The sequence below is a fragment of the Rosa chinensis genome, chromosome 1, assembly GCF_002994745.2.
Source record: "Rosa chinensis cultivar Old Blush chromosome 1, RchiOBHm-V2, whole genome shotgun sequence".
NCBI classification, from domain to species: Eukaryota; Viridiplantae; Streptophyta; class Magnoliopsida; order Rosales; family Rosaceae; genus Rosa; species Rosa chinensis.
Window position 1 is genome coordinate 52,683,759 of NC_037088.1, and position 71,597 is coordinate 52,755,355.

At 38.3% G+C, this 71,597-nt stretch overlaps 6 protein-coding genes and 1 long non-coding RNA gene across 11 annotated transcripts in view; 4 read left to right on the plus strand and 3 right to left on the minus strand.

Annotated features, from left to right (window-relative positions):
- Positions 1-13,708: 13,708 nt before the first annotated feature.
- On the plus strand, positions 13,709-15,628 carry LOC112182139 (transcription factor MYC3). Its single transcript, XM_024320582.2, has one exon. The coding sequence runs from the start codon at positions 13,908-13,910 to the stop codon at positions 15,369-15,371; it is 1,464 nt and encodes a 487-aa protein (XP_024176350.1). The 5' UTR covers positions 13,709-13,907; the 3' UTR covers positions 15,372-15,628.
- Positions 15,629-26,960: 11,332 nt separating this feature from the next.
- LOC112182426 lies at positions 26,961-28,180 on the minus strand. The gene is given in 2 exon segments (XM_024320923.2): positions 26,961-27,549; positions 27,552-28,180. Coding segments are annotated over 2 exon segments (906 nt in total). The 5' UTR covers positions 28,117-28,180; the 3' UTR covers positions 26,961-27,208.
- A 3,704-nt stretch (positions 28,181-31,884) lies between these two features.
- On the minus strand, positions 31,885-35,765 carry LOC112182118 (GRF1-interacting factor 3). 2 transcript variants are annotated; one of them, XM_024320560.2, is made up of 5 exons: positions 35,633-35,765; positions 35,368-35,495; positions 33,277-33,353; positions 32,788-32,878; positions 31,885-32,701 (listed from the first exon to the last, which is right to left on the minus strand). In XM_024320560.2, the coding sequence occupies exons 2-5, from the start codon at positions 35,452-35,454 to the stop codon at positions 32,363-32,365; spliced, it is 594 nt and encodes a 197-aa protein (XP_024176328.1). In that variant the 5' UTR covers positions 35,455-35,495; positions 35,633-35,765; the 3' UTR covers positions 31,885-32,362. The 2 variants fall into 2 exon arrangements, with proteins under 2 accessions (XP_024176328.1, XP_024176327.1); XM_024320559.2 differs by having other exon boundaries at positions 31,885-32,704.
- A 3,526-nt stretch (positions 35,766-39,291) lies between these two features.
- Positions 39,292-43,501, plus strand: LOC112182117 (probable protein S-acyltransferase 12). Of its 3 annotated transcripts, none has more exons than XM_040517640.1 (8): positions 39,292-39,697; positions 40,211-40,460; positions 41,052-41,143; positions 41,383-41,509; positions 41,604-41,689; positions 42,043-42,108; positions 42,261-42,383; positions 43,331-43,501. In XM_040517640.1, the coding sequence occupies exons 1-7, from the start codon at positions 39,509-39,511 to the stop codon at positions 42,375-42,377; spliced, it is 927 nt and encodes a 308-aa protein (XP_040373574.1). In that variant the 5' UTR covers positions 39,292-39,508; the 3' UTR covers positions 42,378-42,383; positions 43,331-43,501. The 3 variants fall into 3 exon arrangements, with proteins under 3 accessions (XP_040373574.1, XP_024176326.1, XP_024176324.1); XM_024320558.2 differs by lacking the exon at positions 43,331-43,501 and adding an exon at positions 42,478-42,758; XM_024320556.2 differs by lacking the exon at positions 43,331-43,501 and having other exon boundaries at positions 42,261-42,758.
- A 595-nt stretch (positions 43,502-44,096) lies between these two features.
- On the minus strand, positions 44,097-44,972 carry LOC112180198. The gene is made up of 2 exons (XR_002928142.2): positions 44,692-44,972; positions 44,097-44,595 (listed from the first exon to the last, which is right to left on the minus strand). It is a non-coding gene; the product is annotated as an uncharacterized LOC112180198 (long non-coding RNA).
- Positions 44,973-63,658: 18,686 nt separating this feature from the next.
- Positions 63,659-67,851, plus strand: LOC112182121 (CBL-interacting serine/threonine-protein kinase 9). 2 transcript variants are annotated; one of them, XM_024320562.2, is made up of 15 exons: positions 63,659-64,239; positions 64,609-64,671; positions 64,762-64,833; positions 64,959-65,066; positions 65,182-65,262; positions 65,514-65,567; positions 65,653-65,778; positions 65,864-65,953; positions 66,158-66,280; positions 66,420-66,527; positions 66,622-66,738; positions 66,831-66,887; positions 67,041-67,115; positions 67,327-67,400; positions 67,484-67,851. In XM_024320562.2, exons 1-15 carry the CDS (start codon positions 64,060-64,062, stop codon positions 67,488-67,490), a joined length of 1,335 nt encoding a protein of 444 aa, XP_024176330.1. In that variant the 5' UTR covers positions 63,659-64,059; the 3' UTR covers positions 67,491-67,851. The 2 variants fall into 2 exon arrangements, with proteins under 2 accessions (XP_024176330.1, XP_024176331.1); XM_024320563.2 differs by having other exon boundaries at positions 64,100-64,239; positions 64,762-64,813.
- A 2,250-nt stretch (positions 67,852-70,101) lies between these two features.
- LOC112182122 (3-ketoacyl-CoA synthase 1) overlaps positions 70,102-71,597 on the plus strand; it is a 2,445-nt gene continuing 949 nt past the window's right edge. Inside the window, exon 1 of the mRNA XM_024320564.2 lies at positions 70,102-71,597. This exon is cut by the window's right edge and continues 949 nt beyond it. Within this exon, the coding sequence (XP_024176332.1) occupies positions 70,650-71,597 (948 nt within the window). The 5' untranslated portion in view covers positions 70,102-70,649.

Sequence of the window (71,597 nt, forward strand, 5' to 3'; positions counted from 1 at the left end):
ACTTATGAAAATAGTAAGTTTCTCCTTCGGGAAACTTCTATTTATACCAAAATGGAAATTCCTTCTAATGGCCATAACTTTCTCATACGAACTCCGATTCTCGCATTCCACATGTCCACGAACTCGTATCGACGCACTCTACAACTTTTGTGAAGGAAGTTTTCGGATAATCCCAACGAATAAAAAGTCAACCTTTGGCAACCCCCCTAAAGCCATATTCTTCAATTAATTATTCGCCCGAAACACTTCTGCTCCATCTACGAGCCACTAAACCGTCCAATAGTTATAAAATTAATTCCGGAAAATCCTCGGAAAATAAATACGAATTTCTGGGGCATCACAACCCCACCCTTCCCCTTCCATAATGTCAGTGAGGTTTGAAACTGTGACATAACTGATATCAGTTATCTTAAATAATCAATAGGTCACAGCTCACTAACCAAAAAAAAAAACAAAAAAAATCTCTTATTACCTTTACAAACAGTATGTTTTGATGAGGCAATTCACAAAATTCTTAGTTGTGCATTGCCTATTATATTGCTATTTGTGCTTTTTTTCCAACTTGAAGCAATTAGTAAATATGTGTCTCTCTCCAAGCTAAGGACCATTATGTTGGACCGGCTTTGGAACACCATGACCACTTTCGGTACAGGCATCTGTACGTAAATCATAATTAAGTGATGAAAACTTTGTATCTAAAAACTCAGTTTAATCATTAACGGACTAAATACTTGTTACTCCCTGTACTTTGCTGTCGAAAACAGTTCAGCCCCTCACCTTTTAAATTAAACAAGTTAGTCTTTATTCTCTATAATTCTCAAACAACAGGTCCACAACACGTCTAAAATGACTATTATACCCTTATTTCCTTTCTAAAATTATTTTTCTTTCTTTTTTCTATCTCTCTCCTCTTTTTTTCCCTCTCTCTCTCTCTCTCTCTCTCTCTCTCTCTCTTTCTCTCACAATCGAACAGAACCTCAAAGCCATTTACACTCTCCTCTCAAAAATTCTAAACTTCAAAAATTGAATTTCCGTTACAAAATGAAATTTTGATCGATCCGAACGATGCAAAGCCTCAAAACAGTGTTGCCTCGCCCGAAGACGAAGAAGCTCATGTCGAAGCTACCTCACCGGAGGCAAACTAGATCTCTCCAATTCTCTACTCGTCTCAGAAACCTAGCGTGCAATTGTGCTCGAAAGCGATAGTATCGAAGTAAGACGGTGAAAGATGCCGGTAATAGAGCACCGGAATTTGAATTCCACGGAGCGTCTAGTAACTACTTCGGTAATAGAGCACCGGAATTTGGACTCAGATTAGTATACTGATAATGTCCTCGAGCTTTTCTGGGCTCCGAAGCCGACGTAGTTTCCCAAGTCTTAGCGTTTTGGGTGGTGGTGCCGTCGGGATGGTGAATATATTTTGTGAGTCATTTGGGGCGTTAGAAGCGGATCCAGTTTGGGGGTTGGGGTTTCTGGTTAGGATTAGGTGAAGCAAAAGAGGCAGAGGAGGGTGAAAGATTGGGGTTTGAGCGGTGGGTTGGAAGGGGAGCTCGGTGGAGGCAGGCTGGTTGGAAATGGGATCGAGAAGTTGGAATTGGGGTCGGGGAACTGGAGTGGATCCGGTTTGGGGGTTGGGGTTTTTGGTTAGGATTCGGTGAAGCAAAAGAGGCAGATGAGGGTGAGAGATTGGGGGTTTGAGTGGTGGTTTGGAAGTGGAGCTTGATGGAGGCGGGCTGGTTAGAAATGGGATCGGAGCTGGAATTGGGGTAGGGGAACTGGAGCTGGGAGTTGCACAGTCACTGGAGAAGACCCACAAATGGTCGTGAAAGCCATGGCGGAAAATCCCCAATCCCAATCCCAATCCCGAGAGAGAGAGAGAGAGAGAGAGAGAGAGAGAGAGAGAGAGAGAGAGAGAGAGAGAGAGAGAGAGAGAGAGAGAGAGAGAGAGAGAGAGAGAGAGAGAGAGAGAGAGAGAAGCAGAAAAAAAAAATAGAGAAAAATTAAAACACTAAAAAAGAGAAAATAAAAATAAGGAAGTGAGGGGTATAATGGTCATTTTGGACATGTTATGTGAGAATTAGAGAGAATAAGGACTAACTTGTTTAATTTAAAATGTGAGGGACTGAACTGTTTTCAGCCGCAAAGTACAGGGAGTAACAAGTATTTAGTCCATTAAAAATTTTGAGAATTGGGAGTAATATCTAAACATCTTAGGTAGCAGTATACCAATATGCTTCTATATTCAATTGATTTAATGAAAAATATTGTATTGACTACCAACTGGAGATTTCTTTATTTTTTTTTGTGTGTGTAGCTTAATTGTATGAAGGGTAAGATAGGATTGTGAAATCTTCAAAAATTGAATGAGGTTAAACTACTGATTTTGGAGGTATGAATAGAATATAAAAAAAAGAAGTTTTTATTGATTTTATTGGACAATGGGCGTTGTGGGAAAATTAGGGAGGTCTAGATAGCAAATTGGTTATCTATAAAAGTAAGTTGGAGGCCTATTAAATTGGGAGGTCCAAATACCAACTTTGGAGGTATGAATAAAAACTCCCTTAAAAAAATTTAATGGGGTAAGTGGAAAAAAAATCCTATAATTATGGTAAATGGAGAAAAACCCAAATATAATTGTACGTAGGATATATGTTCCTAATTGGTTATGCCTTTAGCTTTGTAGGTTGAAGGCCTGAAGCATATATAAGGGCTTGAATATGAGGTCATTGTGTCAGCATTAATCCAGCTATATATTCAGCCGGAGGAGACTCGCAGCTTCTGATCATTCATGCCTTCAAGGCCAATATTGAGTTCCGTGGATAGCGTCAACTATTGTACAAGATATTATCTTTCCAGAGTCCAAGATTCAACAAGTTTAATACAAGACATATTTACTGGGAAGCTAGTTAACATGTCAACCTACACAAACTTGCTTAGAGCATTTTTAGCAATACTAACCATTTTTGAGTCAAATTTTAGTTAAAGTAGCTAAAATGTCATTTTGGCTAGCCACTTTATAATTACGTCTGCATCAAGCCATCAATGCTCTCTATTGTACCTAGTTTTGAATTTATATTATTTTTTTAAATGAATATTAAATAGTTTAAATGTATTTATAAATTACATAAAATAACTTAAAAGGAATGTTTTAAATTATAGAGAGCCTCATCCATCTCTCTATATTTAGGAGCGAAATAGCTAAAAGTTATAATAGAGAGCCACTTAGGAGTCTGGTGTAACTGCTAAAATAGATAAAAAGCTAAACATGCTCTCCAAAATAGCTAAGGAATCACAATAAAGAGTATGCTAAAGCTGCTCTTATTTGATCAAATATTGAGTGATATATATATATATATATATATATATATATATGGGGAGAGGATTAGAAGCAGACGTCTGCAACTGATGCAAAAGTGAGGACGCCGCTTACAGAGGCTCGAGGCGGCGCGGATGGCGGCTCTGGTTCTGTCCTCGAAGACTAGGGACACCTCGGACGGCGTCACAATCAAGTTGAGGGCCAACGTGATCGAAGTCGGAGGTAAGCGCCGGAAGTTCTACAGAAACTCCGAGCTAACCAATTTCGACTTCAAACTCGTCATTGAAGAGTCCACCGGTAAGAAAAATATCAAAATGGAGGTCTGGTTCGGCACTGGCAAGATCAGGGCCACCACTAGCGCTGCCCCGAACCGTTATGAGTGACGTTTGCACTATTGCATGTTTGCGGACGTCCGCCTCTGATCCGTCCGATACACAGACACACACACACACACACACAGAGCACAGATCAAGAGAGGACGTCTTTAAACTCTTAAAGTGAGGATGTTTTTATTTTTAGGATGTATTTTAATAATCACAATCACTCATTCTTTAGTTACCTATACATATATGAATCCTACAAAAACTTAGCCAAATTGGAAAACGTTTAACCATTTGATTAGCACAATGTTCATTTTAATTTTATCTAACATATTACATTTTTTTACACAATTTTGAATGACCAAATGACTATGGATTTGGTTGATTTTTTGTAGATATCATTCTTGCATAGGAATGTCAAGGCTCAATGGTTGAGATCATTGAATTAGATCACATACTTGTGTAAAATAACAACAATTCTGAAAATTTTAAAGTAAGGAAGTCCTCTCTAGAACAGGCCTATATATATATAAATATATATATATATATATATATAAATATATATATATATATATATATAAAACTTTACTCAGGTGCGGATATCCGCACCTAAGAAAAAAGGTATGAATTTCCAATTTTGACTCACTTTTCGATCATATTTTCACATCTTAACCGTTCAGTTTTTAGGTCCTAATGTATAGATCACCTCTGCAAAATTTCAGCCAAATTGGTGATCATTAAGACATCAAAAACTGCAATTTACACGAACGAACCGAATTTGCCGAACCAGAACTGTTCGTGTACATTGTTGTAAATTGCAGTTTTGGATGCCTTAACGATCACCAATTTGGCTGAAATTTTGCAGAAGTGATCTATACATTAGGACCTAAAAACTGAACGGTTAAGATGTGAAAATATTATCGAAAAGTGGGTCAAAACCTAAAATCTGTACCTAAGAAAAACTGCAGACATCCGCAGTGCAGAAGAGCTATATATATATATATATATATATATATATATATATATATATATCCTATCCAGAGTGAGGTCTCACTGTGAAATTAATGTGTGAGGTTGGAGCTTAGGGTCACTTTTCGGTCTCATATCCACATCTCGACGGTTTAGTTTTTAGGTATTAATGTATAGATCATCTTTGCAAAATTTCGGCCAAATTGATGATCTTTAAGGTATCTAACTCACTTAAACCAATGGACGAACTGAATCTGTTCACCCTGAACCGTACTAGCTTTAAGGCAGTTATCAATGCCTTAACGGCCATCAATTTGGCTGAAATTTTTCAGAGATGATATATACATTAGTACCTAAAAACTGAACGGTCGAGATGTGGATATGAGCCCAAAAAGTGACTCTAAACTCCAACCTCACACGATAGGATCTATATATATATATATATATATATATATATATATATATATATATATATATATATAGGCCGGTTCTGAAGAGGATGTCCGCACTTGACTAAAGTGCGGACGACGACGCAGCAGCTGCGTTCCAGGCGGCGACGGCTGTTCGGGGCTTGGCGGACGGAGGCCGAAGGCATCCCAAACGATTCTGGGCAGCCATCGAGGTTGGGGAAGGTCGAGGTTGCAGATTCTGGGCAGCGACTTGACCTGCAACTGCAACTTTCTGGGCAGAGCTGTAACCTCATCGCCGGCGACTCCACCAGACTCCAGACTGGTCCGTCTTACACCTGGCCTCCATCCGGCAAGCGACGCCGTGCCGTCGAAGCTTGATAGCTACTATTGTATAGATCATCTCTGCAAAATTTCAACCAAATTGATGGTTGTTAAGGCATTGATAACTGCCTTAAAGCTAGTACGGTTTAGGTTGGACAGATTCAGTTCGTCTACTGGTTTAAGTGAGTTAGATACCTCAAAAATCATTAATTTAGCCGAAATTTTGCATAGATGATCTATACATTAGTACCTAAAAACTGAACGGTCGAAATGTGGATATGAGACCAAAAAGTGACGCTAAACCCTAACCTTGCTCTGGATAAAATCTCTGTGTGTGTGTGTGTGTGTGTATATATAATATAAGGTTCTTCTAGTGAGGGATTTTTTTTTGTCTTTTCTAGGGATAGGACATTAAACCAATTTTTCGATCACATTTCGGCATCTTAACCATTTAGTTTTTAGATCTTAATGTGTAGATCATTTCTGCAAATTTTCAGCGAAATTGATTATTGTTAAGGCATTCAAAACGACGACTTCAGATTATATGTATGAATGGTTCAAGTTTGATAGATTTGGTTCGTTCATTGATTTAATCTAGTTTGATATATTAACGATCACCGATTTGGCTGAAAATTTGCAAAAATGATCTACACATTATGACCTAAAAACTGAACAGTTAAAATGTTGAAATGTGATCGAAAAGTTGATGTAATGCCCTATCCCTAAAAAATACCAAAAAAAACGAAATCCCTCATTAGAATGGCCGTACATACATACATACAAGATTTTGAAAAGTTAGATCTTCGTTGTAATTACTCAATTAGGTGCTTAAGACAAAGCAATCCTGCGTAATATATATATATATATATATATATATATATATATATATTAGGTTTATTAGGTTTTAACCTCTTATTTGTACTCTAGTCGAAAAAACCTCTTATTTGTACTACAGTTTACATGTGTTTCCTGTTCTAGACAGGCGTAGAAAGTTACATACTCGACTCCATCTTTGTTCTCTTTCTTGTCGTTTCTATTTGCCAGTAGATATTAAAACGAAATCGACAAAATGAAGTCCTACTATGTTCCCTGCCTCCTCCATGGTTAGGTAGCTATGTCACACTGCATGTAGTTAGTACTAGTAATTATTGTTTTCATGATCGACAGGAAATGATGAAAGCTGCATCCATCTGAAAGGTACCTGTAGTTTTCCCTCCTTTAAAAACGAGAAAAGATAAATTGGCCAATAATCATTATCCAGGATCATCGACCCTTCATCAATTCATCATAAATAATCAATGCTAATGTCGTGCTCCAATTTGATTTAGACATGACAAACAACACATATCGCTAGTTTCGCTCTACGCGTTCTACTCCAAAACCCCTACATCTATATAAAACTGAATTGATGATTATAATAACAAAATGATTAAATAATTCTCTATTTTAATATAAAAAAATTTGTTAAAATGATCTTTAAAATAACTAAAAAAATAAATGATTATGAATATCAACTTACAAGACGATATGAGAGCGCGTAGAATAAAATGTCATTTTTAGATAATTAATTATAAATATTAAGAATTTAGATAATCTTATAAGTATTGAGTCATTTGCACTGTTGGTGCATAGAATAACTTTCAAGTATATATATATATATATATATATATATATATAATTCCATAATGTAAAATAATTAATTATGTTATCTTGAATCATTACAATAATTAACCATGCATGAATTAAACATGCAGATTAATTCAGACCAATCGATTGATGATCAGTTAATTCTAGGCTGTAGGCACTATCGAAATTTCTATATCGATCCTTATTACTGAAATTAATGACATTTAATTAGTTTAGTATTCTCCTGGATTAAACTCTTCCCGAACATTTATGTTGATAGCTAGCTATTAATGCATGCAAAACTTTAGCATGCATGTGAGAGTTTGCAAATAATGATAACGAAATGAAAAGAACAATACTGCAGCTCCATCCAGGCCAGCAAGTTGCAAGTTGCAACGAGTATAAAAAAACATGTAATAATGGAGCCTTATAACGCTGCAGGACAGCAAGGACTTAAAGTACGTACTCCTTCAGAGGATGAGGAAGATAGAACACGAGAGAAGTTGCAGACGCACAACTGCTACATTAATACTGCACTAATTGACCTCTTTATTGGGTTCACTCAATGTCTCAATGTAGGAATATTAATTTCATGATATAAACCGTTTATTTCTTCAATTTTACTGTAAGAATTATTTACGTAAACAGCTTGTTGAAGTGAAAATTGACTAACAATATATTAGAATTATGACCACTTTGATCAATGGTTAATTTTGTTATGATGTCCTGCTTGACAAATTCTTTAACTGATTGGTCTTTGAATAATAAAGTTAGGTATAAAGCAAGTAAATGTAGACATGAAATCACAATATGAAGCCAGGGAAGAAAATTATTGATCTCGATCATAAAGCTAAATAAAAGGCTACATAGAAAGGCGTGTCTAAAACTTTCTCTATGTTTGATAAAGCAAAATATAATAATGAGCTCTATTCATCTTTTATATATCTGTCCGGTTTGAACTGTGAATTAGAGTTACACAACTTGAACTAACACAACCATCTCTAGTTTATGTAGCTAGATTTTAATTTTGTTTTTTTTTTTTGTTGAGAGACCACGGTCACCTTTTATTTCGATACCATGTAATTTGATGATTATGACCGTTTAATTCTAAACAGGGTTTCTCTGAGAGTTAAGGAACCAAATTCAAAACTATTCATCGGGTATGATTACCGTTAATATCATTCCCATTTCATTCTTGCAAGTTATGTTTTATTTACCCACTTAATAATAACGTTTACCCATGCAGGTGTTTTCGATCGATGCCCATGGTGTTTAAGCATAGTAACCAAATTTGTCAATATGCCAATCTAATCTCTACTAGAGAATTGGAAAAATTGAATCTTAAATAAAACAAAGTTTTTGTCCTTACGTCTATTGTTTGTCACCAACACTCGTTTTATTTTCACAGCCACATAAAAAAAATAATAAAAAAACTTTCTTTTGAAAAGAAAAATAAAATTAAATAGAAATACCTCTGAAGCAACTAGAGTTTAGATGGCCACATAGTTTTGTCCAACAGTTTACTCTTAAATTGGTTACGAAGCACAGTCTTGATTTGATCATGAATGCTACCACAATAACGATTATATTAGTGATAAAATTCCAAAACCAGAAACAAAGTTTTGGGTCACTCTTTTAACGTGCTGTAAAAACTTAAATATTAGTTAATTGATCCACCTACATTTAGAAAAAGTCAACATAGAAGGATCTCATACGGAACCCTAATAATAAACTGTAGTTATGTCACTCCGAATTTAAAACTAAAATGGAGTACTAGATGTAGATGTATAGTATCATCACGTTATAATTGCATATGTCCAAATTAATATTTTTATTCATACAATATTTAACCCAAAAAGATCGACCTATTAGCATAAACTTGGATTGTTGCCATGAGACACATGACAAGGATGTGATGACAGTCATTGACGCTTAATTGTTAACTTCTGCATAATATAATTTCATTATGTTGCTGGTCTAGCTAGCTTCATGTATTAGGAAACATTTCGGTACGTAATAGAGTAATGTTCTTCTAGTTAATAAATGATCAAGGGGAAAAACTTTACTCGTTAGTTATTATTTCATTTAGATCCAACGAAGAAATGGAACGAAATATTCTTACATAAATAATTTGTTTTCTTTATCAATGAATTTTAGGAGTACCTTAGTTGGCCAGTTTGAGTTGCTTTTTTTCTCTTTTGCAATTGTCCGTAATGCCGCTCTGGTTACTTTCTCAATTTAAGATTGCCATTTCCTAATTTATTAATGATGAAATTGGGTTCCAATACAGTATTAATTCCCAATGGGACATAGTACGTACTCGAAAGATCCAAGTGCAGAATGAACAGGACATTCAATTATGATGATTGATCTTCTTGTTCTTGATGCATACAATGACAAGCATGTGAGAGATGCCACAACAAGAATTGACATTTTCTATATTCTCAAGATCATTTCCACGAATTCATTTCTCTGGCAATATCAGGCTTTAATTTCTGTGTGTATAGGTATATAGCTAGCTATCTAGCTCATATATGCAGGGTAGTTGAGATGGCAAGATCAAAGAGTTGTGTCTGATCGCTAAAGAAATGTCCACACATGTTTATTTGAAATTGCCAATTATATGGGTGTCATAATCTAAGCTATATGTGGGACAAATTGTCCGATTAAGTCGGCCCTTGCCAAGATCGATCATCGAAACACTGCTGGTGCAGTGTCTGCCATAGAATTTCTAACTTTCAAGTTCAAGTTAGGTTGAGAAGCTTTTGAATACTGAGTCTGCAACTCTGTATAATAAACTCAGAAAGCTATAACATATTCATGTACCTCTATTAATTAGTATGATTAACTTAGTATAGCTATATATAAGATCCACGGGACGAGATTTACAGAGTTGCTGCTGATGATGAATCAGTTATATATGCAGGTTTGCTGATATCTTAGCTGACCATGTTTCTTTAAGAAGACTTGGCGAAATCGAGCCAAATCCGATTGAGTTGAGCTGAATCTAAGATCCAGCAGAAGATCGATCGAGTTGCTCTACAAACTCAAAATGGTGGTCTTTTCTTTTTTTTTTTGGGTAATTACTTGAATGTATTAACCAAATTAAAGAGGGGAAACCCTAGCTAATTTAGTACAAAAAGTACGCACAAGCTCAGGCTAAGAGATCAAACCTAGAACAAGAAGGGACAACGGTAGTTACAGACCTAAACGTACAATGCAGTAAGCCAAAAACAGATTTTAACGAAGAGACCCTTCAAACTCTATCAGTCAATTGGAAAACTCCATTCTGCAGAAACAAAAGAAGTTGCGGACGAAGGCTTGAACCCCAATGAGGAAGACTCGATGCAATTAACGCTCGTCATGCTCCATGTATTATTGAGTTAATTGGCCATTTCCTTCTCCTCCATGTGGTTAATTACACCAAAAATATATATTCATACTGATGCTGCTTGGAAGAACGTTTCCAACCTAGCAGACTATGGTGGCTTCTATAGAAATTATAGATCGGTGCTTTCTGTTCAAAGCTCGATTTCCCATATATGTTCTGTGGCTGTGCAGGTTATGGCAGTCAGTAGAGCTATTGATTAATCTGGCGTAGATAAAAAAATAGAAGCTTGTTTTGTTGGAGGTGGATTCAGTTCATGTTCTTTATTTTCTCCGTTTCTTCTCATTTGGTACCTCGGTAACAAAAGGGAAGGGTGTTGATTATGGCGCCGGCTTATCTTCCCTTAATTTCATTTGGTGGGACTTGGCTCCACTTGGTTTCTACCTTCTTTTTTTCTTTCATTTTGTAACAAGGATATCTTAGATCTTATAATTATTTTTTGTTACATGCAAAGTATATCGAACTCTTTTAGTTTAATCTTAACTCAATTTCTCATATTCTCTCACCACTTGAGTTAACTCTTTAGTCTTTAGGTCTCTCTAGTTTTTTATTTCATTAATTTCACTTTTGTTATGATCTTAATGTGTTGTAATTATATTTTTTCAGTAACATAATTTTGAATATAACTAACTCTTTTTTAAATAATAATTTTCTCGATTTCACCTGAAAAATTGACAAAGTAACTTTATTTGTGAACACAAAATGTACATCGCTATTTTTTACACACACACATTATATAAATATATATATATATATATATATATATATATATATATATCCTTTGGTACATATTACGTACCGTGGTTATGATCTAACAAGTTGTTCCTTTTATGAAAGATCTATATGTAACATCTGCATGCCGTCCCAACTTTAAGTAGAGTTAGACATATATAGTTATGGACCAGTAATGAATGGATGAGATAGGTTTAGAGCGATGGATTCAAAATGTGTCCTTCACTAATATTTTGGTTTTTCTAGTTTTTTTTTTTTTTTTTTTAAATGAAGGAGGATAGCCATTTTATTCAATAAGAAAAAGAAATATTACATAGTTACCCACTCCTATAGAGCCTTCAAAAAGAGAAACCTCTAAACGCAATATCACTCCATTTATTGACTGAAGCACATAGGTGAATAAACTAATAAGAGATTGACAATAAATTTTTTTTGCTGAATCCATCAGTAGACTCGTTGACAACCTCACCGATAATCCTTGTAGTTCCTCACGAGTATTGATTCCAATAAGAATAAAAGATTAGGTACCAAAATTAATAGCGTCCTAGATCCCAAATTTTTATAGAAATTTCACTTGCAACCTAAATCCGAAACCAAGAGTTGGCGAGCAAAATTACCATACTCTAACCCACCCAAAAAGGCTCAAGCTCAAATCTGATAAATAAATCAGAGCCCAAGCCCAAAGGGAAGTTGCCCTAGTATCCCTTCAACATCTCTTCTTACTTTATCACCACTAGCGCACCAAAGCACCATCGTGCCGCCAACCTGCTGATGGCGAGGAACCGAAAGTCTCAATGAAGAAACCCTAAAGACCACAACACCAGTCGATCTAGCCAGACCAATGTCATCTCCTTGGAAAGTGGGCCAACAAGCCGAAAACTTAGCAACTACCCTAATGTATCTCACCGCCGCCAATTGGCTTTGCCACCAGACCATCAATTAATGTCGATTAGCCATAAAATAATCACGCCGAGAGAGCTGACATCGGTGGAGAGAAACCTCGAAAAGAATCTGACCCAACCCGCGCCTCTATGGAGAGTACTGCCAACCAGACAACCAGAAAAACTCCAAGCGCAACCCCCATGATCTAATTAGATCTACCAGCATCTCCGATAACCCACCACTATCTTTGAGCGGCGCTCACCTTAGCCGGGACAAACCATCACAAAACAAGACCCCCAAAGGGGCTGCACAAGCCTGCACATCAATAGTCAAATGATTCGACATAGCCCAAGTCCCTACACCTACCAACCACGATGGCGCAGAAGAAATTTGCGACATAGAAGACACAACGACAGCTGGACTTGGTCTGTGGGACCCCAAAAAAAACGTCTTAGTTGTGCTCCATTCGGCGTGGAAAAAAGTATAGAAAGGCCAAGCCTGAGAGCGGGGCTCTCCCAACCCTAGTAGAGCTTTTAGGTTTAATACCAATGTTGTGTACCATGTATTCATGGCGGGGCAGAAAAACAGTGATGAATAATACCACGGGGACCCTCTCGAAATGAAATGAGAGGTATTGAGGTGTGTAGAGGCCACAAAATTTCTGATATAACATTGAGAGACATCATCGTGCAATTTGATGACTAGTGAGTGATGATTAATATTGTCTCACTTGGCTACTACTGTGCATTCCAAGACATAAAAATGTACTTGCAAAATCATAAAAAATAGATGAGAAAACCCTAAAAATGTTACCACCTACAGCAAAATTTTGTTGAGGACCGTTAGTTGCATTATTCTTTCATTTTGTATCTTATATTTAATTGAGTTTTTTATTTATTTTTTATTTTTTATTTTTATTTTTTAAATTGGTTGAAGTCCTGTTGAGTTGAGAGGACTACGGTTTCTTACTTGCGTCGACAGTTGTTTTGAGTGGGCTTGTAGTTTGCTAGAGTCTATAATCGTTTCAGGCTTTGAGTACAGAGATGGTAATGTTTCAGCAGTGTAGTTGACGATGTTTCTACTTTCTATGACAATCTAGCGTGTGACAATGTAGCGTGTATGATGTTGGATTCATCAATAATTCGATATTCTCTTTTTGTGGCTTTTGATTTCTACGGGTCCTCTCGACTGCCCTAATATGCTCTGCTTCCTCCTCCTAGTTTCAAAGCACGATCATATACGGGTGATATACGGTAATGATGGGAATTGCCCACGGTATAGTTTTAACCCAGATGTTGGCCGATCCTAATCTCATTGAGAGCCCCCCATGGAGACCCTCTGAAGCAAGGACAAGTAGTCCAAGAATGTCAAGAAAAATGAAAGCGTCGCAATAAAATGGACCACATAAAATTTCAGAGTTTTTTCTTTTAGTAAAACGTCAACAGTTAGATCCGGACCGTGAGTTTTGTTCTTTGAATTTTTCCCTATGATCCTGTATCTTATATTAAATGAATCATAACTTACATGAAATGTGAAATAACTTAGGTTTGCCACTCCTTTTGTTTTTTTTGCGTATTAGTGGTATTTAGATGTTACCCCACATAGGGGATGTGCTGTATATATGGGCCTACAGCCACTGAGCCCATCGCTTTCCTTTCACGTGCTAGTGGTGCCCAATAGTGACTCCGCCTATTAGCCTACTAATAACCCCTCATTTTCTTTCTTTCTACCCTAAATCCCATTCAATTTCACCACCAAACTTTAACCCCACAAATCCAAACCTCCCATGCATAATCCTCCTTTCTTTAGCAAAAATCCAACTCCCCCACACCTTCTGTTCCAGAATCCCGAGTATATATATTCAGTGGTTTTTGTCCATAAATCATATACTCTCGCTCGCTCACTCTCTCTCTCTCTCTCACTTCTGAATCAAACTTTATTCCATGGATGATCTAATCATCTCCCCTTCTTCGTCTTCTTCCTTGGTTTCTCTCCCACAAGAACCAACTCTCCAACAGAGGCTGCAGTTCATACTCCAAAGCCAGCCGGAGTTGTGGTCTTACGCCATTTTCTGGCAGGCCTCAAACGACGTCGAAAATGGCCGTCTCCTTCTCGGTTGGGGAGACGGCCATTTTCAGTGCCCCAAGAACCCGTCACCCAACCACAACAACAACAACAGCAACAGCCTCTCGTCCTCGGGAGGAGCGCTGCACTCCGACAGAAGAAAAATCCTTAAGGGCATACAGTCCATCCTCAACGACAACAACCCGGAGCTCGACATGGACAACTTCATGGCCCTAAACGGCGATGTCTCGGACGCCGAGTGGTTCTATGTCTTGTCGTTGACTCGATCTTTCGCCGTCGGGGACGGCTCTGTTCCCGGCAAGGCCTTCGGCTCCGGGACCTCAATCTGGCTGAGCGGGGCCCACGAGCTTCAGTTCAACAACAACTGCGAGAGGGCCAAAGAGGCCCAAATCCACGGGATCGAGACCTTGATCTGCATCCCAACTTCCGACGGTGTTCTTGAAATGGGTTCCTCCGGTTTGATCAGAGAGAACTGGGGGTTGATCCAGCAAGCCAAGTCGATGTTCGGGTCGGATCAGCCCGACCCGGAAACAAGACCGCTCGAGTTCATCAACCGGAACTTCTCCTTCGCCGACATCGGCATCATTGCCGGCGTGCAGGAAGAGGATCACAGCTCGTACAATGACGACAAGAAACATGTTTTTGGTTCTAGCAAGAAGAAGAACGGAGCTCCGAACCCAAACCCGGACTTCGCAGATTCCGACTGCCAGATGAAAAGAGCGCCGAAGAAACGGGGCCGAAAACCCGGGCTGGGCCGAGACACGCCGCTGAACCACGTGGAGGCCGAGCGGCAGCGGCGGGAGAAGCTCAACCACCGGTTCTACGCGCTACGCGCGGTGGTGCCCAACGTGTCGAGAATGGACAAGGCGTCGCTGCTGTCCGACGCCGTGTCGTACATCAACGACCTGAAGGCCAAGGTGGACGAGCTGGAGTCGAAGCTGCAGAGGGAGTCAAAGAAAGTCAAAGTGGAAATGGCGGACAACCAGGACAACCAGAGCACCACCACCACCGCCTCCGTGGAGCAAACACAAACAGTAAGGCCTGATATCAACAACACCAACAACGGGTCGGCTCTCGAGATTGAGGTGAAGATAGTGGGCACGGACGCCATGATTAGGGTGCAGTCGGAGAATGTGAACTACCCGTCTGCGAGGTTAATGACGGCGATGCGTGACTTAGAGTTCCGCATCCACCATGCGAGCTTGTCAAGCATCAATGATCTTATGCTCCAAGATATTGTGGTGAAGGTTCCTGATAATATGAGAAGCGAAGAAGGTCTCAAAGCTGCTCTACTCGGAATATTAGATCAGAACCAAGCTTAATTCCTTGTTGGGTACGTGTGGATGACAAAGTTCAATTCTCTCGTGTTGTATTGTAAAATATATATATATATATATATATATATATTAACTATGGACAGCCCGATCCTAATATATATCTTGGGTCGGAAATTGTTAGGCTTTGGTTACAATATATAATGTCTTCATATCTCTAGGGTTTCGACTAGATCCATTGTTGTGTTCTTCCAATTCCTTCGATCTTCTATGAACGATGATGTATATTTTTTCGAGCTGGTTAATTAATTTTTGATCCGATTTATATGAAAGAAGGTTAGATCCAGCTTCTACGTGATCATATTACCAATTCGAAAATATTAAACCTTGAATCACCGAGGTTTCATTCATGGATGTGTTCTGTGTTGTTCATCGATAACAGTGGCGTATTCTCTCAGCTGGTTAATATGGAAATGTGATAAAATGCCATTAAATGATTTGTGTTCCCCATGTTAAAGGCACAGTAGGACGGGAGGAAAAGACAGACGAACCAAAATGGGTGAAGCAAATGATTTCAGCTTGGGCAGATATTTATGCACGTTTCTAATGGGAGTGGCATGTCTGTAGAATAAAGATCGATGTGTGGAACTTGAAAAAGGCTGATCAGTTTTCTGTGATATTTTTTTTCCTGGCCTAAAGGCTAAAGCATCCCCAACGTGCTTCTTCTTCTGTGGACTAAAATGAAATGGAATATGGATTGTTTTTGGAAACATGTGAGGGAATCTGGGGACCCATCGCACCAGTGGGGAGATGATAAAGATTAAAGATGAACAATAATAAGCACACTTTAAAAATGTGCTTAATAATCCTGAGAGGTTTTACTACAGTGGGTTTGTTTTTAGTGACGAGTTAACCTACCACGGTACCATATAGGTTGACATTGGGGTTTGATTATTACTTATTGGAAAGAAGAAGGGGGCTGGGTATGATACTGTAGGGTGATTCCTTGCGTAGAAAAAAGAGGACGACATCAATTTATAAAAAACCGGAAAGAAACGTGCAAGAACCACCACACGTTCTATTACTGTTTTTGTTGGTATGTGAATTTCTTTTTAATTTTCTTGGCAGTATATTAGGTTTAGCTACTGGTCCTGTGGAGAGAGATTTGTGTGGAGCATCCGTACCACGTGGATATATGGCTGACCAATTAACCCTCATTTGTGGGTCTTTTGGGTATTGCATTTTTAAAAAGTAGGGGTAATTTTGAAACAAGGAAAAAAATTCTGATGTCTGATTGACTTGCTCTATCCACGTGATGGGAAAACCCCTACCTAAGAATTTCTCGGTCCCATGTGTCTTCTTGTGAGTTTAATAATGAAGTTTTATAGTGCAGTAATGTTCGGTGGCCCCAAGTCTGTCCGGCTCTACAAGTCGAAGTCCGACTTGACTCTTTCTCAAGTAGGGTAGGATATGGGCCAAGTAAATGAAGCCCGACCCGGCTCTTCGGCCCAGCTCTTTAAGCCCGCTCAATTAAGCTTTAATAATTTTTTTATTTTTTAAATATGATTCTCTTTTCTCTACAACATACAACTTATCTTTTTATTTGTAATTGATTTCCAAACCTTTATTTTCTTCAGTTTTTGTTTCATTAACCACGTGGTGTAGTGTGTATATATATGTGTGTGTGTTAAATATGATTAATAAAAAAACAATAAGTTTTGTATTACCTATTTAATCACTGAGTCACATTATGAGAAAAAATAAAATAAAAATAATGTATTTCTTTTTGTTAAACAAAATAAGCCCATTTTCGGCCTATTTCGGCCCTATTTGGCTTAATTCGGAAGGCCGGCCCGACCCGGCCTTAGCGGCTTGGGCCTTTCAGGCGGGTAAGGGTTAGCATTTTTATGCCCTGACTCTAAATTTTATTGACTTTGAATAAGTCCGACCCGGCCCGACCCTAAGCCCTAAAATTTAGGGTAGGGCCGGGCTAGGATGACCCCTATGTTCAGCTACTCAGCGTGAGAAAGTTGTGATGAAAAGCAAGTTTAAGGTCAATGTTTGTAATTTCTATTTCGGTAGAAATTTTAGTATGTTAGACACTTAAACATACGGAAATGTTGATAGAAAATTTGAATATCTATTGAATTTAGTGACTAATATTGACAACTGTGGGCATGCAAAAATTAATTTTGAAAATTTTTTCAATGTCACTCAAACATCTGTAAGATTAAATTACAAAATTTTTGATAGTTTCGAATAAATTTAAACCCTTGATTAAGATTTTGATAGGTTAAAATGTTTAATCCCTAGTCTGTACAATAATAAGGTTGATATATGGATGATTTCATTTGAAATTGAAAACTGACATACTAAACTGAATCGAATCACCAACAATCTAACAATAATTAGACGAAACTGAACTAAACCGGTTGGTTATTCAAACCAACCAAAGACTAACTATGAGGATGAAAGATGAAAGATGAAAGATGAAACTGATGAAAGCATGAAAGATGAAACTGATGAAAGCATTAAACTATCAAACACTCAAAACTTTCAAACTGTCAAACACTCAACACTCAAGCAATTTCCAGCAATACAACTATAAACTCAAAGTCTGAAAACTGCAAAACTGCAAAATAGCAGAATTACAGAACAATGCAAAGCTGCAAGTCTGCAATAATACACATTTCCAGCAAACTGTAGCAAATAAAATAAACAATAGACTGTCCAATTTGAACAATGCAGCTGCATCAATTTGCAGCAAACTAAAATACTAAAAGTCTGAAAATGAGCAATTCAAAGTCCCAAATTGTAACAAATAACCTAAAATTGAAATAGTTTATCAATATTTCATCAAAGTGCACAACTGCAAACATATTTCCAGCATGGATTCCTCTTCCTTAATGCAACAAGGCTTCCAGCCTTCCGTTAATACTAAATCTACATAGAAAATTACAAATCTACAATTAGTGGTATTAGGATAATTGAATCATCTATGCAGCTTTGATTATTAAGTGAATTGAATCATTTATGCAGCAAAAACTTCAAATGAAGCAAAAATGTTCAAACCTTTATGCAGCTTTGATTATTGAGTGAATTGAATAATTTTTTCTGCTTTTTCTTCTTGGTTGTAGGGGCCGAAGCCGAAACCTCAGAACTCTTGGTTGCTTTGCCACTTGGTGCAGATGCAGCAGCAATAGTATTCTTGCCCTTGTCATCTTTCTCTCTATCCTTTTTTTCATGGTCTGCACAATGTCAAAACTCAAAACAGTAAATCACATAGATTTTAAAACTAATTTCTTGTACCAGATTCAAAAACAGTAAACTAAAAATATCAAAAACACATACCAGCTTCAATTTGTTCATATGACTCCATTTCCTCTATAGTTGGAATGTACTCCAACCACATAATGGCATCAGCCTTCAACCAATTTTGAAGACGTACATATCCGTTTTTCAACTGTTTTTGGGTTTAAAGAGCTTCTGTATGGATCTATTACCCTGTTCCCAGTGCTGAAACTTGACTCACTTGCAACGGTAGACATTGTATGGCTAATATATCTCTAGCCAATGATTGCAAGTTGGGATATTTACCTCCACTAAGCTTCTACCAATCCAAAATCTTCCAATCATCATTTTCAGCAGGTTTTTTTTATAGGGTCCAGCAAATATTTATCAACTTCATGTTCCACCACAACATATTTATTCTGTTCAAGCTACCTATACCAGTCTTGCATAACAGCGCTCTTCCCACTAAGAATCCTTGCTTTGCTTGTAGTCTTACTAGTCACTGTGTCACTAGTACTTGGACCTTTACCTTTAGCCTTGGTTTGTCCACTATGTGGACCATTAGACTACCCATACAAGTCACACAAGTCTACCACAAGCTGCTTTACTTCATCACATTTCTTTTTGATCTCCCAATCACACAAATTCAACATTGTTTCACACAATCAACTAATGTTTCTCAATTTATACCTAGAATCCAAGACCAAAACAACTAGGAAGAGTTGGTTCATGCAACTAAGTTCCCAAAATACTTGGAATACTTGGCCTTCATCTTGACTGTCATGTCATACAAGACTTTGTCCGCTTCACTTGAATCAGGCCCTACCCCAATAGAACTGAGATCTTCAAGCTTTGCTTCAATAGTAACAATAACATGGAATGCCTTGTGTGCAGTGGGGGTATGTGAAGCACTAACATTAAGGGTCACATCGTAGAAGACTTTCAAGAACTTCACAAAAACTGCTGCATTGTCCCAATCTGCATCACTCGGTGGCCCTACTCTTTTTACACGCACTTTCTTCTTACTCTGATTTTCAGTTTCATCATCATCTTCAACTTCCTCATCTTCATCAAAGTAGCTTTTGTACCTTGAATCCTCCTCATCCTTCAATCTGTCAAATGCTTTTTTCAACTCCAAAGCTGTTTCCAACATAAGAAAGGTGGAATTCCACCTTGTTGGAACATCTAAGATGCAAATCTTATTGCATTCAACTTTCTGCTGCTCTACTCAGCTTTTAAATTCATCTAACCTTGCACCCGAACTTCTAACATATCTCACAGCATTCCTTATGCTACACACTGACGTCTCCATCATATTCTGTCCACTCTTCATAATTAGGTTTACAATGTGAGCCAAACATCTCACATGCATATACTTACCTTCACAAATCGGTTTTATGTCCCAATTGCACATTTTCTTCCTAACATAATCAATGGCATGCTTGTTGGCAGAGGCATTGTCAACAAAAATTGGTTAAACCTTATCTATTGACCAATCAATCAAACACTTCTCTAAGATTTTTCCTATGGTTACACCTTGGTGGTTTGGAATCACACAAAAAGCAAGCACTCTTTTGTGCATCTGCCATCTCCGATCAATAAAATGGGCAGTAATCACCATGTAGTTTATATTCTGACAAGAAGTTCAAGTGTCTTGTCAAACAAACACAATGACACTTCAATTCCCTCCTCAACTCCTCCATCTTGGCATCATACATGCCTAGAAAGGTTTTGACTATGACTTTCCTACATGGGACTTTAAACAAGGGTATAACAACACTGCAAAAATAATTACCGGTTTTTCAATGAAACTAAATGGTAGCTCATCGACAATTATCATATGAGTTGTAGCTTCCACACAATTATCTTGTGACCAATTCACACTAACCAAAGTACTATGACCTCTTCTTCTATCACTAGTCAACACTTGTTGGCCGCATTCTACATTAACTCTACCAGGATATTTCTTACACACTATCTCAATGTGTTTCCTAAGAGATGATGTACCATTTTCATATGAATTGCATGCTAAATTAGTCGTACAGTACTTACATTGAGCTCTCTTACTATGGCCAACCACTTTCTCTACTCCATCGACAATCTCAACTAAAGGATGATCATCCTTCGTGAAGTGATCCCAGACGTCCAACCTCTGCTTGCCTTTCTTCTTCTCTCCTCCTTTTCTCTTAGCAGCAGAGCTCCGAGCAGTAGAAGCTTTCCTTGGTTTACTTGATTTTGGAGCAGTGTTGTTGGCTGCTTGTTGAGATGTTTCAGGGTTGTTGCTTGCAACCACAATTTCATTGCAAGTGGATGGTTTAGAATTGGAGCTGATGGGTCAGAGGAGCTAGCAGATGCTTCAGACATGGAAGTAGATCTCCAAGGTAGCTAGTGTATGTACAACTTCAATATTTCCTAGAATGAAATCAAGACAAGCAATATTGTTATGAATAACTATAGTTTGAACAGAAACATAGAAACTGACAGATGCAATTCAATTCCCATCTAACACAAAAAATCAAGAACAACCTATATCACCAACTTTTCCTACTTAAACAGTAAACACAAAATTCCCACAAAGAGTCAAAGACATTACACATAAAACATAAAAATTCAAGAACTTTTTGTCTCTCTGCTTGTTCTCGGGTTCTGGGTATTGCTCAATCACCTCTAAAGCCTATAAGGAAAGCAAATTTAGTTAATTCCCGACTATTTGAACTGAAGCTTTGAATGAAAAAGAGGAAAGCTGCAAACTGCAATGAGCGAGAGAATTTGGAAAAATAGAGAAAAAGGGTAAACCTTTAAATTGGGTTGGGAGAAATTGGGAAATCTGATCAAGAATGAAACTGGATTGCACTCACTGCAGGGCTGGGTTCAAAACTTCAAACGAAGAGGAAAAAGTGGTCAGATTTTACGGGCAAAGAGTGATGTATAAACATCCTAATATCCTATTATAATTGAAATTGCAGATTGATGAGAGTAGAGCAAGAAAAATGAAAGCTTACATTGAGCCATGGCCAACACAAATCGAAGATGGTTCATCAACCAAATCCCAGACGGCGCTGCATCAACCAAATAGCATATGGCCAACACAAATGGAAGACGCGATGTTTCTAGGTTCCAGACTTTGAGGGAGGTCGTCTCGCTCGTCTGGGTTTTGATGATAAGGATTGCTAAATTGGGGCTTCTCTGTTTCTGTTTCTAGGTTGGAGAGTGGAGACTGAGAGAGTGAGAGTTTGAGGGAAGAGTCGAAGATATATTCTAGGGTTTTGATCAAATGGATACGAGACAAGATCATTAAAATGGAAGGTTATGATCGCATTTGGAAGACTAACTTGGTGCCTGATCATATGAGAAAGGGTTTATTTTACAGAAATAAGCTCGGTCCTATTATCCAATTATACACTGACATCTGTATTTCGGTTTCAAGGGGTTTTTGAAAGCAAGAACGAGAACCGAACCAAGGAGACATTGCCAGGAACCGAACAAAAAAAAATTGTAAGTACATATGTTGTAGAATCGAACCGAACCTAGTTTTTCGGTGTGGTTTGGTGCGGTTCCTTCAGTTTTATGGTTCTAAATCCCAGCCCTAATTCTAGGTGTCCTTAAACACCTCTTTAGTTTTTCTCACTTTACCCCATGACCGCTCTCTTCTTGTCATGCCTCTGATTTTTAACACATAAAAAATTGATATACAATCCCATAATTATACATACGTGATCGTTCAGTCATCAATATCAAATACCTGGAAACTTTTTCCCTTTAAACTACATACATATTGATGCCCCGAACCCACTATGTCAATATTGACCCCGCTCCACAGAGTCATATATTACATAAGCTTATGAATTAAATTGTCAACAACAAAATAAAACGTAAATGCTCCTCAGAGCTTACTACAACGGAAGTCCAAATAACGGTAAAGTCACAAAAATGGCTTCCTACTGTAAAACTGCAAATGCGCTATCTCAACTTCAGCCCCGATTATCCTACCATGCAGGATTAACCCCTATATCGTTGAATAGTGCACTGGGTTGTCACACAACAAACCCGGTGTGAAAGCTCGTATGAGTAACTCAAAACAATCAACATAACTCACACATGAAATAAGGAAAACAACTCACACTTTGATTCCTTAAAAACACGCAACATAGAAAACAACTCACTCCTTGGTTTCTATCAAAGCGTAACATAGAAAGCAACTCACACCTTAAATTTTATCAATCGTACCATATAAAGCAACTCACACCTTGATTTCTATCAAATTGTACCATAGAAAGCAACTCACTCCTTGATTTCTATCAATCGTACCATAGAAAGCAACTCACACCTTGAATTCTATCAATCGTACCATAGAAAGCAATTCATACCTTGATTTCTATCAACTGTACCATAGAAAGTAACTCACTCCTTGATTTCTATCAAATTGTACCATAGAAAGCAACTCACACCTTGTTCCCTAAAAACACGTAATCTCATGAGTTAGATATAACCTTGCATCATTACCCCATGAATCACAAATGGCAGACAGACTAGAGCTCTAACTGAATTCGTAACCACTCGTCCGGCCAAAGACGTGATTACCTGATATTCTGCCTAAGGTCATAGACCTTCATTCCTCGGACTTCTCAGTACCTCGGAATAAAACATTAAAGAAGTCGCACATGACTCAAAATATTACACAAATCTCAACGCTTTTCAAAACAATCAAATCAACAATTCCACAATCATTTGTTTTCCGAAAAGCCATAACACAAAACAATAAAAAGCATCATTCATGCATATTGTTTTCATAAACCAACCAAAATCCACTGACACACACACACACACACACACACATATATATACGTAGTCATCCGCTCAGGAATGCCTACTAATACTAACTATAGTTTGCAGTTAATAAATAACTCTCAAAACGATAAGGGTATTCCGTTTGTAAATGAACCTTGTGAGATTACTCACTTCGAAACTTCCGTTGCATCTTCAATATAGAACAAAGCAGCCAATCCACAAAAATAACCGTCCAAAAATACTTCGCGTAGTACCTAAGGAAGTACAACCTTGATTCAATCAACAAATCACAATTAAATAAAGTTCGAATCCCAAAATCGAACTAAAATCTCAAAGTAACGCCAATTAAGGCTAAACCACTTCCTAGACCTCCCAAAGTCTCCGGAATACTTCCACAATCGATATGTCCAAACCACAAGTCGATCGGACGCTCGGATCTTCACGGATCAAATAAATCAACCGGTATGAAACCGTAAAAATCATAACAAATTCATACGAACTCCAAAAATTGCATATTATATATCGAAATGCTCGTATCGACGAGTAGAAGATATATAAACAGTCCCTAACATGGCCGGAACACCGTCGGCCAAAATTCAATATTTCACAAAACTTTCAACATCAAAGATGTTCATCTCAGCATGCTTATCAATTTTCATAACTAGCACGAAGTCAGAAACTAAGCGTAAAGGGTCGAAAACTACCTCGCAAACTGTGGATTACTGTTCAATCCGAGTTGAACCAAGTTTCACGTGAATCGATCCAAACAACCACCACAGATCAATCAAGGAGGCGGCCGCGAGCTTCCCAAGCCTGGTTTGAAGCTTCGTCGACGTCGGAGATCGGAGAATCGATTGGGTACGGATATACAAATTTTCGCCTCCTTGCTGCGCTGTCACCGCTGTGAATCGCCGCTAGAGGATGCCAGAGGGAGGATCGCACGACGGAGACGAGCTGATCTGAAAAGTTTCACCGCTGGAGACTGCTGGAGCTTGCCGGAAAAGCTGGGTAGGGTCGGCCAGGTCCAGGTCGGATCAGACGGATATCTTCGATACTGAAGGTGCAGCCGAGAGAGAAGAGAGAGAGAAAGCAACTTTCCGGAAAAGGAAAATGGAATTATGAAAGAATTTTCGGATTTTCTCTATTTATACAAAAACAGAAACTTTTTCCGAAAGCCATAACTTCCTCATATGAACTTCGATTGACGCATTCCACATGTCCACGAACTCGTATCGATGCGCTCTACAACTTTCATGAAGGAAGTTTTCCGAGAATCCCAACATATAAAAAGTCAAACTTCACACGACCCCTTAATACTGTGAAATTCGAATAATTATACGTACCAAAATCATTCAACTTCACATTCAACTTACGAATAAAGCACAATAACAATTATTCGTACAACTGATCCATTATAAATTACCAAAATTATATAACAAAAATCTAGGTCATCACACTTCTGCCTGAGAAATTTTTCGTATTTGTCATCAAGATTAGGCAAGAACCAATCATGGTATATATATTACAAATAAGTTTCCTCATTTAAAAAGTCTTTTGGCAGTTTAAATGATTTCTAAAAAAATTATTCTTTTATACAGAAACTATTTTATTCTATTCAGATTAACTTGGACATCATCTTCATTAATCTTCGTGGACAGCAGACAAATCATAGAGAGAGGAAATTAGAGATTGAGACAAAAACAATGGCTGGCACCCCGCACCATTATAATTCAAAGTGCCATCAATATTTTTCTCTTTTATATAATTAACATTCAAATCTCTTTCACCATGAACAAACCTAATTACAATGCAAATAGAAGAAGAAGCAGGTATATAGACGACTCTACCAAATAATAATAATAAAAAAAAAGATATGATTTCAGCTTGTTTTGGAGAGTTTCTATTCATACCTTCAAAATTGACATTTTGACGTCTTTTTTTTTCAAAGTTATAGTTGATTTTGTCAACTCATGTCAAATAACTAATAAAGACACAAAAAAAGAAAGAAAAAAAATTATAGACTTGTAGTTCTTTTAGTGTGTACTCTTCAGTGCTGTTTAGATGTTCTTTTAGACTAGTAATTCTGAAAAGGAGCTCTAGTTGGGCTCTTATGTGATTGAATATAAGTTTCACTGGGTTCTTCTAATCAAGTTACGTGAGTACTAGTTCATCACTTCAACGTTTCTTGCTTTTAGAATTTATATTGGCAGCCATTCTGGATTATGAACTGCAACGATAGAAACAAATTTGTAGTAGAACAATTTTACGGCGGCAAAGAGATTAGACAATGCTGCAGACATGACTATATACAAGAAACTCACTGAGCTTCAATTCCAAACACACACACACATCTATATACACACATACACACACACACACACACACACACACACACACACAGCTAACCAACATGTGATTTTTGTTTTTTGTTTGGTTTGATTGTATCAAGGTAAAATAAGATTGTGAAATCTTCAAAAATTGAATGACAACTATTAATTTTGGAGGTATAAATAGATTTTTTTTTGAAAAAAAATTATTTATTTTATTTGACGATAGACATTTTGGGAAAATTAGGGATGTGTAAATAGCAAATTGGTTATTTGTAAAAGTTGGAGGTCTATTAAGTGGGGAGGTATAAATGCTAATTTTAGGGGTATGAATATAAACTCTCTTTGTAACCACCTGGTGTGGTAAGGTTTGTCGAGTTGCCTAGTATGGAACCCCCATGTCTAGAGTTCGAGTCCCAACTCCCACCAGTTTGCGGCCAGCAGGTTTGAGGGGCCTTCGGGTTCGTGCACCTGCGACTAGAGATTAGTTTGGCTTTGCTGGAATACTCTCGTTGACCTTAGTTCGAATATTGACTAGGTGGGTGTGTTATTAACTCTCTAACGTGGCTTGCTACCTCACTCCTGATCAAGAAAAAAGAGAAACTCCCTTTGTTTTTTCAAAGGGCAAAATTATATTTAAAATGTTATAAAAAATAGGTGGTCAACTTACCAATTTAGGAGTATGAATAGAAACATTTTTTTTTTTTCCAAACATCAATCCTATTCAAACCACAATGTATTAGTCCGCATCAAATAATGTACGATACTCTGTGTGGATTTGTTGTTGAATTTCCCACAGTGGTGGTAACGGCAGGCTTTTTCTAATCGTCGGCGGTGGCAGCAAGTGGGTTAGCAAGTATGTGGTGGTTCTTGGTTTGCTAGGGTTTGCTATTGGGTTGGGTTGGACCTCATTTTGTTGGCTTCCTAAGCCTTATGGTGATACTATGCAGGTCACCCAGTTTGTATGCATTCTCAAGGAACAACCCCTCTGCGTAGAGTGGTAATTTGGAAACATGAATAAATTATGGTTAGTTCTCAAGTTGTTTAAGAGTTCTCCCTAGTAGTGTCAGGTTACAAGTTACATACCTTGAGCTTATTCTCATGGTGATGTTACATTAGATTACCTTAAACTTTTCTAGGCATGGCTCAATGTTGTCGTAACTCAATTTTTGGGTGAGTCATGTATCTATTTCTATTGTTTATTGGATTAACACCCACCTTCCTGAAAAAAGAAACGGTACAAGTATTGTTTTTCATTAAATGTATCTTTGTTCAACAATTCATTGGTAATTTACAAAAAAAGGTCGTCTCCAAGTTACAACATTGACATGTACTTTCACATCTACCGGTAGAAAACAATATACATACCCTATAAGAAAAATGTACCCAACATGGTAAAGCTTTCCCTCAAAAAACCTATTGAATCCAAATAGTGAGGCGCATTCAATGCATGATAGTGATCATATTTCTATATTACAACTAATAACCCGAGTGAATGACCCAATGCTGCCTTTCCAGTTTAATTTTGAGCCCATAAACCCTAGCAAATAAAGTTACCGCCCTTCTTACCCCTCTATCATCAGCCGCGGTGAAATAATTGTGCCCGAAAAGCACCCCACCGGGTTTTAGGATCCGATAAGCCCGGTTGATATCCGACCAAGCCGAATTAAAATCATAACCCGCATCCACTTCTATCAAATCACCAAAAATACCCCACTCACAAAGCTTATCAAGTACCGACCCAGTTGAAAACGGTACGGGTAAAACCGACTCCGTCGCGTTGGCGGATACGATATTTTGCATGAATTGGTACATCAAAAAACGTCGCCGTTTAGCATCTTTAAGTCCTTGAACCGTTCTCTAAACCCGGGCCATCCCCGAAAGTCATCCACACATAGGATTTGGGTTTGGAGCCCGAGCTTGCGGGTCAAGTCGACCATGTGGATAGCGGATGCTCCAAGAAACGTGCCCACTTCGATGATGGTCCGGGGCTTGACCATTTCGATTAGGTGCTCGAAAACGGCGCCGTTTGGGCCCAATCCCTTGGCACGATTGGTACGTAGGAGGCTTTTGACGTGGGGAGGAGGGAAGTTGGTGAAAGGCGAGGTGGAGTTGAAGGCTTGGTCGAGAATGGTTTGGCGGACGAGTTGGGAAGGGACCGGGTCGGCGCAGTGAGTTGTGACTCGGAAGTGGTCGAGTTGGGTGGGGAGGTTGGCCAGTTGAAGAAGCGATTGGGCTGAAGAAGAGGGTGGTGAGGGTGACGTCGGGGAGGGGGTTAGAGGAGAAGAGAGGTAGCCTAAGGTGTAGGTGAAGAGGAGGAGGATGACAAAGACCAAGGGTTTTGCTAGTTTCAGTAAAGCTGTGTGTTTCTTCTGGTCTTCTTTCATGGTGGCTTCAGATAGCTTGGATCTGTAGGGCAACAGGCAACTAATAACCTTTGGTTTGGTGAAGGTTAAGGAGTTAGGGAGAGGAGTTAAGAGGAAGAAGAAGTCGCTCTTGCGTGATTAGTAATGGATGGGGTACTGAAAAGTACTGAAAAACGTACGCTAATTAAGGACTTGGCCTTCATCAGTTAATGTATTTATGTATAGATATCTACCAACAGAGAGAGACAGTTGTTGACGTGTTGATTAGGAAAAGCTTGGATTAATATGGTTGACAAAAATGGAGGCTTGGTGTATGAGCTAGGAAAAATAGCTTAAATCGGAGCCTTGAAAAGGCTCCAAACAACTAAACCGTGAGTCGAATTCAGGACATTTCACTTACAAATTAAGTATGTATATCCTGAGAAAAGAGTATCAATTAATTGGTTTAATCACGTAAGTATGTACTAATGGTCCTTAGCAAAGAGTATCTATTAATTGGTCTAATTACAGACACTATTGTCGAGGCCTTTTAGTAAATTGTTACTCATTTAACCTCCTAGGTAATTGGAATGAATTTGACACGCTTTTACAAATAATAAAAATCTTCCAACACCAGCTCTCATACAACCCTATCTATTTCCACAATCTCAAGAAGTACTTAGGTGTCGTTTGGTTTGCGGAAATGAAAGTAATTAGGGTTATTATCACAAATGGTATCTGAACTTATCCTCTATTTTATCGATGGTACCTGAACTTCATTTTTGATCACAACTAGTACCCGAACTTTTTGATTTCATTTTAAATGGTACCTAGAGCCACTTTCGGTCACTATTTCGGCCAAAAAAGCCAAATCCAAAAAAAATTTTAAAAAATAAAACTAAAAGTTCAAGGAAAGCCTATTATCAAAAAGATCATTGCTATGATCGCAACCCTTGAAATCACCAAATATCATCATTATGATCGCCTCACATGCCCTTTTTAGTCGGAATAGTGACCTAAGGTGGCTCTAGGTACCATTTAAAATGATATCGAAAAGTTCGGGTACTAGTTGTGATCAAAATTGAAGTTCAGGTATCATCGATAAAATTGAGGTATAGTTTATGTACTATTTGTGATTTTTACCCAAGTAATTATTATGTCTTTCCCATGAGAAGGAAAATGAAATTTCTGAAGAACTTTCCATTCCGATGTTTGGCAACTTAAAAAAGTTATTCGGAAAGTTGTTAAAAATTTTGTAATTAATGCAATAAAATAATATGTTGTGAGTAATAAATGCAAGGAAAAAAAGGGAAGAAAGTGATTCCTTTAGAGTATGGAAGGAATCACTTTCCCCCTATTTTCCTTTGCTTCAAGAAATACTTTCCTTTCCTTTTGCATTCCAAATGCAGGAAAGGAACAACTTTCCTTTCCTGATACTTACTTTCCGCGAACCAAACGAAACCTTATTGTATGAGCACAAATGATTAGAGTAATAGCTACAAGTGAACTTACTTCTGGTTAGCTAGTCTATCTGGAACCCTACTATTTCTTTGAGTACTTGGACGTTACCACATACTACCATAACTAAATACTTTTTCTTTTGCATTTTAGCTGGCCATGTCGTCTGAGTAATGACATTAGTTTTCAGCTGCAGAGGGCTTTTCCAACTGCTTTTCTAATCGTTTTCTGACCTTTGCTGTAAAAGAAGGCCAAGTCATTCAGTACTGATTGTTGTCCGTCTCCTCGTGTTTCCTCGATCTCTTCTCCGTTAAAATTCTGTAGTCATTATCAAGGTTCAAAATCTCTGCGATATATCCGATATATCCCCCGATATCTCCTTTTTTCGACGGACCGATATATTTATGGGGGTAAATATCTTATCTGTCACCGTTTCTGCGAAATTTCTCCTACATCGTCAAATATCCCCGATATATTAGATATTTGTGATATATCCCGATAAAGTGAAGAAATATCTGTATAATTTGAGGTAAAAAAAATAAAAAAAACTCAGTAATTCTCTACGTTATAAAAAAAAAAAATAATGATTATATATATAGACTACGTTATAGTTCTTCTAAAAAAAATCAAACATATATAATATATATAAGTATATAACAAACTGCAACCGACAATTCTCTATTTTTCTCCCATTTTCTCCTCTTTTATGTCGTCCCCTCCGGCCCTCCCCACCTTTTCTTCCCTTTTCTTCTCTTTTCAAATGGTTAATGCAGATTGTATGCTTTAGAGATGCAAAGGAATCATTTGGGTCAACCATAGCAAGAAAAACAAGAGAAACCAAAAATACAGGTTTGTGGTATATCCGTATATGTATACATTAAAACACACACATACACACACATATAATTTCTTTAATAGAAAATGTTGATCTATTATAGTAGTAACTCATTGTAGTAGCTTTATAGCTGATTGGTGGACACAATTTGGGTATTCTGCACCAAACATGCAGAAAATTGCAATGCGTATTTTGGCACAAACGGCTTCTTCTTCTGCGTGTGAGAGAAATTGGAGTACATTTGCTATTATTCATACCAAGCAAAGGAACCGTTTGGCATATCAGAAGTTGGAAAAGCTTGTATACTGCTACTACAACATGAAGCTGCGGCTGCGAGATAAACAGGCAAAGAATAATGTGGTCAATGAAAACAACAATATAGATCTACTTCATGTTGCAAGCGAGCCGCTTGATAATGGCATTGATCCACTTCATGATTGAATTATGCCTGCACACCTCGATGATGAAGCTGGAAGACCTCTTCCACAAGTTGTAGAAACTGCAACTAATGCTGGAATCAACGTAGAGAGAGTCTTATCTGAAGTTGTTAAAAACCCAGAAGATAATTTAGATAGTGATGATGCGTGGGGTGGTACAGCAACTCCAGATAGTTCTGATGATGATGGAGAGGGTGAAAGCGGAACAGGTGGTGGAGGTGAAAGATATGAATATGGACAATCTTCTGTGGATGAAGGATTCCATATTCTGTGAAGGTAATTTTGATCATGCCACCCAAGATGAAGACCACAGAGTGAGAACAGCTGGTCATGGTGCTCAAGAGAAGACCCGATATGGGAGGAGGACTAGAGGTGCAACTGATGATCAAAGTACCCCATCTGATGTTTCTTCAATTGCCTTAAGTTTTGACTCTATCAGTTTAGGCACAGAGCGCAGTGGGATCTCAAATGAATCTCATGAAGGCAACAATCAATTTGGTTATGATGCTTATGGATATAATCAATATGGAGAAGTATATGATCAGTCATCTAGTTGGGTTCATCCTTATTATCCCCTTATAGGGGAAACAGTCGGCAGCTCTAAAGAGATCTATAACTGTCATGTTCATCACTACAATTCGCACTATATGGGTCATATGTCTTGGTCTGATTATTGCATTTTTGTAGACCAACGAGCGGCTTTTCAACCGCCTAGAGTCTCTTTTTGGATGTAGATGAAGTTTACATTCATATGTATTTATATGTAGTTCTAAATTTCTAATAAATTGACTTTTTTCAAAAACGATATTTTCGTACACTGTATCCCCGATACATCCGATATCTCCCTTTTTCAAAGTACCGATAGATATGAAAATACCGATATTTAAAACCTTGGTCATTATAACTCACGATTTTCTCTCCCATCGATATATTTGTTGTCCTCTGTTCATTACCTAATTAGATCAGTTCATACACAGAAAACAAACTTTGATGGTACGCGAAGCAATTGTTCCTTCTCCCCAGCAGAACTGTCAAAACCAAATACAAAAAACACATACGCACAAGGTATAGAGGAAACAGTGACAAAAGGCTGATAAAAAGAACTGATTGATCATTTTGGCCTCCAGTCATTTACTAAGAAGAGTTGAAAGCTCATACGCATACAAACCAAAACCAAAAACATAACAAACTACCAGCAAAACTTGTAGCAGGATCAGAATCCATGGAGCATGCTGCATGCTTATTGCCATATTGTAAGCCACAAATTGACAGACATGAAGTACAGAACACCGCATGCTTCCCACCTCTAACACTCTTGGGACTAATCTGTTGTCTGTCACTGCTTGTTTCATCTGATTCCAGGATCCATTGCATTCAGAACAACTTACAACACAACTCACCTACCTAAGGTGTTTAAAAGACTAAAAGACCAGAGAACTTGTGCTTCTTTGCTCAAATCTATCAAAGATCACTGAGCATGTCAGCAGCTACTTTAGGAAAGAAAACACCTAATATCAACAGGCACATGTATCCATGCGGAATCATCCTTAAGGCCACATCACTTATCTTCTCCGTCACCATTGCCGTGCCCACCAGCCGAGCTCCCCTGGCCATCGCCACCTGTCCCAGCCTCTGAGTTGTCTTGCTTGCTTCCTCCATGGGTGCTCTCAGTATGATGCATTGAAGGCATGCCATTGGCCCCTCCAGGTCTCATTCCCATCTGGCCTTGCATGGCATGTTGGTGTAACTGCTGGTGTGATTCGTGCATTTGATGTGGGCTATTGAACTGCATTTGCATCTTTTGAGGGAAAAGACCCTGTTGCTGAGCCATTGCCGCTGCAGCCTGAGGATGCTGCATGTAATATCCCGCTTGTTGCATCGCAGGATGCGGGGCCATCTGCTGCAGGTATTGAAACATAGATGACAAAAACGTACAGAAATGATGAGATAGAAAACGATTGAGGCACTCTTCTGATTACCCACCTGGGCTGGCATTGTTGGTGCTTGTGGTTGTGGTTGAGCATCAGCAATTGCTGCTAAATACATAAGATTCTTTTGAAGCTGAGTTTGGTACCTGAATCATCAGAATAGGTAAAGTATTAAGTCATTGTGCCAACCAGTAACAAAAAAGTCAAAATATGAAGACTACCATATTAATAATTCTATATAAAACAAGGATATTTAGTGGACATAAACTCATAGCACTGTATCCACTGAGAGATGCTACCACCTAACATGCATGGACACCTTGCAGTCCCATGGTCCCCAACAACCAACAATAACAATCCAGTGTCACTTAAATCATATAAGACGAGAGAGAGAGAGAGAGAGAGAGAGAGAGAGAGAGAGAGAGAGAGAGAGAGAGAGAGAGAGAGACCTAACATGCAATGACACCCAGAAGTCCCATGGTCCCAAACAACCAACAATAACAATCCAGTGTCACTTAAATCATATGAGAGAGAGAGAGCTTACTGGGCACACTCAGCAAGTTTTCCAAGGTTTTGATTGTCCAATATTGCTAGAATCAACTTTTTGTTCTCATCAAGGCACTGCAACATGAATTAAAGAAAGGCAATCACACTGGATGACATAATTTCCACATTTGACATTTCATGAGTTCCAACAGTATTCTTGACTATAATATCACCAACAGATTAACTGAGCCACAGAAATTCTTATTCCAAGTTATGGAAGCATCCACCAGTAACCAAGCTAAAGTTATCACAAATTCGATGGAAAACAAAAATAAAGAAAATAAAACCATAGATGCAAGGACAAATACATCAACTTTGAGAAAAAGCTGGAATCGCCACAGAAACTAAAATATCAGAACAATATAAGATGCTAGGCCACAAGACTATTCTTGTATCATTGTAAACCCAATACACTTAAATATCACAACAATACAAGATACTAAACCGCAAGTTTATGTGGGTAATTATCAGCTACTGTATCCTCAATCCATTTGAGGTTCACAAAGAAAAACTTAACCTTCCAAAACTCTAGGAGAGGTTTTCAAGCATTCAAAGGAATCTCGGGTTGAGATAGGGATCTATACTAAGGTTATCCATATCAGTTACTTTTTGGCCATTTTTCCTTTACTTAATTTGGGATGGATGAAGTATCCTACATGATTTACCATGCAAAATTGTCAAGAAATTATTTTTCCTATACCATTGACAACCCACTTTCAAGAAAACAGACACCGACAACCCACTTTCAAGAAAACAGACACCATTCCAGAAGTTTCAAAATAGTGGAACTTTCACAAAAATTCACCATAGCTATTGATTGTTTATACCTCGGGTAGGACTTATAATATTGGTCCAGCTAGAATTTATTCAAGCTGTACATCATATTTGAAATGATATCATTTTACTTTTGGAAACTGGATAAATAACACGCTGAACGGCGCAAAATACTGAGTTCTATAATATATAATACTTTGACTTAAGTTCATATAATCTTATGAATGCTGTTGACAACAAGATAGCTGCCCGGGTAAGACTTTTAAAAATCACACATGTGCAAACATACACATCGCCAAACCAGCAAATATACAACTATGGTCACACTATAAACTTAACACGCCATGAGGGGAAGGATAACTTGGAAAAAGATCTTAAAGCCAACTATATATCCTGTATAATGATAGGACCAAACTTTTGATACATGAAAACTAGATGTCTCTCCTGCTCTATAGTATCATGTTAACTTGTTAGGTTCTACAAGCTATACACTAGACCAGAGAAATATATATATATATATATATATATATATATATATATGCAATATTCAATACCTATGTTTAGAGCATATGCAAAGAAGAGACAGAAACTTGATGGATCTCAAGAGCCACCAGTGAAGTTTTGCACGCATTTCAGAAGGTTCTCAGTGCAAACCAGAAGAAAAAAAATTCCAGAAAAGAGAAACATCACTAGTGTTTTGAATCAACTACCTAACGGACAAAACACACTGTATTACTCCTTCGAGCACCTTCTTCATAATCACCACTCCCATGCTGCACGGTCATGGTCACGTGTCTCCCAATTGTTATATAGAAAACCACTAAGAATATATTGCATTATTAGAAATATAGTTTACATCCCCTGTTCAGAGAAGAGCTCAAATTAAATTGTGTGCCACCCACACAGATTAATTCCATGGTTCTCTGACTGATCTCAATTGATACATCCTGATCTCCAAGTCAAAATCATAATCTTTTCGAATCCAATAAATAACACATCATCAGACCACTAAAGAACTTCGGATTTCTTCCTCTCTTCACCTTAATATTTTCAGCTGCTAAAGGGTTCTCTTTTCTATAAGAAGAAGAAAACTTTGCAAACTAAAATCAAATAATCAACTCTTCCTTTATTATTTTCTTACAAAGTTGTTCTATTTCCTAAAACAAAAGCTAAAAACTCAACAAACAAAAAAAACCCAACAAACCCAGAAGCGTAATTAGTTCCTAGAAACCACTAAATGCTCCAAATAACCATAAAATCCATCACAGCCAGCCATAAGATAAATACAGAGAGAGACAGAGAGAAAAGGGCGCACCTTCTGAATTTGCTCGGTGGTGATGTTAGTGGGTGGAAATGAAGGCATCCCGGTCATCATTTGCTGTGGCTGCTGCTGCTGCTGCATCTTTTGGCCTTATCTTTGTTTTTGGTGCAGAAACCCTAACCCTAATAATTCAGCCCCAAATTGAAAAACACAGAAGAAGAAGAAGATATACCAAAATCAATTAGAAGCGCAAAGTATAAAGGAAGAGGACAGATTTAATGAGGTTGGGGAGACAGAGAAGGACAAGGCGGTGGTGTACCTTTTACAAGTCGGTGGTGATTGCTCAAGTCCGAAGTGTGTGTGGGAAGTGGGAACACAGATTTTTGAAAGCAGATTTTGAGGAAAGACGAGGTTGCTGGGGTTTTAAAGACAAAAGACACCTATAAAACAAACAAAAGGAAAATACTTCACTACATTAATGTACCGATACATCCAATAGACTAGATTCAACACAGTTGAACGTAGTCTACTTGATGTATCGGTATATTAATATACTATAGATAATTTAAAAACAAAATACATACATAATTTTTATTTTTTTTTAAAAGCAAAATGTTACTTATTTTCTAACTCATTACTTTTTGAGTTTTTTCTAAGACATAAAAAAAAAAACACACAAATTGCTTTTTCAGACAAAGAGATAAAGCACATCAATTTTTGCTAGGCCTGGGAACTCCAAATTGACATACCGAGACCGAAACCGTCCGATCCGAGCCGATACCAATCGGGTCGGTTTGCAATTCCTGTTCCACATAATCCCAAACCGTACCGTACCGAATAGTAAGTAAACGGGTCGGCATCGGTATGGTTCAAATAGATACCGTATTGTCTGACCCGACCCGATTTTCTAATATTTTCACGACTTGTCGTATGTGATCAGCAACTCAGCCCTAATACTCCCAAATTCCAATTCATTTCGTATTTTCCCCTTCTACAGTTCTCATTTCTCAACTCACAAAGACACAAACCCTAAATTCCTCTCTGGCTCTCTGCCCTCCATCGAAGATTCGAAGGCCTAGACAGGCGGATTGGAACTGAAGGCTCTCACTCCTCTCTGCCATCCATTGAAGAATCGAAGTCTCTCACTCGTCTCTCCCCTCCATCGAAGAATCGAAGTCTCCCACTCGGTCACTCCTCTCAGTCTTCTCACAGAGACCAAATCAGAGTTCAAGAGTGAAGAAGTTAAGACTTAAGAGCCTCGATTTGACTCAACTCGATTCTTCAAGCCTCCCACTCTGAATCGATGGGAAAACTGAGGGTAAGTCTCTCACTTTCTCAGATTTTTATGTTTTCGTTCATGCTTTGTACTTTGTAGCAGCATGATTGAATTTGGGGTTGATTAGTGGTTGGATCTGTGAGGTTTCAGTAGTGAAATTTTAGGCTGGAGCAGTGGGTAGTGTGGTTGTGGACTTGTGGGATCATAGTGAGTTTTAAATTTGAAGTGATTTAGGCTGGAGGCTTCTGATTTGTGGATATGTTGATTCTAGTCTAGTTGTTTCTTCAACTGGTATTAATAGATTTTTTTTTCACTGGTATTAATAGATTTGTTAATACTATGTATAAATGTTCATACTACATTGCATTTTTCATTTTCGTGTTCATAACTTCATAAGCTGCATTTTTCATTTTGCATGTTTATATGTAATCGAGTAATTTGACTGTTGTGTAATTTACTTGTTTCAGTTTAAAAGCAGTAAGAAGAGAGCTCAAGGACAGAAAGAAGCAGATTCTAGTCTAGTTGTTTCTTCAACTGGTACCTCTCCCTCAGTCCCTGACAGAGCTAAAGAAGATGTCACTCAAGCAGGAGCTCCATCTTCCTTATCTGACAAGGTTAACAATCCTCGAGCTGATAGAAAACGTAGTTGGGTGTGGGAGCACTTTAAGGAATATAAAGATGTAAAAGTCACTAAAGTAAAGGGTCAAGAAGATATTGTAGAAGAATTTAGGAGGGCTAAGTGTATATATTGTCCTAAGGGTCCTCTATGAGACTATACTTGTGTTGGCTGTTCAAGTTTCGACAGTTGCATCGGAGTCTGCTTTTAGCAGCTGAGGGAGAGTAATCGACAACTTTAGGAGTTCACTGACTCCTAAATCTGTCAAAGCATTGATTTGTCCACAAAGTTGGTTAAGGGGGAATGATATTAGCTGCATAGAAGATGAACCATGCATCAAAGATTACGAGTTCTATGAAAAGTGTGAGAAAGGTGCAGATTTTTAACATTTTGTGTTTGTTTTTTTATTTTTCAGTTTTCTCTTTTTACATTTTAGCTTCTGCATTTATTTTTTACATTCTGATTACAGTTTCTTGTGTTTTGTAATTTGGTATGTAGATCATGTAACCTCAGCCTCTTCAACCTCTTGTCCTCCTCTAAAAGTTGAGGGAAAGAATGGTATTGGAACTAATGATGAAGTTGTTCAACTCAGTGAAGATGACTCCAAGGATGAAATGGTGTCTGATGATTCAGAAAACAGTTGATGCTTATTGCCTTGATGTGATCAGTTTCTGACTTTCTGGTTTATGCCGCAAGGATGGACTCTTTCAGTTTTCATTTTTCAACTTGATTGTTTCATATTGTCATGAACTTATTTCAATTGCTAGTTTTCTACTGTGGTTTCACTGGTTTGTGAACATTTCCATGTAATATTAAGCTGATAGGCTTAGAACAGTGGGAACTGGGAACTATTTGGCTATTTGCAGTTATGCACTTTAGATTTGTTAACCACTTATTTAGTTATTTTAGTTATTTGTACTTTTGTAGTTCCAAGTTCTGCTTTGATTTGCATTTTGGACATAAATGTGCATGAAGTTCATTGGAGAACTAATTAGAAAGGTTTGCAAATTTACAATGCTGCATTTTTTCAAGTTTCTGGAAATTTTTCTGTTCAAAGCAGTTCAGGTCGATTGGTACCAAACCGATCGGATTTTGTCCTAATCGATATTGCATATGAGATTCCGGTGTACCGAATCGAACCGAGCCGACTATAAACTCGGTATCGGTATCAGTATAGGCATGTTCCTGAGCCGAGCCAAACCAATCCCAGGCCTAATTTTTGCAAAGAAAATGTTATTTGTTTCTTGCACTTGATTTCTTCAAGTTCATGTATATGTCTGTATGATTTCTTGTTTGGCTAATGTTCCAATTTAGCTAATCAATGAGATTTTGTTTCATGAAATAATGTTGTAGAATTTGGTATTATCGAAAGGTATGCTAGAAGATAAGTTTCGCTAAATGAAGAATGATCCCTCCATTAAAAATAATAATACTTGCATTACCGATTTACTTTGCACTGCTAATCAAAAGAATTCTGACGTCATTTTTCTTGATGAACACTAATATAGTACCAAAACTCAACACCTATATGAGCACTCATACAAAGAATTCTTGATGAACGAGGGGGTCTCGTTGAACATTGCAATTAGAATTCCACATTTTTCAACAGTTCAAATACACTTTACAAAAACTAGACACTAATACAAAAACTTGAGAAGCCAAAATATGCGGTATAGTTCCAATGAACATGAGCAAAGAAGCATTTTATTGCAATGTAATCACAAATTATGCTCGATACCATTTAGTCTATTGACATTGGTCGTCTCACATTTATAAGTGAAAGAAACCTAATAAGTTCGACTCAAGTTCATGTTATTTTGTCTTATCAAATAATAATCATATCTTATCAAATATGATAAAATACTATTTAGCCTGTTACCATTGGTTGTCTCATATTTGTAAGTGAAAGAAACTCAACGAGTTCGACTCATGAACTCATGTATCAGTTATTACGCCTCATGTTATGATGTCTTATTACCCTGACCTCATTGCAAAACACACAAACAGATCTCAACAACCAAACCCGTTTCTTGCACTAAGCTTTCCCATTACAACCCAAGAGAAAACCAGTCCAAACTTTTACGAGGTAAATTTATATAATATCTCTCCGACGCGCCCAAAGTAGCAAAACTCTAGTAAAACAGTCCAACCTTAACAAACCAAGAATACTTGTTTCCTACTCTTCCACCACAACCTCAAACCTGGCTCCCGATATCTGGAAACGCCTATTCCCACCGCGAACCCGAAGATCCATTCTTCAAGTCCCTGCCGGGATTGTCACTCGCCGGTGCCCCAATCCCGGAATGGAGATTAATCTTTTCCGGCTGTGTTCCGGCCTCAAAGTCATCGGCTACTTCATGATCTTATTGGTCGCTGCCATCGTTGCTGTTTCCTACTACGCCGTCGTCGTGCTGACGTGGGGACCCGAGCTGCGAACCGGTGGCCTCCACTCTTTCTTGGCCATCTCCATTATCGTTGTCTTCCATTTTCTGGTAATTCTCTACTGTTTCAGCCATGGATGCTCTCAAAGGTTACTGCCTTTTCTTTTTGGGTGTCTGGGTATTGAAGAATTGAAGTGATTAGATTGCATTTAGTTCAATTGAGTGAGCACAGTTCAGAAGAGGAATGAAAGTGGAACAAAGTTTTGTACTTTAAAACTATCTAGTGTAAAGCCAGATTGAAGTCAATGCATCGTGCACTAGTTTAGCTGGTGAAGTCAAAGACTTTGAAATATTTAGGTCGAAAAGGGGTCTCAAATGCTTGAGAAGCTTACACGAGTTGAAGATTTGAGATGAGACTTGAGAGAGATGTGAGGGATTCGATACAGATATAAGTTTTGTAAGATGGTTTAGCACTTCTCTTGAAAACTTAAGCTATTAGGTATGGATAATGCTTTCATTAAACTACTTTTATGAATTCTTACGATTAGCGTGAATAATAAGATTTATTTGGAAGAAAACTGTATCTGGACTTGCCAGTGATTTCAAATTGTGTTTGACTTGCAGCTTATAATGTTGTTGTGGTGTTACTTTATGGTAGTCTTTAGAGACCCTGGTTCTGTTCCGGAAAATTGGAAACCTCGTACACAGGAGGAAATTTTGGAGGCTGGTAGTTCTCTAACTTCGACGGAAATCACAGCACCCGAGGTTTTCAATTCCACGCAGTCTACAGATGGTCAAGAAAGAAGACCAGAAGTAGGCTATTGTAGTCGGTGCCAAAATGCCAAGCCACCACGATGCCATCATTGCTCTGTGTGTAAGTAACTTGCCTACTAATGTTGCTCAGAAATTCTGTTGTGTATCTCGTCATGGATTACCACTTTCTTCTCAAAAGACGCGTTACTATATTTCATGCATATTGACCGTTCTATGTTTTTATACTCCTTTTATATGTCTTGGAAGGAGATGTTATCCATCTGTGTTGTGTGACATCTCCCTAAAGAATTCTTCCTAAGGGTGGTAAGTGGTAACATATGCTCTTTGTATAATTTTCACTTAGTGCTAAACTTTAGATTAAAAGAATTTTTATAAAGCTATTGTGCATAGGATGTTTCTTTGTGTCATTGATAGATGAAGATATAGATTGAGGGTGCTTGTACTCTAAAGTCTAAACTGGCAGATGTTGACCTGAATCATATGCCTTAAACATCCATAGCTGGTTGTTTAATCAGTGTTGCATTTATCTTTTTGTATATTTGTTACTCTATGTATTGTCTGAAGTAATATCATTGTTATGGGTTTCAGACTCCACAACTTAGGGATATTGGTGCTGGCCTTAAATGACATGTAATAAAATAAATGTTCAAGTAACAAAAAAAGTAAACTCATTTTCTTCTATGTTCTGTAGGTCAAAGATGTGTACTTAAGATGGATCACCATTGTGTTTGGGTGGTGAATTGCGTTGGTGCCACCAACTACAAGTCTTTTCTGCTTTTCTTGGTAATGACATTGCTTTTTTGTATTTTCACTCCTGTATATGTTTGTGAAATGCATAACTATGTGAGGACACTGATTGAAGTAATGACTATTTCATTATGAATGGTCAGAATAACTATTGATTATGAAATGAATACCTTCTGGTGTGCAAAGAACTTTACATTAGGGTCCTGGGTGGACTTAATTGGCTATTTTTATTGTGTCTATGGTTTCCTGACATTTTTCATGTTTTGGCTTGACAGCTTTATACATTTTTGGAGACGACAATGGACACCTTAGTTTTGCTGCCGAATTTCATCAATTTTTTTTCTGAAGCCAAGAGTCATTCCACATCTCCTGGCAATCTAGCAGTTGTTTTTGTGACTTTTGGTAGGAGTCCACATAGATGATAATATTGATCTCCACATATTGGTTTTGCATTCCTGGTTTACTTCATTCTTACAGATTGTATACCATGTTGCAGTGCTTAATTTGGCCTTCTCATTGAGTCTTCTCTGTTTCGTGGTTATGCACATATCCCTTTTGTCAAGCAATACCACTTCAGTAGAGGTAGTGAACTCAAGTGCTACTTTTGTTTATCAAGTTTGAGAATTTATGATTGCTTTCATTTTGCACTTACCATTTGAGACCTGAATTACCTGATACAATCGTTTGTCCTAACGAGCTGTTACCTGCTTCTCTCGCTTTTATTCTAATTTATGATTTTTTTTTTTTTTACATGTAGTGTTATTAGGAAAAATATGATTTGGCTATAGTTGTCCCTAATGTCCGATAAACCTGAGTCTAAAAAGAGTGCAGAAACAAACTCTGGGTTACTCTCCATGTCATTGGTGCTGAGGCATCAAATGATTATTGTAATGTTTATTCTATTGGTACATGACCATATGATAACAATGTTTCAGGTTCATGAGAAGAGAAGAGCAACCAGATGGAAGTATGATTTAGGCAGGAAGAAAAACTTTGAGCAGGTTATATATATAGGACTCTCACTGTCTCTATCTCTATCTCTATCTCTATCTGAATTTGTCTCCTGAACTTCACATAAAATGACAGTTTTGCAAGCCTTCTTGCATCAGACATTTGAGAAGTCTCACTTTTTGCTATTTTTCCCCTCCAAAAGGTTTTTGGCACAAAGAAAGCACTGTGGTTCTTCCCATTGTTGTCAAAGGAGGATTTAGACAACATACCTGCACTTCGGGGCCTGGAATTTCCCACAGTATCAGATAGCGAGGCTTGATGCTTGGTGAGCTCATATATTTGCCTCCTTCAAGTCATTGAAATATTTAATCAATTCGTGCATATTTGTAACATTGAGTCTGAAAATTTGTGGTGTACAGTGTTTGCTTTAGTCAACTTTAGGATCTATATTTGGGTCTTTTTGGGAGTTTGGAAGAAAAGGAAATGAAAAGGAAGACAGTAGTGGACAGGGAATGAAATACTGAAGAATGATAACATTGTTTCTTTCTTTTATTTGGATGTTTAAAACTTTAAATTGAATGGAAGGAAAAGAATGATTCCTGTTAAAAATAAAGGTTTGTTTTTAAATGAATGTCACATTCTTCTTACCAGAGAAACACAAAAGAGTGTCTATGAGGGAATTCCTTTTATTTGTTTTGTATATGGATTAGAATGGTCATTCCTACGTTTCTAGTCCGTTTAGTTTCTCTCATTGAATCTGGAAAATAAGAAGTCCAAAAGAAGCTATCTTTGTAATAATCCAATCTATTATTTCTTTATGAAATATTAGAGATCTATTTTGATGTGTATCTACGCTGGTTGTTCTTCGTTGTTTGGATTGTAATAGTTTGGGTGCCAAATTCATTTGTTATATAATCAATCAACACTTGCTCTTCGAAGTTTGATAGTATGGATGCTAAATTCACCAAGAAAGAGTTTATTGCTTGTCGTGAACCACAATCCCAGTTTAAGGAGACTGTTAGGCTAAAAGTGTTGCGGTTTGGAGTACATGTACTATTTCTGTAGAGGTGAGACTCGCATGTATGGAACTTACGCTTGAGCAACGAAGCAAGCTGTAAACTCGAACATCCCAAGTTAAACGTTTGAACCTACTTGCCTATGACATTTGTTTATCTAGTACATGTTTGTGGGGTAATTGCATGTATTTGTAGTTTATCTTAAAAGCGGTTTATTTGATTAAACAGGTCATCTAATATTGTGAGTAACCTGCAGGTATCTTTTGCCTGGATACGATCCTAGTGTCGTCGTCACTCTTTCTTTCCCTTGTATGGAAGAGCCACGTAATCTTTTGAAAAGAATAATGCTAAAATGTTAGGTATAATACTTAAATCAGAGGTGCATAGATAATAGTTATCTGAGGATATTGACTCTAATATACGTAAAGAGACTGCAACATTATGTGGAACTACACTTTCTGGGGAAGGCAATATTCATAAGCCTACCCCCGATGAAATCAAGAACTTGATTCGAACAGCTCTATCCTTTTAACAATAATAATATTAACACCATACAAATCTATACCCCATAAAGAGTCTCCGTCTTTGTGCTTTTATAAATCTTGGAAACATGCGCATAGTAAATAGATCTATTATCTATCTATACATAAACGGCTAAGTAGTAGGCATTATAAGATTGCAATCTCACAAATCCTGATTGATGACTTGTTTGCTAACTTAGAGTGGAAAAGTTCCGATTGTTTATAGAGAAATTCTCGAAGAAAATGAAAATAATGTATCTCTGTTCTTTCAGCACAATCTAATTTAAAAGAAAGTAAGATGTTCCTTTATCTTTTTCTTAATGTGGATCCCACTTACATTTTGAGTCCGTTTGATATTTGATTAACTCAGATAAATTCATGAGTTAAAATAGTTCATTTATTTCCCTCATTCTAAGTAAGTAAATATGTCATAGGCTGATAGGCATTTACAAACAATTAGCCTACCTAAACTATTTGATATTCGATAGATTTCATAATAAGTAAACAGCAAAAAGATTAATATCACCTGTAATTAAAAAAGTCTGTGTTCCTTGTCAATCATAGGGAATATACTTCATTACTTCGAGCAAAAACAAGAAAATTATACATGATCGATATGGTTATTCCATTGCTCATCTTTCTTAGCAGAAACCGAGTTACTCAGTGGATAAACGGGTTGACTCACTCTTGTGCCATTATCACCATCTTTCGAATTACAGATATGAGAGACCACCAAAGAGAACCAAACAATCACTGGTGTAGCAAATAGAATAAGACCAAAGGGCACCATCCACAGTTGACGATATGAAGGATGATACTGATACTCCCACCAACCTAATAAGAGTCCTCCTGCAACACTCACCAGAATCGAACCAAAGCAAGCTGCTCTTCTCTTCACCACCGATCTCTCCAGATCCGAGTAACTCGTGTCTTCATCTTCTTTGTAGGATCCCATTGATCACAGTTCGATCTTCCGATGTAACAAAAACTAATAACAATTCTGAGTTTGTGGAATCTAGTCAGTTATGACAAGAAAAAAGAGAAGGAAGCAACTGCTAGCTAGTTCTATTTTACAAAGATGTATAGAGAAGCATACCTTAGTGTTACTGATGATGATGAAGACGAAGAGCTGGAACTGGTGTGGAAAGTAAGTTAGGGGGTGAAAGTATAGAGAGGAAGGACAAAGACCCTGAGAATAAGAGGGAATGTAGGGTGTAGCTAGCTAGGGAGCTAAGAGAGCAAGAGAACCATGACATTGGGGCTTTGGATTTTGATGCATCATACAGTTATAGCTACAAGTAGAGTCTGATTGAGCTACACATCAGACGTGCCTTTCTATCAAAGTTGTTATTTGTTAATGCGAATAAATGTGAAGGAGAAAATTTGATTACGTATCAGGACTACACATAGCATTTTTGAAGCTATCTGGGGTAGATTTGATGTGTTTTCGTATATTATATAGTTTTGGTTCGTTTGACAAGTGACTTGTTTGTTTCGACTATAAACTGTTGGGGATTCTGGTTCTGCATAGCATGTAAAACCCTCATTTTTCAATTTTAATTTGTTCTTGTGCTAAGGGCATGTTTGCAATGCTTTTAGACCCTTCAAAAGCGCTATCCAAAAGCACTTTCCTATTGCTTTTTTTTTTTGTTAATAGATCAAGTCATAGAAATGCTTGACACTTGCTTCTTCAAGATGCAAGACCAAGTGATTTTTACGAAGGCTAGTATATATCTAGCTCTTATTTCAAATGATCATCATCGACCAACAAAAAACTCTTTTGCAGAATTCAAAGGGTATATATGTACACGTTCTGCATGTAAACCATTGGAATGTTACCAAGTTTTTTGTGTTTTGAACAAGAAATCGCTACTATGCAAAACCCCTTTTTGCAAGCAAACGTGCCCTAAGGTGCCTTGCGTAGCTGGCAACATTAGAGGTTGAACTTAGAGGCCTCGTCCACAGATTTTTTTTTTGGAGAATTTGATTAGAAAAGAGTTGGATTAATGGTTTGTTTAGTTTCAGTGTCTATAAAAGTTGTTTTTAAGTAGTGTTCAATAAGTCAATATCTAAGCAGTCCTCAAGTTAAAATGAAAGCGATATTCCTCTAATATAAAGTCAAAAATCTAGGATCTACCCCAAGCCTTTTTAGGTACTTGAACGACGTAGAAAATTCTGTTTTTTCTTCTGAAAAAGTAGGATCATATTGTGATTAATATGGCATCCAATGCTTTTGCTTAGTTTATCTTTTTAATATGAAATACAATCATATGTTCTTTTTTTAATTGGGTTCTAACCTACAGTTTCTGTCTATTTTTCTGCATATTTATAGAAGAGAGGCTTGAAATCAAAATCTTTTTCAACGAAGTGGTGTTAGCTCAGTGGTTAGAGCGCACACTACATATGTACAAAGTCATGGGTTCAAGTCACCATGGCGGTAGGAGTGAAACCCTTTGATTATCTTTTAAGAAAAAAAGAAAAAAAAAAAAAAAGAGATCATTGACAAGTACGTACAAAACATAAGAATATATATAAGCCTAAGGAATTGTATAAACAATGTGTTCATAGGTAAAAATAAGTGTTTAATAGTAAAGAATACCCTAGTAGTTACTCATCGAAACAAAAACAATAGCCTAGTAGTTGAAGAGAAAATAATAATATACTTGACAAGAAGATGATGGGAATTTTAAGAAGGTCAACGTGATATGTAGAGAATCTGAGAATGTGCAAGCTTTCACTAGCTATGTAGTTGTGCAGAGTTCAACTTGGGTATAAGGATCTTCTTACCTCCAATGGAAAAGAAATTTGGTTGCAACCGTACCCAAAAGGAAGACACCCGCTATCGGCAATAACTAGGGTTGGTCTATTCTTCACTCTTTCATATGATAATTAACTATCATATTTAGAAGAAGCTATAAATATATATGATTTATATATGTTTTTTTTTTTTGGTCATAATGATTTATATATGTTATAAGAAATGAACTTGCTATATAAAACTAGTTTGGGAAGAATGCGAATTATTCCCCAAGTTTATCTAGTGTAGATTGCAAAATGATTTAATGAAGGTAGGATCGAATCGTTGTCAAAAAAAAAAAAGGTAGGATCGAATCATTTGGTTGGTTGAGAGTTAACAAAGTCTGTAATGACTAATAGCCAAGATAGTGAGATACATGCTCTATAGGCCTTCTTGCTCGAAGTTCTCTGGATCAAGGAAGTATTAAGGTGCTCTCGTACGAAGCTAGGCCACCCTCGTCCTGATGCTGGTTTTCTCATTTTGTTCTTTTTTTTTTTTTTTTTGCTGGTTTTCCAGGCCATGTCTTCGGCAACAATTGAATCTTTCCGATCTCATACCACTGCTATGCTTCCAAGGGCTTTTCATCCTGTTGGAGTGGGGTGGTCGGCTTCTCTTGACCTCGATTGAAGGCAGGTTCTGTTAGGTCACTCTACATTCTTCTTCTAAAGTCTGTTTTTGATGGGAACGCCCAGCTTCTCTCATCGACTTTATGTGGTGAAGGCTCGGCGTGGTGCCGGGTTAGTGGTGGTCGGGATTTCATTGATGGCGAGGAGTTATTGATACGCTAGGGCAGGCGTTTCAAGCTTGTCTGTTACTGATGCTGGTGTTGGGTTACTAATCAGGGTCCTTACCTCTGAGTTTGGGCTTTGGGGCTCAGTTTGTGCTAGGGCTGTTCTGAATTTTGTTGGGCTTCGCTTTAGTTAGTATTGATCTTGGGTAAGCTCCTCCTGCGAATGGTGGTCCTAGATTTTTTTTTTTTAATTTAGGATGGACTTCGATCTTAAATCCTAAGATTGTCTTCTTGGTTACTTGTGGTTAACGTTAGGGTAATTGTATCTAAGTTGCTTTAGGGTAGTCTTACATGGCTCAATATTGGCTTGGCTCGTAGAGGGTGAGCCATGATATGTTGTTATTACTTGATTTTATACTCTTAATGGATTGATACTCTTTCGTTTGAAAGAAAGAAAGAAAATTTGTTTTAGAGAAACGGGAATTGAGAGAAAATTGTTGTGTATTCTCATTAATAATAGGGGCATCTTTATATAGAGGATTACAATGCATAGAATCTGAATTGTATAAGAAAAGATAATCATACAATGAATGGATATCTCTAAGATATTCTCCGAGATTATCTCTAATTAAAACCCTATTACTACTAGGTCAAGTAACCTAGAGTTTAGGTCAGACACAATTTGGATTTACTTAAACACTCTCCCTTTTGTAGCCCAAACGCGGTGCTTCTCTCGTTGCCTCGTTAAAAACCTTGCCGAGTAACAAAAACCATGTGGGACAAAAATAACCTTGGTCGAAGGGGAAAAAGAGCACAACACACATTTCACATTTCGAGACCATACATGTAGGCATCTCCCCCTGATGACTACGGTCATGGGAGTTCGGATAACTTCCGCAAACGATCTACCAACATATTCCTCGAAAGTGGAATTTAGGCAATGATTTAGTGAGCAAGCCTGCCACACTGTCCTCAGATTGAACCTAGTTCACTTTGATCTTAACGAGAGTTTGTTGTTGCTGATTATCCTTGGTGTTGTCGCTTTTGATGTAGCCTTACTTCATTTGTTCAAAACAAGCAGCATTATCCTAAATGCTCGTAGGCTCATATGTGGTAAACTTTAAACCACAATTTTTCGAACATGCGTAATTTGGGATCCAATCCACATACATTCATGAACCACTTCATGAAGAGCAATGATCTCTGCATTGTTCGAAGATATAGCGATTAGGGTTTGTTCTGTAGAACTCCAAGATATCATGGTCTTCACTCATGGTGAACACTTAACCAGTTTGGAAATGACTTTTGTGTGAGTCAGAGAGATACCCAACATCAGCAAAACATTTCAAAATGCTTATCGTTTTGAGATGGGGATAATGGACGCAGGCCAGTGTTGGTGGCGTTCTTGGTGTGTGATGGGTCCGAATCCATCTTCTCTCTGTAGGGATAGAACGAGCCCATATCAATCATACATCTCAAGTACCGAATGATATCTTTTACACCAATCTAATGTCGTCGCATTGGCGCAAAGCTATACCTTAGCTAACAAGTTCACTACATATGAGATGTCCGGTCTTGTGCATTGAGTTAAGTACAATAATACGCCTATTGTACTCAAGTAAGACACTTTTGCCTCTAGCATATCTTCGTCATGATCCTTCAGATGAAGAGGATCATTTTCAAGATCAAGACTACGGACGATCATGGAGGTGCTTGAAGTTTTGACCTTGTCAAAATGCCTAAGCATCTATCAAGTATCAACACGATGCTCAAGTTCCAAACCAAGACATAATCGTGTTCTCTCAAAATCCTTCATCTCAAACTCATATTTCAAGTGTTCAGCGGTTTCCCTTAACTCTTTAAGGGCTTCTAATGAAGATCATGTCTAACTTGAACTGCGATAGAATCTGAAACTTGTTATGGAAACGCACATGCATATCCATTCCCAATCAAGTAGTCACTTTAGTGAGCGTTTCAATCTTGTTACAAACGCCCTCCGTGGTCTAGAGCCACTTGACTTGGGTAAATGAAGTCCACCATAAACCTTCATGTATATTCTGTATCTAGATCCCTATAGAGATACGTAGTGACCACATTCGTAAGCTGCATGATCAGTTATTTGGAAACTACCAAACTGACAGGGTAGTGGACTGTAATGACATCCATTACGAGAGAATATATCTCATCGTAGTCGATTCCAAGGCGTTTTGTGAGAAGCCTTGCGCCATAAGGCGAGATTGCCATATCTTTTTCTCATCATGCTTTCTAACAAAGACCCATTAGTCCATAGGTTTTATGTTAGGAGGTGTTGACATCACTGGCTCAAAAACCTTCCTCTTCGTTAGAGAGCCCAACTTAACCTGGATCGCATCTTTCCATTTAGGCCAGATTTCTCTACGTTGGCATTCATTTATCAACGGAGCGTGGTTCGATGTCATCAGACTCAACAAACTCATGAGCAACGAAATGCATGACTACATCATCAATTATGATAGAGTTTCTATCCCACGTCTCATGTACACTAGTGTAATTTTCATAGAGCTCTATATTCTCAGGAATAGGTTCTGATGTTGAGGCGTCCCCCAACGATAACCATAATTCGGAAGATTCTAATGAGACCGATTTTGAGTCTTGATGATCAAAGGATTGGAAGGTGCCAAAGCATCCTTCGAACCCATGGGCCTCCTACGCATCCTGGCAGGGGTCATGGCCTATAACACTAGAGTGCCATTCTATTTGGTGTTAGCGCCATGCCTACCTCCGTGTAGGGTGGCGCTATGTCCTCTCGTAGGGACGTCCATCCTTACAAGCATGTTTGCAGCATATTTGTGTGATCTCGTCACTTTAACGGGGATCAGATGAGACATAATGGGGACAGACCATGACAATTCATGTCGTTCCTGCTGAACAGTCGTGTTCTTATCTCCCCCTAACGACGGGAAGACTGTCTCATCAAAGTGACAACCCGTAAATCTAGCGGTAATGAGATCGCCTTGCAAGGGCATTAAGTGGCGGACGATTGTCGGAGTCTCGAATCCAACGTAGTTGCCCATTCGTCTGTAAGGACCCTTCATAGAGCGTTGTGGCGGCACAATTGGCACATAAATGACACATTCAAATATGCGTAAGTACGATACTTGTACCCAGTCACTAGCTGTAACGCAAAGGTAGATTGAGTGGTGGTGGGTCGTAGACGAATTAGCATAGCTACATGTGATATTGCATCACCCCAAGCGGATATAAGGAGATTGGTGCGCATTACCAATGTCCTGACTACCATCGTAGTCGTTTTTGAGAGACAATTTGGGTGTTTTCATGAGAATATGATGTCCAACATCAGTCCCATTGCAATATCCATCAAAAATCTTCGATGTAAACCATTTAGCATCGTCATGTCCAATTGAAGGAATAGGATGATCCGGGAAGTGAGCCCGTTGTTATATGATATGTGCTAGGAGTGTAGTATAAGCAGCATTACAAGTGGACAATGGCACAACACGTGACCAGCGTGTTGGCGTGTCAACCAACATCATGAGATATTTAACCGTCCGCAGGTTGGTTGAATCAGTCCACAGAATCCCCATGGATTTCTATATAAGAACAGAACGAGTATTTTCATATCCTTTGCATAGGACGGTCTCAGTCCTAATTTCCCTAATGAACAAGCTTTGTAAACGAGCGAGAGACTTTAGAAGCAACCAATGAGGATTTTGGTTGGGCCTGAGTGTCTGAAACGCTATTTGAAGCAAAGTTGGTTATTACAGCATCACCTAGGGCGTCATCACTTGATGTACGCTATCCATGGCGTCATGGATAAGGACTATGCCAGCCCTAGGCTGGTGGTGGAAGGTGGAGACTCCAGTGGCAGCTGCGGCGGTCACACTTAGTCCAGGAATCAACTTTTGATTCATGCTTCGTTTCACTCGAAGGAAAGGATGTCCATGTGAAGTATTTGGTAGACGGATCATCGTATCATGACCAGGATGACCTATCATGTCGTGACAAAGCCAATATGTGTCTAAATCCAAGAGATCTTTTCTCATGACTTTATTGGATTTAATAGCTCGAATAGTGACATAGAGTCCACTCGAGAGACACATAAACTTCTTTAAGATGCACCTTTGTTCGTAATCATTAGAGGTATTGCAAAGGAACTCATTTTCGTTCTCTACATGTGTTTTTGCATGAAATCCGTTGGCTATTCATAGGTGCGATTGGCCCTAGGAGCATAGAGAGTTTTTGTGACAGTAATTAAGGTACCATTTAGCAAGTGGAACTTGGGCTATTCCATGTCCTTGAATTAATACTGATGGCCCAGCCCTCGTAGTCACAAAGTAATATACTCAGAATCAAAATGGAGTCATAATGAAAAGAACTCGAAATTTTATTCATAAGCTAACGGAGTTACATCATTGTCTCTTTGACGAAAGAAAATCTAATCCAAAATGCTAGCTAATGCAAAACAATGGTGGTCGTCTAACTTCTTTTGGTAACTAAAAAATAAATGTGACCAGGTGAGTAGAGAGATGTCGGTGGAGCAAGGCTTGCTTAAGTACCACTAATCTTAGAACCTTCCTAGACATCACACTTATTTTGGGTGAGCCTACTTTGAAGAAATACTAAACCATTGGCATCTACTACAAAAATATATGGCAATTGCCTATTACATCTCTTGGAAAATAAAAAGACTTAATCAAAATCGCCAGTCTTTGGATCTTGGCCTTTGAAGTCTTCAACCCTTAGAGCGAGATCGTCATCTTGATCTTCTTGCTCCATGTAATTTGCTTCCCTTGATTCACGATACGTCTTGTACGCTTTAGCAACATTCTGGGGTGAATTACATGCTTTAGCCCAATGTCCAGACGCTCCACACCAAAGACAAGCATCATCATGGTCAGGCTCCCTTGATCGAGGTGCGCCTAGAGCGTGTTGGGGACAGCTATGATCCTTGGTGGCACCACCTCCATAGCCGGAGGCTTTGCCTCTCTCTCTCTTCACATGTTGACCTCTACGGTTCCGTGCAGGCCTATCTTGGTGGTTTCCTTCCTCTTTGGGGCTAGAATATGAACCAGAACGTCCAGAATAATCCCTTTCCTTAGGGTTTCGCTCCTGGCGCCCTTCCGTAGGGGCGCAACTATAATGAGACTCCTGAATTGGCTTTTCTCCCACGGATCTAGAGTTATAGTTCTTCACAAGTATGTTGTCGTGCTTTTCAGCTACGTTCATTGCACCAATAAGCTTATGAAATTTTGTGATGCGTCCAGCATTGACATCAATCTGATAGTTCTTGGCTATCATCAATGCAGAGACGGGGAAGGTAGAGAGAGTCTTTGTATCAGTGTTTTTCTGCCCACAGAATTCCATCAAAAACTTGATACGAAGTGCTTCTGAATTGTAGTCAAGTACAGACTTAAAATCACAAAAGCAGAGGCTATGCCATCTTACTTCTAAATTAGGAAGCAGGGTGTCACGAACTTTATCAAAACACTGATCGAGTTCTACCCATAGTTTTCTGGGTCTTCCTCATTGAGGTTGTAATACCCCGAAAAATCCAAATTAAATTCCGTGGATTTTTATAATTGATTTCTCGGTATTAGGAGCGAGTACGAAGCTTGGAGAAGTTGTGGAAGTAGTTCGAACGATTTTATTTTCGAAATCGAACGTTATTTAGGGGAATCTCAAAAAGTGACTTTTTATATGTATGGAATTTGGGAAAACTTCCTTCATGAAAGTTGTGGAGCTCGTCGATACGATCTCGTGCATATATGGAACGCAATATTCGGAGTTCGTATGAATAAGTTATGAATATTTGAAATTTGAGAATTTTCTATAAATATCAGAAAAATTCTGATTTTTCATTAAGGACGGAAACGATTCAAATTTGCGGAACAGTCCCTCCCCCGATCTCTCTCTCTCTCGGCCTCAGACCCGCCGGGTCAGACGCGACCCGACCCGGGAATTTCTCCTCCCTCCGGCCTCCTCCGGCCCCGGACCCGGGCTCCTCCGTGATCGCCGCTCCAAGCCCGGCCTCCCTACGGTGTCGTCTTGCCCCGAAGCTGCCCCGAAAGCTGGATCGAAGCCACCCAGCCCCCGATAGGCGACCCGACCTGAAAACCTATTTTCCGGCATCATCTCGGCCGATCCTCTCGGTTTTGGGTTCTCCTTCTCCCCCTGATCATCCCCATGTAAGTCTTTCATCACGATTTTGTGTATAGAACGCTAGATCATGGTTTGACTTTTTGGACGGTTCTGATTGAATCTGGGTTTTGGATCGACGATCCAGATTAACCCAAACTTCAAAGCTTGATCTAGGACGATCTAGGCCAAACCAGACTTAGCTCCAGTTATGAAAGTTGATCACCCTTTAATTCTGAAGAAGTTTGTAGTTGGTCACTTTGCCATCGGAGGTGGTTGGCCCGGCGTTGACTGCCGGCGTTGACCGCCGGTTTGACCGCCGCTTGTGGCGGCGCGTGGCGGCGCGTCCTGCCGTAGTTTTGTGTTCTGTTTTCAGTTTATTCATCTGTGCATCCATACGAGCGTTTTGATATATTATAAGAATATTTTAGAAAAAGTTGATAAATAGTGGATTTACGTTTTTACGTTTATCTTCGGTTTTCGATCTGTGAAGATCAGACCATCGGTTTTACTTCAAATTTTAGTATGATGATCGTATGACTGTCCCGATGACTTTGTGTGGTCACGGGCGAAGATCCGACCGTTGGATCTTCGTATAATTGTGAAATAGTGATTCGGAAGGCGATTCGTGAGAATCCGACCGTCGGATTTTCATGAAAATTTGTAGAGATGTTTATAAGGACGATTCAGGAAGATCCGACCGTTGGATCTTCGTGATAATTTTGGAGGATGATCCTAAGGGCGATCCGTGAGGATCCGACCGTTGGATCATCATATAATTTCGATCCGACCATTGGATCATCTTTATTTTCGAATCCGACCGTTGGATGACCTTTATTTTCGAATCCGACCGTTGGATCGTCTTTATTTTAGAATCCGACCGTTGGATCGTCGTTTAAGTTTATTTCGTGTTTCGTTTACTAAGCAAAGACCATACTTGATTAGGTACTTGACGGTTTGAGTTGACGAGTGTTCGGAATATTGATATATTCGACTTTTTAGAAGACGCAGCTGGATTAGAGGTGAGTAAACCTCACATGGTTCATATTACGAACCGAATAAATTTAATTACCTTATTTTTTTGTGGTAATTGTGTGAAAATATTTATGGAATAAATATTTGTTTTAAATCATATGGACTTGATCAACTACGGTCCATAGGTAAGTAAAATGATTTCATTATACAAATGAATTTCACGGTTTTTATACTTGAACTATAGTTGGTATTAGTAGTCATTCCTGAGCGGATGATTACGTATATATATATATATATTTACGTGGAATATATATTTTGGTTGATGTGTGATTGGCATGATGAATTGATTGAGAATTGATTGGATATTATTCAAGCTATTAATCTCCCATTTAATTGTTGAATAATGAAATGTTGATCATGAGGTGTGAAAGCTATTTTATATGCCCAATTGTGAATATGTGGAAATTATTTTAAGAAGTAAAGATTTGTCTTGAAATAATATGTCTCTTATGTGGGTGTACATATGCATATTTACAATCTAAAATTTATAAAGATTGTATGTTGTGAAATTGATTATGTCTGAAAAGTACAATTGTGAAGCCGGGTGATTACAACAACCCCGTGCTTAAGTGAATTACTGGTAAAACTGTTTTGGGTGTTATGATGACGTTAAGCCTTGGGCCCTAGTCCCTACAGATAGTGCACTATTATACTCTTAGGAAGGGTGGTAGTGGCCTTGGTATGCTGCGGCTTACCCGTGCTTTGGGATTATGGCCCTAGCACGTGGATTTATGATTTGATACCAGTCAACCTGGTTTTCCCGTGCTTTGGGATTATGGCCCTAGCACGTGGATTTATGATTTGATACCAGTCAACCTGGTTTTCCCGTGTTTTGGTATTATGGACCCTAACACGTGGATCTGTGATTTGTTACCAGTTAATCTGAAAATTCATTAAAAAGAGAAATGTACTTATGTGAAATTGATCAAATATCTATCCATGATATATTTTGAATATGTGAAGGTGTTATGTGAAATTGATCAAATATATATCCATGATATATTTTGAATATGTGAAGGTGTTGGTAAAAAGAAAATCAAGCATGCATTGCTTTAATGTTATTTCACATATTAATGCTGCAATATTTGTTGATTGTTTACTTGAGTTATAAGAATTGTAATTTAATCAATCAACAGTTCTTTCTTGTTTACTCACGAGCTTTGCAAAAAGCTTACCGGGTTTTGTGTTGTTGCAATCCCGGTACACTATTCAAATTGTGTAGCGGGTAATCTCACAGGTCAGGAGAATCAGGGCAGTGATCGTGCGGTTTAGAGTATTAGTGTTAGATTTACAGCATTTGTTTTTGTGAGGAGAATTATACTCATTTGAGCTTACAATTTGATTTGGTGAGAGTGTGCTGTAATAAGTAGCTCGAGGATTTGGTTTATGTAATATTAAGAGGTGTAAACTAGTGGTTGTTTCTGAGAGAAAAATTCAGAACGTTATTTGTATTGTTATTAGTCATGTTCCGGATTTGAATCCTTATTTCAAAATTCGGGGTGTGACAGAGGTACTCATTTTGGAGCCCGTCATTCATATGCCTTATCATGAGAATTATGACTTTAGCTTCATTGGCCTCTCTCATAGCTCTATTCGCTTCAAAAGAGGCAACTTGTTGAGGAGTAAGCACGTTCTGACCTGGCTCTTGGATAATACTTAGGATCCCATCAGCCTTAAGATGCTGGCGCACATCATGGACCCACTTGTGGTATCCTGCGCCTGTTGTCTCTAGTGGAGCGAAGCTCAACTTGTTCAGGTTACTAATCCTGAGAAACAACAAAAGATTAGGGTTAGTTTCGGAGCGAAAAAAGCTACCACGAAAACAATAAAAATTTCTGAGCGTAGTCGTTTCCAAGAAATTCGATTCCAATAGGGGTTGGATTAGATCGAAACAATGATGTTTGTGGTCGATCGTTTTATCTCAACAAACTCTAAGTTTGGAGGACTGTACAAGCTCCAAGCTTGGAGTGAGCACGAACCCCCACAGTTCGGCTTAATTTGGTCTCCCCTATGATAAAGAAAGGGGGGTAGAAGAAGGGAGGTTGCAAGTCTCCGAAAAAGAAGAAAAATTGAATTTAAAAACTCTAAAAAAAGGGGAACTTTTAGAAGAAAAAAAAATACTTCAAAATAGGTCTCCGGAAAAAGTCACTGGCGGTGACTTGTCGCAGGAGCTAACGTGGCATCGGTGCTGATGTGGCAGACCATTGCTGACGGTAGTTGACGTGGCAGGCTGAGCTGGCGTTGCTGGCTGAGCTGAGGTGGCGCTGGAGTGGGCATGGCTGGCAGTGGGTCTGTGACTTTAGTGGGCCAGGCTGTTGTCCTTTTTTTTTTTTTCTTCAGTGGGCCGCGGGCCGAGCTTTCTTCTTTCTAGGCCGAGCTCCCTCTCTTTCTTCTATGGGTTGGGCTGCATCGCTTCCTTTTTTTTTTTTTTTTGGGCTCGTCTGGGATAGAGGGAGAATTAAGGCGGTGGTTCAATGATGCAGCAATTCTGGTGGCCGGTTCGGGGGATAATTTTTCCGGTTCCCGAATTCTGGGGTAGAGATGCTGCCTGTGAAGAAATATGATGGTCAAAGGTGGATCAGAATGGTTCGAACCGGGCAGGGGATTTTCTTCTTCTTCTGGCGGCCGGTTCGCCGTCTTTCCGGCCGATTCTTGGGGTGGCGCCGCCGGTTCTGGACTCCTGGGATTTGGGGCTTCAATATATGCATCGGTGGTTGCTAGGGATTGAAGGCTACGAAATTAGGGTTTCAGGGTTAGAGCTTCGTGCTGATAACGTGTTTTAGAGAAACGGGAATTGAGAGAAAATTGCTGTGTATGCTCATTAATAATAGAGACCTCTTTATATAGAGGATTACAATGCATAGAATCTGAATTGTACAAGGAAATATTATCATACAATGAATGGATATCTCTAAGATATTCTCCGAGATTATCTCTAATTAAAACTCTATTACCACTACGTCAAGTAACCTAGAGTTTGGGCCAGACACAATTTGGATTTACTTAAACATAAATAATTTTTTTTTTTGTTGTTGTTGAAAATGTTATTCATTATGCATTTCAGCAAGCAGTACAATAATGGTCTGCTCATAAAGCCGTTATAAAAGACCATTACGCAGAGTACACTGAATAAGCACACCAAAGAGAAGTGTACCTCTAAGTACACCCATAGCACAACTACCTTTTAAAAATAATCGTAAAAATAAGAAGCTACATAACTACGAAATTAAATAAAACTACATAAGAAGCTACTAACAACTTGTTGATCTTTCCCACTCATGCAAAAAACAAAACAACGTCATATTCCTCAATTGAAGTAATCACCTCTTGAACAAGTCGGTGAGCTGTGACATGTTGGTAAATTATAAGTCCAACATTATGAAGGTCATTGGTTCGATTCTCACTAATATATGTAAGGGTGGGGTGGGCTAAGGGGGTTTTTTTTTTTTAATTAAAAAAAGAAGAAGAAGTAATCACCTCTTGAACAAGTATTAGGCCCTTATTAGTAGCAATACCAAGTTCATATGGCATCTCCATCCATTCCATATCATCCATCCTTCCTTTAGGACATCAGAATCAACCATTGAAGTCATTACCTCCTTAATTGGTTTAGTATCAACAACTGAAGTCATCACATCTTCAGTTGTCTACTACTCTTCTCCATAGGAGTATCAATCACCACCTCCTCTTCAAGCAGCTTGAGAAAACGCTTCTGACTCTTACCCTTGACATGATCAGCTTTCAAAGGAACCATAACAGGAACTTTGACTTTATTCTTTAACCCTTTGGGACACCCTAGCTTCTTCTTTTGGGGATAGATAATTAGGCGATCATCATTGTGAGGAATAGACAGGGTTAGTTCCTCGATCTTAGCCATCTCCGGTGTAGGTAATGCTAGAATTTTCTTTCCTTGACGCATCATAGGCACCTCAGTAGTCCTTTTCTGTCCACTGATCAACACATCAACATTGTTGATCTTTTTGTTGCCAATTTCAGCATCAAAAAGCCATCATGTTGACATGCTTGGATAAAAAGATCACTAGGAGATCCATTACCCAAATTGCTTACCAGATTATGTGTTAGGTCCAAAGAAGGAGGCACTTGTTTCATTTACCACTTCAATAACCTTGCAGTTTCTAAACCAGAGTTAGCAGCCTAGCTCTTGTGTTGCGCAGCCCAGCCTGCGTCCTCAGATGATAGAATCCCCTCCAAAACCCTAGGAGCCTGAGATGAAACCCTATGATTGGTCAAAACCCTAGAGCCATCTACATCAGCCCTACTGCTTCCAACAGAAACCCTAGAATTCCCTAAGTTCGTAAACAATGTCAGTCCCGCCATAGCATTCACTGGCAGCCTTTAAAGCGTCATTCTCCTTGATGAACAGACGGTTATATCCATCAGTTGGATGTTCAAACAATCCACAATCACGACATAAACCCTTGATTTTCTCATAGACATATATTGATCCACTTCAACAGTTGTAGTAAAAGAAAAGCTTTTGAAATGCCTGAATCTTTGATGAGTATCAATAACCAATCTGATCCTCTGTTTTTCGTCCTTTCTATTCAAAGCCAGTTGATCAAACCTCATAACCCTTCTAATCGCCAAGCCAACCAATGACATATTTAATGTAAATCATTCCTAAAGTTAATTTAGTTTAAAAGATGTTTTCTATAAGTTAGGAATCTTTCTAAAGCAATTTTTTTATAATGTTTTTCTTCTTCAACACCAAAGCTTCTATGGTTATCGCTCTTGTATGTAATGTCAAGTTTTTTATGAACGCTGTTCTCCTTCTTTAACATTAAGCTTTCTATGGTCAAAGTATTTTCTTGTCGGCCCTATACGATTGTGATTCTTTTGGTGTTCGATTTTATTTTCCTTCTATCCATGGATGGTAGCTATTCTTCTTCTTTTTCTTCTTCATTTTTTTTTTGTTTAGATTTCCTTCTTAAGTTACCTTTAACCTAGAAACGAACACACACACTGACACACACACACACACACATATATATATATATATATATATATATTGTATGTTGAAAAATCGCTATTGTAACCTTATTCTAAGGTAAATATTACGCAATTTTTGTAATAGATATATTAAGAGCTCAAAAATTCAGCATTTCAATTTACCTCATATATAGGTAGTTTTTCTCACCATATGTATCTCGATTATTTATACCTATAATAGAAGAAAACTAATCCGTAAATTTATATTTTTTTACTTAGGTACATATCTCAATTATAGTAATTGAAGAATATTAATTAGTAAACATATATCTCTTACTTAGGTACGTATCTCTTACTTATGGTATGCCTAGAATAGAAGAAACTTAATATGTGTATCTCTTACTTTGCTTATATCTCGATTATTTATACCAACATATTTGCTCACCTAAGGGACAGTTTTAAAGGACTGTGAGGGACAAATGCATCTAAACCACATGTATTAAATATAAAAGCAGAAATTATAACAACTTAAAACTGTGCATTTATTTTCAGCCGTCAGATTCACTTGTCCCTCACAGTCCCTTAAAAACTGTCCCTTAGGTGAGTAGGCCTTTTTATACCTACAATAGAGAATCTAATCCATAAATTTATATCTCTTACTTAGGTACGTGTCTCGATTATAGTAATCAAAGAATATTATTCCGTAAACGTATATCTCTTACTTAGATATGTATCTCTTACTTATGGTATACCTATAATAGAAGAAATCCTTAAATTTATACCTCTTACTTAGGTTATACATATCTTTTAGCTAGAATGTTTGGGAAAATTTCAAGAACATGCAGTACATGAAGTATCGACCATTCTAACTTTTTGTGAATCAACTTTTGAAACTATCAAAGCAGTACATGAATTTCAAATCTCGACCTAATTTTGGAGTATGCTGTTACATGCTCCGTTAATTAATGTGTTTACTGTCAAAATTTTTAGGGTAAATCCGTCTTTTCAAGGATGATGAAAAAGAAAAAAAAAAACCAACTAAACTGAGCATCCGTCTCTCTCTCCCTCTCCCTCGTACTGACCGCAGCCACCACACCACTTCGACTGGACCGCCACCATCAACTTTCTGCTAGCCACATCACGCCTCGAGGAGGCAGCAACCTTATAAATCGGATCCATACCTAGATCGTAGGCAAACAAGTCAACCCAGATTGGAACAATCCGATCCGAGTCACGCCACACTACACCGACCTCGTCCCCATCAGACCGCCTTCGAATCTGCAACAGCACACCACCCCGCCGGTCAAGACTGCAATTAGCGAACCAATCCCAGCCAACCTTCGCGATATCCCTCTCCTTCACCTCACCGGCAGCCATCGCGATCTATCAAGGAGCCCAGTCTCGCACCAGACCCACTCGGGGTCGATAAAGGCCCGTTCAACGACGGGTGAAGGGCTCGCCACCCTACAAGGAACAAAACTCACTCTCTGTTCTCTCAGGCGCGTGCAAGCGCGTTCCACTACAATGGGTATTTTGTGTTTTCCTTTCTGGTACTTGCTCAATAGTGCAGCGAAGAACAATACGAGGGAGTTTGGTGTGGTGGGTGTGGATTTGGAAGTGGAGGAGATGCAGTGGTCGCGGCATGGAGGAAGAGTTGGGTCTGTGGGATGGGGAGAGAGAGAGAGAGAGAGAGAGAGAGAGAGAGAGAGAGAGAGAGAGAGAGAGAGAGAGAGAGAGAGAGAGAGAGAGAGAGGAAACTGTAAAAATACTATATTACCCTTTAATAAATGAATAATTACATAAAGTTAACGGAGTCCGTAACGGCATGTACTCAAATTGGGTAGAAATTTGAACTTGAAGTACTGTCTTGATTTTAACAAAACTTGATTCACGAAAGGTTAGAATGGCTGATACTTCATGTACTCTTCTTGAAATTTTCCTAGAATGTTTTGATGAACTTTTTTTTGTACCTTCCAGATAGGTTGATTTCCCATCTCTATCTACTAATTTTATAATACTAATTACATTTTGAATTATTGCAGGTTCATCATGGGTTCAAAATTCAAATTGAAAAAAAAAATAAATGCCTAAAAGAAATTAATTAATTTTTTTATTTATCTGAAGGGGCAACATGGGCATGAAAATATAATGACAAAAGTCAGTGGACCTAGATTGATAATAAAATTACCTATGGACTGCATCCATTATGACATAATGAAATTGGACTTATATTCAAAAACCTCAAAGATAGAAATTGTGTAGAAAAGAAAGAACTTAAGTTAGATCTTAAAAAAAAAAATCTTTTGTTATTAGTTAATCAAGGGCCTTCCAATGAGAGATCCCTTTTATTGGCCAATTTGAGGGATCACTTATTAGACACATTTTTCGATCACATATTTACATCTCAAACGTTCAGTTTTTAGGTCTATATGAGTAGATCATATCTGAAAATTTTCAACCAAATTGATAACCATTAAGGCTTTCATAATTGCGATTTACAAATATAAACATGAACGGTTCAGGTTGGACAGATTCGGTTCGTCCATTGATTTAATCTAGTTTGATACCTTAATGATCATCAATTTGGTTGAAAATTTACAAAAGTGATATATACATTAGGACCTAAAAACTGTACGGTCAATATGTCAAAATACGATTGAAAAGTGGGTCCCACAAAGGATCCCTTAGTAGAAAGGCCCAGAGTAGTTAATTATTTAAATGTACATTAAGTTTAGAGGGAGCCATTCTAATGAAGACCACTAAATTGAGAATTAGTTGAGGATTTTCTAATCAACGATTTAAAAGACCCACTTTTCGATTACATTACGGCAAATCAACCGTTGGATGTTTATATATGCATGAGTAGATCACTTCTAAAAATTTTCTTCCTAATTGCTAATCGTTAAGGTGCCAAACTAGATTAAATCAATGGACGAACCAAATCTGTCAAACATGAACCGTTCATGTTTATAACTGATAAATCACAATTATGAATGTTTTAATGATTTTTAATTTGGTTGAAAAATTGCATAAATGATCTACATATAAATATCAAAATATCTAACGGTTAATTTGTGAAAATGTGATCGAAAATTGGGTAACACAAAAATCCTCAACTACTGCTTATTTTAGTGGTCCTCATTATAAGGGCACCCTAAGTTTAGATGGTTTGACAACGTTTTTATGGGAGGAACGGGCTGGCCACTATAGTTTCTTCATTTTCAAACCGAAATCAACAGTGTTAATTAGCCGTCCGCGGTGCAAAACGATGAAAAATCCAACAAATATGACCAGATATAAGCTAGATCCAACATTGAAATCTGGTTGTATTTGATCAATTCTTGTCATTATAACCGCCTATTGAATCGAATCAAAACTGACAATACAGTTTAGTGTAATTTCGATTAATCGGTGTTGGAAAGTTCACCACAATGCCTTTTATGTCATTGGCCTCAGATCGGAATAAACTGCATTATTTGTAAACTAATATAAATAAGGGAGTGAAATTCACATTTTCAATTTTAAAATCCACACTTTATGTATTCTTTTTTTAATATATTAATTTTTATCTTCTTATAATATAAATTGTAAAAACTGTTAAAATATTAAAATAAAAAACATCGTGAATTATAAAATATAAAATATGAATTTCACTCCCCTAAAAATATATTCGATTGCCGACTCGTTTAGAACCACACTCCAAAGTGCAAACTTCATTCCATGACCATCCAAATGGTCTGTGGGCACAATTCTATCATCCCACGTATTTGAAAGTTACACGATGAGTGAGCTCTATTCATGTGGAGCAACACACTCCATTCATATAGGAGAAGTTACCCGGAAGGGCCCCCCCGCCTAATGACCCAAATCAACTTCTGAATAGCCAAATATCCCCTATTTATATTTGCAGCCTTATCTGTGAGTGAGATACGTCGTGCTTTGTCTTCCCTCCATAATTAACAACCTCACAATTACATTATCATCCTCGTCTGTTTGGCTTATTATCAACAATGTCAGTAGTCTTGGACAAGAAAACAGAGGAGTTACATACCAATGCTATCGATGAAAATGGATTAGCTACCGAATTGGCTATTTGCCATTTTCGACCGTAAATTTCCAGTGAGTGCAAGAAAACCAACTCAGTTAACTTGATTCTATATACAAGGGCGGATCGATGGGGTTTCAAATTCATATTATTTAAAAAAAAAAAAAGTTATGATTATGATTCTAAATATAGCTATAACACACGTACGAGGATTATTCGCGCTCGGTACGTTATTGTCTTAATGCGGTATCGTGCGGAGCGCGAATTACTGGTGCGTGCTAATATAGGGTCAAAAATGAGTGAAAGCAGAGTCACCATCATCACCTTGTTTATGGTCAATAGGGGGAGTCCCAATCTTTTTCAGCAGGTGGGTATTTTGGGAAAAGAAGGAATGAAATAATTGATGAAATAACGACAAAATAGCGATGATGATATGCAGGCAGCCATGGAAGAAGTGGAGCTACTGCATGTGGGTGATTGGCATCGGATGAGAGCAGTACAAAATGGATTCGCATCCTCATCCTCCTCTTATGGGCCCCACACGTCCTCAACACGTTAATCATCATCAGCCTCTTCTTCTATATTCTCCTTCTTCTTCTTCCTCCTCCTCCTTAATTGCCACTCTGCTCTTTCTTTCTCTCTCTCTCTCTCTCTGTGCCACCAAATTGCCCAAACCGTGCTGAAACACCGACCCAGTAGAGCAAAGATCTCATCTTGACCGCCGGAGCTCGGACCCAGTTGGGAAAATTTGAGCCTTGATCATCGGTTGAGGATGAGTACCGCAAAGTCGCCGAGGATGAGGACCCGGGTCGGGAAGTACGAGCTGGGCAAGACTCTCGGGGAGGGCACCTTTGCCAAGGTCAAGTTCGCCAAGAACACCGAAACCGGGCAGTGCGTCGCCATCAAAATCCTTGATCGTGAGCAAGTACTCAAGCACAAGATGGTTGAACATGTATGTAACTATCTTTTGTTTGCTTTATATATATATATATATAATTATGCCTCTTCATCATCATCGTCATTATGAATATTGGATTGATTGAGCTGGTGATCATCGTGAATCATGGAAACAGAATTTTCTGGGTTTGGTATTGTTTATAGTTTACTCGTAGAAATTGGAGGCAAAGTGTGTTTTTAATCAATAATTAAGGTTTGATTTACGATAGGTGGGCCAGCATATGTGTTGATACTGTTTTTTTTTTTTTTTTTTTTTTTTTTGCTGGGAATATATGAATACTGTTTGAGTTGGTTGTAGGTTTGTAAGTTGGGCGAAAATGTAGAGATTGGTATCTGATTTTTGTTTTGGTGCTTGAATTGGTAGATAAAAAGAGAGATATCGACAATGAAGCTGATCAAGCACCCGAATGTCACGCAAATGTTTGAGGTACCATATGAAATGATATGCAATAGATTGCAGGAAATTATTCCTGATGGATTTCTGAGTATTCTTTTTTGTGTTTGTGTTTCTGCATAGGTTATGGCAAGCAAAACTAAGATCTACATTGTTCTCGAGTTTGTTGATGGGGGTGAGCTCTTTGACGAAATAGTAAGCCATTGCTGTTTGAACCTACGTGATTGGGTTGCACAAAACTCTTTTCTTTCTTTTCTTAGGACACAAGTCTTATGTTCGATATAGAAAGCATTCCCCTTACCGCCTTCTTGTTTGCCTAGGCCAAAAATGGGAGACTGAAAGAGGACGATGCCAGGAGATACTTCCAGCAGCTCATTAATGCCGTGGATTACTGTCATAGTAGAGGCGTGTACCATAGGGACTTAAAGGTTTGACAGACTTAATAACTCTGTCCCTGAATTCATTAGTTACTGGGTGTGTGCAGGGATGAAATTTTGGTGTCTAGAGTATTAATTTGACTAACTCTGACTACATCTTTTGCAGCCAGAAAATCTTCTCTTAGATTCATACGGTGTCCTTAAAATATCAGATTTTGGATTGAGTACATTTGAACAAAAAGTGCGGGTGAGTAATTTCTTTTGTTGACTCTATATTTAAGTCATATCCTGTTGTGAGATGTAGGTTAGTCACATTAGAACACAAGAACTTCCCTCTTCCTATGAGGAGTGTCTGTGATGTTGTTGTTGATCAGAATTTTTAATTATGAGCTTGTTATGTTATCTTCTTCAATACTTGCCTTTGATTTTATCCAATTCCTATAAGACCATGAGTCATATGAAATGCTCAAGCTGATACTGCATACTTTCTCGTTGCAGGAAGATGGGCTGCTTCATACTGCCTGTGGGACTCCAAATTATGTTGCTCCTGAGGTATGTACTTCTGACTTGATGAAACTAGGTAATTGCATTGGGGTTTTTATCTAATTATTTCTCAACTTTGGTGTGTATGTATTAGGTTCTCAATAATAAAGGATACGAGGGTACATCATCTGATGTTTGGTCTTGCGGGGTGATCCTCTTTGTACTTATGGGTGGTTACCTGCCTTTTGATGAACCAAATCTCATAGCTCTGTACCGAAAAGTATGTATAATCAAGCTTTAGCTTCTGCTGTTTGAAAGAAAGGAATTTCATATAACATAACAGTGCATGCTACCGTGAATTTCAGATATGCAAAGCTGAATTTTCATGTCCATCATGGTTTTCATCTGGTGCAAAGAAACTGATACACCGTATACTTGATCCAAACCCTGCAACGGTGAGCTCCAAAACCCTGTTTCTGTGCCAAAAATATTTCTTGAATCCTAGCTATCTGCACATATGTTCTTGAAAAATTTAATATCGTTGTTATATAAGCTGTGGGCATACAAATTCTGTATTATGGTGCATTTATCTCATGTCAACTTTCATCTATTTTATTGAAGAATAGCCTGAATAGATGCTCTTTCTTCACTTTATGTAGAGGATGACAATTCCCGAGATATTAGAAAATGAATGGTTTAAGAAAGATTACAAGCCAGCACAGTTTCAAGAAGAAGACAATGTAAATCTTGATGATGTGGATGCTGTTTTCAACAAATCAAAGGTAAGACTTTTAGTCACATCTCAGACATTTCTCCCAACCGTGAAGTCTGTGCTTCTCTTTATTCAGAAGATTGCTTGAGCAAATTTGATTATCTTTTGAAATTTTTCGCTTGCTAAATCAGTTTTTTCTTTGGTTGCAGGAAAATCTTGTAACAGAAAGGAAGGAGAAACCTACATCAATGAATGCTTTTGAGCTTATTTCGAGGTCACAGAGTTTCAATCTAGAAAATTTATTTGAGAAGCAGATGGTATGTAGCATACAATGTCCCTAATTTCTCTGTAGCGCTCAGAATTATTCTGATAATAATTGGTGCTTTCTGGTCATTTGGAATTCCATTATAGGGTCATGTGAAACGAGAAACCCGTTTCACTTCTCAACGCCCTGCAAATGAAATCATGAGTAAGATTGAGGCGACTGCAAAGCCTTTGGGCTTTAATGTTCACAAGAAAAACTACAAGGTAATGAGTTTTTCTCATTACTGGATATGACTTGTTGCAAGCAATCTTATAAAAATGCTACAAATCTTTGCTAATCAAAAGCCATTTTTCAGATGAAGTTGCAAGGTGATAAGCATGGAAGGAAGGGTCACCTCTCTGTAGCCACTGAGGTACAGACTTGGCAAATGTGATATGTTAAGATTTGTTTGAGTACTTGTATATTTGGGAAAAGAAAATGAAACTCTCGTGTAGGACTGGAGCAACTAGATAAAGCAAGATGTAAACATTGTTATAATCGGTCTATTTTCATCTTGTTACATAAGGTGTTCGAGGTGGCTCCCTCCGTGCACATGGTAGAACTCAGGAAAACTGGTGGTGACACACTAGAGTTTCACAAGGCAAGTCAACACTAAATTTCACTTTGAGTTTTTACGTTTCTGAAAAATTGTAGGAAAAAGGAAAGGAATCAAATATCATGATCGACTTACAAATCATGAAATGCAATAACTTTTGTCCATCATTTTTCCTTCCCTTTCTCACAAATCAAACAAGAGGATTGTCAAGGGCCGAGTTGTTATTGCTGATTCTTTTTAATCTTTTTTACTTCAGTTCTATAAAAATTTCTCATCGGGGTTGAAAGACATAGTGTGGAAATCTGAAGAAACTACTACTGAAGAATCAAGGTGATAAATCCTCTCTGTCTTAATCTCTGAGAATCGTTCTGGAATGCAGGCAAAACTGACACTTTAATTACTTGTCTGTGCAGGTCATAATAAAGTCTTATCTTTTCCGGGTCCGATTGATTCTTCTGACCAATTTTGGCCTATTATGCGTATAATGCTGAGCCATATATACAATGTATAATGGTACATGGAAGGCATGGGAAACTGGGAGCATGTGGTAATTAGTGTAGTCTGCAGTAACCAGATGTGAATCCTCAAAATTGAGGTCGGGTGCTTACCATGTTAACTAATTATATGAACCAAATCAATCAACTTTTTCGAGAACATGATTGTAGTTCATTATAGTGAAGTCAGAAATTCTTCATATGCTATTCTGTAATTGAGGAATGAACATTTCATATCTATCTTCTCCGATTTTAAGTCAATTATGCGATACGTTGCTTGGTTGAAGCATAAATTCTCTTCTTACACATTTATATCATTTTAAGCATGGCTTGATATTGACGTGGTTCTTGACGTGGTCCTTACAGGTATGTCGTGTTATGTTGTTACCTGTTAACTATGCGACACTTAGTTGGTTAAAATATAAATTCTCTTCTCACACATTATATCCTTCTAAGCATGGCTAGAAATTGGCTTTGGTCCTTACGGGTAGGTCGTGTTATGTTGCTACCTACTATCTCGGTTATTAATGGCTTGACACTCTTCCCTAAAGAAAAAAAGAGCAAGAACCACGAACTTCTGTATGAGGGAGATTATATCACTAGACCAAATTGTATTGAGCCGAATTTTTGTATTTTTTTAACAAAAGAAGAGATCATTTGTATTGCTGAAAAATACTCAACACCTAAAGTTGCCATGATGTTCTAGGGTTTTCATCAACACCCAACTACCCACGGACAAAATCTCAAACATTAAAAATGAAATTTTTCATGAAATATTATAGTACGCAATTAGAGCCCAACGCTCCTCCCACTGCTTGGAAGCTCACGGTTTCATGTTCTATTTCACTCCCTGATGGGGCTACGCTGGGGTACTCAAGAATGATTTGATCCTTACATTTGCATTGTTGAAAATACTCATTCGATCGGTCGCTATAACGTTGTAGGGTTTTCATTAGCAACCAACTACCCGTGCATATAATCTCAAACATTAAAAAATGAAAAATAATGTTAGATTAGAGATCCTTAATTGACGTAACTAGACTCATAACCCCACTCTGCTTTGCTTGGTGGACAGAAGTCCGTATCCAAGCTTCTCTTATTTATTAGATTGCTGTTCCAATTAATTTGCAAATGCCCTATTGTTAGGTGACGGTTAACAAGGTATATATAACATTGATCTTGGACCATTTGTATGGTGCAACTTGATATCATTTATTGAATTAGGTTCTTGTTAGAAGCTACAGTAGCCATTGGTCGTGGGTCACTCTTGCTTGGTTAAACATTAATTCTCTGATCAATTGCCAGTTAATTAAGACCAATCGTAATGGATATGTGATGGAGAATTGTTGAAGATGATAGCTAGGAGCACCAGAAACCAAACCCAGATTTTGTGCCTCACATACAATTCATGTACCTAGAACTTGGCACATAAGAGCGGACACACGTCTTTTTTGTGAAATAAGGCTCAATAAAACGGGTTTGTCAAATAATCTTGATAGAAAAATGCGAGATTGCTTTGACAAGAACATTCATTGTAGAGAACAAGGTCCACCCTCATTTCCGGAGAAAACGGACTAAACGAGTAACGTTTAGAGTAGGACGTGTACTTTCAGGTCTTCCCTTTCTTTGTTGCTATAACTGAAGAGTTCTAGTTGTATACATTAAGGTGAGATAATAGGTTTTAGTTGTTTATATAAAGATAGATCCATGGGAATTCATCGGGATTAAGTGCCTTTGGTTATAATCACTAGTTTAAACGAATCGAGATTTTTTTAGTTTTTGGAAATGGTTAATATGGTGGGAAAGTCAAACTTCTAAACCCTTCCAAGTTTCCAAGTTTTATAGCTGCAGTAGGTAAATAGCATGAGAGAAAATCGACAAAAACAATGAAGCGTAGCTTTCCCCTTCCCTACTAGGCTACTACTATTGCCAAATCATTAAAGATGACAACAAGATGCAGAAAGTCATTACCAAAATTTTATTGTTTCAAGTAATGAGTCCTTCGTATCCAAAAAGCTTAAACCATAGAATCAACCAGTAGCATACGTCAAATAAATTAAACTAAATTTCTCGGACGTGATATATAAGAGCACACGCACAATCAGATCGACGAGCTTCGTCTTCAAGTCTAAAAATCTCGACTTAAGAAAATGACAGTGGTTTTAAATCGCAACGAGAACGAACCATCAAAGGATAAAATGGTAATGTTTTTGTTGAGTTTGGTACACGACTTCAACCATGTTCTTCCAATTTATTGTTCCTTGATGGCTGGTCAGCCCACCAAAGCCACCACAAAGCAGTACAACTTCCCTAAACCGCCCCTCGCTTCCTTCCTTCCTCTTCCACATTGCCCTTATTAGGTTACCCTCCAAATGTTATTGACCAATAACCAGTAGAGTGGACCCTTTCTCTTTTTACCAATTTCACCCTTGCATATATGGAAATGTCAAGAATGTGCAACTCCCTGAAAACCCCCAAAAACAAAAAGAAGAAGACCCCAGATTCGAGCTCGCTTGAAAGAAACTTCCTCTTCCCCCCATCCAACACCACAACATAAACCCCCAAACAAAAAAAAAAAAAAAAAGTTGAGAGACATTTCCAAAACCAGAACCTTGGAAAAACTTGGACCCAAAATCCCTAGCATTAATTTAGTCTTATACTAAAACCTCTGGTGGTTGAGCTATCTTCCTATCCAACATCATCCAATCATCCCCTTGTTAGAGAAACTACTCCTCCATTAATTCAACACCATCATTCCAGCTTTCTTGCAGTAGCTTGCTACTTATTAATTCTCTATTTATCTTATATGCCCTGGCCATGTGGGTGCTACTGCTCTCTCTCTCTCTCTATATAACTTCCCCTATTCTTCAGGTTCACACCTCACTCTAGCTTGGCTAGCCGTGTTGGGCTTCTCCAGCTCAATCAAATTCCCAGCACCATATATACATATATATATATATATATAGAGTCTTTACCTCTTCATGGTTTCCCAGCTCAAACAGCTTGAAGACCAATAACTAGTTTTGTTTCGGGTGTTTTGACATTTTCGCAGACACACGTAGAGGAAAGAGAAAGCAAATCATTAATGGAGAGTAACAGCATAGAGATGGATAAGGAGAGACTTACTGCGGAGATGGATTTCAACAAGGACTCCTCCTCCGCCGTCATCAGAATCCGGCAGCGGTTGCCGGATTTCCTGCAGTCCGTGAAGCTCAAGTATGTGAAGCTTGGGTATGGCTACTCATGCAACCCAGCTACCATTCTCATGTTCCTTCTCATCGCGCCTCTGTTGGCGTCGGTTCTGGTACAGCTCACGGGTGTCGACATAACCCGGTTCGTCTCCGAGGTCTGGACCAACCAGGCCGTCCGGCTGGAGAGCATGGACGCCGCCACGCGACTCGCCGGTTCCGGCCTGGTTCTCTTCTTCTTAGCCCTCTACTGGTCCAAGCGGTCCACACCTGTTTACCTGGTGAACTTCTCCTGCTACAAACCCGACGAGGAAAGAAAAATGTCGAGGGATGATTTTCTCAAGATGACGGAAGAGACCGGCGCGTTCAGCCCTGACTCATATGAGTTTCAGAGACGAATAGCGAACCGGTCCGGTTTAGGCGACGAAACATACCTAACCCCAGGGATTATGTCAAAACCACCCAAATTCTCCATAGAAGAAGCCCGTTTGGAGGCCGAGGCCGCCATGGTCGGCGCACTCGACTCCCTCTTCAAAAAAACCGGAGTCAAGCCGAAAGACATTGACATCCTCATCGTGAACTGCAGCTTGTTCAACCCAACGCCGTCGCTGTCCGCCATGATCGTCAACCACTACAAGCTCAAAACAGACATCAAGAGCTTCAGCCTCGGCGGAATGGGCTGCAGCGCCGGCCTAATCTCCATCGACCTCGCCAAGGACCTCCTGAAAGCCATCCCCAACTCCTACGCCGTCGTAGTCAGCACCGAGAGCATCACCTTGAACTGGTACTTCGGCAACGACAAGTCGATGCTGCTCCCTAACTGTATTTTCCGGTCCGGCGGGGCC

Bases quoted from the DNA above. Each gene is read 5' to 3' on its own strand.
- LOC112182139 (XM_024320582.2), top strand. From the start codon at position 13,908: ATGGATGATCTAATCATCTCCCCTTCTTCGTCTTCTTCCTTGGTTTCT.
- LOC112182121 (XM_024320562.2), top strand. From the start codon at position 64,060: ATGAGTACCGCAAAGTCGCCGAGGATGAGGACCCGGGTCGGGAAGTAC. The intron at 65,067-65,181 runs GTTTGACAGACT...CATCTTTTGCAG, and splicing joins TGTACCATAGGGACTTAAAG to CCAGAAAATCTTCTCTTAGA. The intron at 66,528-66,621 runs GTATGTAGCATA...ATTCCATTATAG, and splicing joins ATTTATTTGAGAAGCAGATG to GGTCATGTGAAACGAGAAAC.
- LOC112182117 (XM_040517640.1), top strand. From the start codon at position 39,509: ATGGAGATTAATCTTTTCCGGCTGTGTTCCGGCCTCAAAGTCATCGGC. The intron at 41,144-41,382 runs GTAATGACATTG...TTGGCTTGACAG, and splicing joins AGTCTTTTCTGCTTTTCTTG to CTTTATACATTTTTGGAGAC. The intron at 42,109-42,260 runs GTTATATATATA...CCCCTCCAAAAG, and splicing joins GGAAGAAAAACTTTGAGCAG to GTTTTTGGCACAAAGAAAGC.
- LOC112182118 (XM_024320559.2), bottom strand. From the start codon at position 35,454: ATGCAGCAGCAGCAGCAGCCACAGCAAATGATGACCGGGATGCCTTCA. The intron at 33,354-35,367 runs GTGCGCCCTTTT...TTCATGTTGCAG, and splicing joins CCACCGAGCAAATTCAGAAG to TGCCTTGATGAGAACAAAAA. The intron at 32,879-33,276 runs GTAAGCTCTCTC...CTGATGATTCAG, and splicing joins AAACTTGCTGAGTGTGCCCA to GTACCAAACTCAGCTTCAAA.